This window comes from Typopeltis vanoorti, chromosome 1 (assembly GCF_054136105.1).
Source record: "Typopeltis vanoorti isolate ZY-2024b chromosome 1, IOZ_Tvanoo_1.0, whole genome shotgun sequence".
Lineage (NCBI taxonomy): Eukaryota > Metazoa > Arthropoda > Arachnida > Uropygi > Thelyphonidae > Typopeltis > Typopeltis vanoorti.
This window is the reverse complement of record NC_143549.1, coordinates 75059253-75131341: the sequence shown is the minus strand read 5'-3', so window position 1 is coordinate 75131341 and position 72089 is coordinate 75059253. Positions and strand designations below refer to the sequence as shown.

Below are 72089 nucleotides of genomic sequence, written 5' to 3'. Positions count from 1 at the left end.
GGTTGATAGGCAGAAAAAGAGGAGGAATGATAAAAATATAAGTTATTAAAAAGGTTATAGGAAAGATGCAGAAGAAATATTCCAATACATGACCAGATAAGAGAGAACAAGATTTCACTCCTGGAAGTTGTGTAAGAGTATTGTTAGCATGTGTGTGTGTGTGGGGGGGGGATGACACCTCCAGGGAGAGCACTTACTCCACCAACTACTTTCATAATCTACTGCCGACTACCACTAGTATTTTCAGACAGTCACAAACACCCATGCCCACAGTGGGATTCAAACCTCCAACCTTTTGGCTGGAGAGCAGATACACTAACCACTTAGTCACCCAGGCCAGGTGGTTAGTGTATGGTTTTGCTTTTGCTTTTTGATGAGTGGAATGGGTTTCCCCAAGCTGCTGTGGTTTTTGTCAATGAATAAATTTAATGAGAAGTTTGATAGGTGTCATGAATGATGCTTAGTGTGGGATTCTCCTGTGATGAGTCAGACTCCACAGATGTGTGAAATTTTCTTTAATAGATAACAGGCAGTGAAAGAGGTTCATTCCTCCTGGTAAGATGTGATGTTCTTTGTAGTCTGTAGACAGTTTGACTTCTTGTAATGAGTTTTGTGACTCTGTGGGGGGTACTGAAATTATTCCTACATTCAAAATTAATACATTTCAGAACAAACAGAAAATACTCAGAATCTCTGAAACACAGGCGAAAAAGAACAATAATCACTAATTTAGGTTTTATAGAAATACTGGATGTTAAAGATCTAACATTATTTCAAAGCCAAATATATGTAGAAACTTCAGAAGTTTTCAAATTTTGACCAGAGAGCTTATGAGAATACAATCCTTGGCATCAGATTCCAGTGCCTCAGCACTTTAATGCTGAAAATTGTATTCTATTAAACTCTCTGGTCAAAATTTCAATACTTCTGAAGTTTATAGATTTGGCATCGAAATAATATTAGATCTTTAATATTCACTATTTCTATATAATTTGCATCGCCGAAATGAAACCATATGGCTCTTTGCTAATTACTAGTTTAGGTGCTTTCCCAAAATATATATATTTTGTTCCATTCTTCTGTGTGAATGTTATTCCTCAGCTCTGACTAGGTGGATGTTATTGAAATTTAAATTCAGTATTTGGAATCCTTACAAAAATTTGCTGATGAGTTTGCAATTTTTTGTTTCGATCTGACCACTGGTAGAGATAATAACCTGTCAAACTGATTGATTGGCAAAATTTTAGTATTATTATGTAGCATGTCCTAGAACTCATCACAGAAGACCACTCCTACACTATGTACAGTCCACCATTAAATGTATTTTTCATCTCTTAACCACATCTGTTCAACAGTTTTGTAGAAGGAAGAAAAGTTTACAAAGGGAGGGGAAACGAGTTTACAGCTGGGAAAAAACTGTGTTGCCGCTATCCGAAAGCAAAAGAAAAGTAAACCTATTTTAAAATTCCAAATGTTAAATTTATATTTATTCCACACGTACAGCTTACTATCAGCAACATCGATAATTTTAAAACTATCAAATGTCAAATCAGTAGAGTGGATTGCTACTTCAGTTCTGGTGGGGGAAATTGAGAAACACTGTGTAGCACTACTGGTTTTAAAATTTATAATTGGGTATTATAATTCAAATAAATCATATCAGTGGGTTTGTATTTGTTAGCTGAAAATTCACAAGATCATTTGTTTTGATTTCTAGAGGGAAGGGAAGATCTCTTCTACAGATATTCCCAGTTCATTGAATTGGAATAACATGCTGTGTATTGCACATATTCTAAATGCTAACAGTTTTATTGGATAGCATCACAAGAACACTTGTGTACTTGAATTTTGTTTAAAATTTATTCCGTTTAAACAAAACATGTAATTTTCAAGATAAGCATGAAGACTGATATCATTTTAATGTTAAGAAAGCTGGACTGTCTGCCTAAAGATTGGATGCAAATACTAACAGGTTTTTTTTTTTTTTTGTTACTATTAAAAAAAATTATTTTACTCTGGTTTGTTGGAGAATGATAATCAGGGCTGGATTTAGACTTGCTGAGGCCCTAAGCTATACAAAACCCAGAGGCCCCCTACTGTTTTAAATTACATCAGCTGGTCTTTTTCTTTTTTATTTGAGGCCCCAGCAGATTGCAAGGCCCTAAGCTGTAGCTTTTTTAGCTTATACATAAATCCGGCACTGATGATAAAAAATCACCTATATCTCCCTGGGTCTAGTAATATAATCATGGATGTTGTAGAGTGGGAGAGATCTTTTTCAGTATTAGGCATATAAAATACAATAATCTTAACAAATTTTTTCATATTATTATTATATGGGCAGCTCCATGGAGTCCGAAGACTGATCATGGAAGACCCAAACTATACACACCATCTATCATACCTTTCCTTGAACACATTAACAGACAAAGCACTCACAACTGACTCTGGCAACCCATTCCAATCATTCACAACTCTCCAAGTCCTTAAAAAATCTAGTCCTCACACCCCTACTAACCACATCTTTATTCAACTTCCAAGGATGACCCCTTGTTCTGGCTGCTCTAGCTAAGTGCTGAAACATTTCCCCTGCATCAGTCCTATAAAACCCTTTAAGCAACTTAAATGTTTCTATTATATATTATATTACCTTGTTTCCTCCTATCAACCAACATCTACAATCCACACATCTTCCATCTATTCTCATATTCGACAGTTTTGTAGACCAGACCAGGGCATATCAAGGCCTTATAAAGAGAAATAACAAATTCCTTATCTTTACTTGTTGATGTGTTTTTCAGTAGCCAAATAATCTTATGGGTACCTTTGCAACATGTCCTCTAAACTTTAACTCTCTGTCTACCACCACTCCTAAATCTCTAGCTTCATCTATTTCCTGGAGTACAGAGCCTGTAATATATTTATAACAAAATGCTTAACTTCACATTTCTCTACGTTGAATTGACACTATTATCTTTTGTACATCCTGACAGCTTATTTAAATAATCCTGCAAGCTCTCCACATTAATTATTACTCTATCTTATTTTGCATCAGCAGCAAAACAACTGAATATTTCCTATATCATTTGTGTGTAAATTAAACAGTAGTGGTCCCAGCACTGAACCCGCAGCACACCACTAGTCACCTGTACTTTTGCCTTGTCTCTGTCCTCCATATACCACTTTTTGATCTGTCCAGCTGCCACCCTCTTATCCACATAACCAGTGTCATATCCATCCCATATTTGTTCTGATTTGCTTAACAGTTTCATGTGGTATTCTGTCAAATGCCTTTGTAAATTCCAACAAAATCATGCAGCCATCTCCTTTAGCCAACTCAGCTGTTACTCTATTATAAAAAAGTAAATTACTAAGGCATGACTAACACTTCACAAAGCTATGTTGCATCTTATACAGTATCATATTTCTATCCGCCCATTCTTGAATTTTATTTTTTACCACCACACCTGAGATACTGATTGGTCTATAATTTTCTACTGCAGTCTTATAATCTCCCTTATGCAAAGGAATTATTTTGCCCTCTTTTCATTCCCTTGGAACTCTATCAGAGCTGAGACTTAAATTAAAGATCCCAGTCAAAAGGCATTGGCAGTTCCCTTGCATGTTCTCACAAAAGCCTAGCTGAGATCTCATCTTATCCCACAGCTGTATTTACATTGAGATTCTGCAATATCCTAAGAACTTCCAATTCACTCACTAGGATGATATACCCCGGCATATATCCTTACATACAGAGTATATGTGGGGGTTTGTGCTTGAAACAACAATAATAATAATAATAATAAATACCACTTTGCCTCCATCTCCAGGTAACGGTCTCAAGCCAATGGGAGGCGCTCCCCACAGGTTGACAACTACTAACTTACACTGTTTCAGTAATTAAAGATATGATTTATGTATATATATATATATACACACACACATTATATATGTAAAGTTGAGGAACAGTATACTATGAAAAATATGTGCTACATCATATGATCATGTTTCATGTATTTCCATTGGTACTTCTGTGACAAGCTGAATGTGAAGAATTTCTGTGAAAGATTCAAACAAGCCATGGTCATCTACCTCCTTCCCATGATTAGCTCATTACTGCTATACTTGACTGCATATATAATCAATTTCTGATATATACCCTCCAGGCAGGTACAGGATACTATGACAATAATTCACAATTTAGTTTACATTATTACTCAACAATTTTTCAAATTCGCCTACAATTTGTCAGCACTCCAATATTCTCAGATCTTATAGTTCTTCCAGGGCATTTCTGACTGCATCAATCCACTAAATCTTGATCTTCCTCACAGTATGCCATCTTAGCCAACATTTGACCATTAACATTTGTTTTACTCACCTTTCTTCTCCCATTCTGTTTAGAGTGACTATAAACACCTTAGATTATAAGCAGAGCTAAATTCTTGAACTATCAATGCTTATTAAATAATTTAAGGAATTTACAACATACACAGGATATAAATTAAATTAAACTTTAATCTATATTTCAAATATTTTGGCAACGTCACATTGCCATCTTCACAGGAACTTAAAATAAAGACGTGTGCATGCAGGCACTACACACAGTAAATGAGGCTCATCTACTGTGTGTAGTGCCTACATACACGTGTCTTTATTTTAAGTTCCTGTGAAGATGGAAACGTGACATTGCCGAAATATTGGAAATATAGATTAAAGTTTAATTTATATCCTGTATATTGTAAATTCCTTAAATTATTTAATAAGCATGTTTAACCAACGTTTAAGCCTTTCTACTTGAACTATCAATGTCAAGTTCCTCTCTCATATCTGCATTTTTAATATGAATCAGCCATCCTGTTCCCTCCTCTAATTTTTCTCTGATATCTGATCAACTGTTTTAATTCTAACCTAGCTCTCAGATCCATAAGTTAAAATTGGTTTGAACAGTTTCTTGTACTGTTAGTGTAGTGTTTTAGCTAAATTCATTATTAAAATGTCATCAACAGAGATTTATTCAACTGGTATGTATCCAAACAGAAATATTTTACTTATTCATAAGTACTCACATGAGAATGCAGCTGAAGTTTTCCATGTGTCTGCTTATTTTTTCAATTTTTGTTAATTTTCATGATAAATTTATAAAAGCTGTTATTCAGTTTAAAGTTTTTTCACTTGTTTGTAAATTAAATTAAAGATACTAAGAAATCATATTCTTGTTTAATCCTTTATTCATCCAAATATAAGCAAACAAAGTTTGCACATGAAGTATCTTCATGACCAGGCTGCTTGTATTTGGAAGTTAATGACTTAACTTAGTGTTAATTAATAGTAGTAATTACCTTAGTATGCAAAGACATCCTTTCAGGTGTGTATAATTCTATGAATTATGGGAAGGGATACTACCAGACCAGTTTCAACTTTTATTAAGGTATATTAAAGTGCAGGGATACCTCTTCCAAAACTGTGATCTACAAGATCACCCTAAATCTCATCGGGTGATCCTAAAGGATCACTGCTAAATTCCTCACTCCTGAGCCAAATGACTCCAGGACAATAAACTCAGCAGTGGCTCCACTCAATGACAGGCAAAATTCACTGCAAGCAGAGTCTCTCTCTCAACCCCCCCGCCCCCTCCCCAAGGAAGCAAGCAAACTCAGAGGTGAACATTATCAAATGTCATCAGTGATAGCTAGACCCAAAAGAGATACCAAGGTTGAAGTAATACATAAGTCATATATTTCCCATATGCAAGTAGTGAAAACATGTAGTAACAGCTTATTATTAAAACCGTGTGTTGAGGCTTAAGTGCTGTAAAGAATTCATGTTGGAGGTTTAATGGAATATTATCAGCACTGAGAAAGGATTAAAACAAATTTTAATGCTTCCAATATTTCGTCTCAGTCACAGAGACATCTTCAGGTATTAAAAATACTTTTTGTAACAACACACACAAATACAATACAACTGTGAGTGAAACTAAAGTCCTATCAAGGTGGTGTGCCCTAGCGGAGGCCTGAAGATGTCTCTGTGACTGAGACGAAATATTGGAAGCATTAAAATTTGTTTTAATCCTTTCTCAGTGCTGATAATATTCCATTAAACCTGCAACATGTATTATTAAAACAATCGGATTAAAGCTAGTTGTTGAAAAAGTTTTTCACTTGGTTGTAAATTAAATTAAAGATGCTAAGAAATTATATCATCACGTGACACCTTATAAGGAGTTCCAAGGACTACTCATGGAAAGATACTCCTCTCTGCTACAAACATCTGTCTTCCCCACTACTCAATTCTCCAACAACAACACACAACTACCACTATCTATTGCCCTTCATCACCACCACCACGAAGTATTTTTGGCCTGTATGTGGGATGAAAAATTAGAGTTTCTGGGAGAAAATACCCCTACCTTCTTATTCTTGTATAATTCTTTATTCAAGTGCAAGCAAACTTTGTTTGCTTGCACTTGAATAAAGTGGAGCAAGGTTTGAGATTGCCAATTCTGATATCACATTTAATACCAATTTCACAATATAATCCATATAGATGATAAACGAGGTGGACACAGAGTGCATCCTTGTCTTAAATCTGGATTTCATGTCAAACCACCTCTCAGTTCTAGCTGCTGACTTACAACTTAAACACTGAATATATATGAGGGTGGTCTGAAAAGTTCTTGCCCTCAACCATAGATGGCAACAAGTTGCTATGAGAAAGAGATTTTTTTTTTTTAAGTTGGTACATCTGTCATAAGCATCGATGTGAAATTGCAAATCATTCTATCAAGTAGTTTGTTTTACACAGCTGTCGGAAGCCAAAGTGTTGTCTGTATCGCTTGGAATAGATAAAATTGTATTGCACGGTTATAAAATTCTTAATAAAAGAAGGTTTAATGGCAAAAAGAAATCCATTCAAAGTTCATAAAAGTTTATGGGCACTCTTCTCCTTTGTTTTTGACAATTAAGAAATGGGCTGCCGAGTTTAAACGCGATCGTACCACCCTTGAAGATGATCCACGTGAAGGATGTCCAAAAAGTGTAACAACATCAGAAATCATTGATCAGTGCACAATATGGTATTGGATGACTGGCAAGTCAAAGTGGTTGAAATTGCTGAGACTATAGGCATTTCAAAAGAATGTGCAAGATACATTTTGCATGAAGAATTGCAAATGAAAAAGCTTTGCGCAAGATGGGTGCCGAACAGATCAAAAACGCACTCGCACGAAAATCTCTGAACAGTGCTTGAAGCTTTTAACAAGAATAAAACTGATTTTGTGCGTCGATTTATTATTATGGATGAGACTTGGATTCACCATTACACACCAGAATCTAAACAGCAGTCAAAACAGTGGACAGAAGCCAGTTATTAGCTTATACCAAAGATGACAAGGTCATGGCATCGGTGTTTTGGGATGCTAAACTCATTTTGTTTATTAATTATCTTGAAAAGGGTAAAACAATAACCGAGGAATATTATTTCGATCTTTTAACCAGACTAGACTCGGTTTGCAGAAGGAAAAAAAATCATCTTTCATCAGGACAATGCACCTGCCCACAAAGGTGTTTTGGCAATGGGAAAATTAAGGGATCTGCACTATGAATTGTTGGAACATCCACCCTATTCCCCAGATTTGGCTCCCTCTGACTTCTATCTATTCCCAAAACTAAAACTCTTCCTCACTGGTCAGCATTTTTCTTTGAATCAAGAGGTGATTCGAATTGTTGATTGCAGCTGTAGAGGGATATTTTGCAGATCTTACTGAGAACCACTACAGGGACAGTATAATGGTGCTGTAGCATCGCTGTAATAAATGTATTAGTGTTAAGGGAGATTATGTTGAAAAATAAAAATATTTTAAAATTATAAATTTGTTTTTTAAATGTTAAGCCGAGAACCTTTCAGACCACCCTGGTATAAGTATACAGTAAAAATCCTTTTTTACACTTTTCAGGGGACTGATGGAAAAAAGTGTAAAAAAAAAAGGCTAAAAAATGACTTGCTGCTAGTATGTGAGTCTGCATACTAGATTACAAAATTTAATAACTGAAAATAAATGAATTTAGAATTATTTATATTTATCTATTTAAAAAAATCTTTAATTGCTGAATGTTTTTGCTTTTCGTTTTTTTTTTTTTTTGACATAGCGCCAGATTGCTTTGCATTGAGTTCAATGCTTGACCTGTTTTTTACTATCGTGTTCAAAGTGGACATAGAGAGTCCAAATCTTTTGCTAAATGCACACGTGTTCCGGCATGCCAATCTACACATCACAGAATTGCCACCTTTTCTTCTACCGACATACATTTTCTGTCTTTTTTCCTCCATGTTACTAACATGGATAATCCACCATGGCAACTTGAAAGCAACTTTCACATGCTAAATTACGTATCAGAAATTCTACAATATCAATTTGTACTGTGATTGAAAAATCACAGTATCGCTCATCACTACTGCAAGCGTGCAAGTCACCGTGATGGCAGAAATGAAACTACAGCCGAAAGCAATGTCACCTGGGTACAGAAATGCGCAGATTTCCGCATAAATCGATTCGAAAATCAGTATTGCCACCCGAGAAAAAAACGCAAATAACGGGAAATAACGTCCACATCAAGTTGTTAATGGCAGGAAAACAATATATCGTAAGAATAGGCCTTAAGACGAGACCAACGGAAAATGACGTAAATAGCAGGAAAACGTAAATTGTGGGAACGTAACAATGGAGTTTTACTGTATATTGTAAATTCTCTGTATAATCTTCCAATCCCAAATTGGTCCAGGTTTTTCTTATCCTCATTTTCAAATTTTTTTGCATAAAATCGCATAATTTTTTTGCATTCCAGATAAGATTTTTATAAATCTTATCTGGAATGCTCAGTAGTGAAATTTCTCTATATACATGCAACTATGGGAGCTCTTATTCAGTCATCCAGAATTTAATCTTCTGAATTATACAGTGCAGCTGCTATGAAACTTTATACCTCCATATTTGAGCACTTATCACTGAATATCACCTATGGCAACTGTCTTTCCACATTTCAAAGCTTTTGACAGCTTTTTCTACCTTAAGTATTGATAAGATTGATAAGTACTCTAGATTGCCTTACATTTTTCTGTTATTCTTTTAGGGCATCTGCAAACTTACTTGCTATGAATCTTTGATGTGCTTTTGTCTTTTCCATGAGTATAACTTTTTGCATCAACCATGGAGTTCTGGTTTTCCTGCCTTTGCAAACAACACCATGTCTTGAAAGCTGAATCACTGTTTTCTTCAGTCTGCCACTGAGACTCCAAGGTTTAATTTTTGCTTTCAGGCTCATTTTTTCTTGAATAATACTGACTGATGACTTCATAAAGAATTAAGATATAAAAAAAACACAGCGAAACGTTAACATGCAAGGAATATGAAATCTCGAGTAGCATAGCTGACCAATTAGACAATATCAGGTAGGTTTAACCCTAGATTATATGTAAAGCTAACAGATCAGATTTTGTTTTTTAAACGTCACTATTCATGGACAAAATCAAGCTACCTTTATTTTTTATTGGTCTCTCATTTTCATCAATATATTAATGGAAATATTTCAGGTGGGTGAGGAAGGATTGTCTTCCTGGATACACTGCTCTTCTCATAAATGGTTTATTTATTTATTTAATTTTTTTATGGAAATCAAAACACTCTTGAAATTTGTTTTCATATCATATTTAGTGTGTCCTCTAAAAATTCAGAGGACACACTATAAACACTGCAAAGGCTACAACAGTGCATTACTGATATTATAAGCAGCACAATGACAAGTACAGATAAGCAGGTAGTTGTATCACTATTACAAGGCCTTCATCATAACATACCTGAACTGCTGTGCACAAATCTGGTCACTTTCTGCTAGAACGAGGTAACTATGGTAAAGGGTTCAGAAATGAGTGACTAAGGCAATATCAGACTCTGAAATATTGGATATGGGGAGAGGTTGTGGAAATGGCAATTGTAGATAGGCAGAAAAGATGAGATGATTAAACTTGTGAGATTTTGAAGATATAATGCAGAGTAGAGGCCATCCTATAAACATATTTAAAACTAACATTTAATAAAGAAAGTCAAAAGATTAGTACATGGCATGCTAAAATATTGATATCCCTCACATTTAAAAGAATATTTGTGTGACAAGTTAGATCCAACTGCAAATGATATGAAAGTAATAATATGCATCTTACTACTATATTACAACAAAAACCACTATGGCAAATTATCTATGTCTTTTTTTCAGATGGTACCCCAAATTCCTACAAATTGTGCCCAAAATTTCATTTCAGAATTAACACACATTCAATATCAGTACAAACTGCCATGTTCATCTGGCATCTGACAGCATGGAAACAAACCTTTGTTCAGTTCATCCCAAAAATAGGGAGAAAAAAAGTCAGCCATAGAATTCATACTATTATCCCGGCCTCAATTCTCTTGAAAATGGAGAGGTTAATCAGTGACCAACTTCTCCACTACATGGAAGGCTGCCAATTAATCAATAATTGTCCAATATGACTACTGATACTCTACAACATCTAACTTACTCAAATGTCTTGGAGATGTTGAGCAACTACATTGTTTCTCCAAAACTTACCATGATATATACAGCCAAAGTAAGTTTTGGAGAAACAATGTAGGTGCTCAACATTTCCAAGACATTTGAGTTTTTGTATAGAGGCCTATTTAGCATGGCACTTTCTCATTATCTACTTCTAACCTTTGCGATTAGGTTTTCTCTCGTGGATTCCCTACCAAAGCTAGAATATACAAGTCCCTTTACTTTCATCCAGGTTCTTTTCCCCTTACATTAATGACCTTTTCTAACATCAAATTCTATCATAATATTGCTGAAGACACACTCAAAATTCCTCTTCTTCACCTGGCAAACTTTATAGTGCTCCAGTGATTCACACATCAAGATCTTGCTAAACCAGTATCTTAAGAAACACTGATCTATTAACCATTCTCCAGTGGGTCAAGGGAAACCAGCAAATTACAATGCTACCAAATACAAACTATGTTTGCCGTTACCTTCGATGATATTCAGATCCCCAGGCAAAGTTTTTCTTCACGGCTGACATTCACATCTAGAGCCAGCTGCAAACACATTCATAGCCTTTTTTGGTCTCCATAAAACTGTCATTTTCTGTTTTCAGATGCACCTTCTCATTGTACAACTCATAAAACTATATAAATACTGCCCAACTTGTTCTCACATTTGGGGCAGTGCACCAAATGTCTTTGACCTATATCAAAAGCTATCTATTAATATGATTCTCTTCTGGATGTTAACCTCTATTCTTCTTGAGTTGCTCCAGTCACTTTCTCGTGATGTTCTGTTCTCTTATTTGGCTATAGATCATTTTCATGGGCAGTGTTCCACCTGCTGCTATCATCTTTCTTCTAAGCAGTTAAAGAATGAACACCTGTCATTATCCATACGCTGTTCAAACTCGCAAACCTCTTATTCTGCTTTTTTAATTCTATCTTCTACCTTTGTTCTTTGAAACAGCTTTTCTCACAATGTTTAGTCCCAAGAATTGTGATGTTCACCTGTTTGAGAACCATGTCAATAGGTTCCTTCTTTGTTCTTGACCATCTGTCCATGCATGGCATGTTCCATGTTATATGTTTTTTCTTCCTTTTTATGTTAATTCTATACAGGAGTCAAAAAACTATAAGACAGTAATGTCGTGTGGCTGGTGATTAGAAAGAAAGATGGAATTTCAGTTTATTGAAAAACTGGAGATTGTATTCAGTAGAGAAAAAAAAAACAGTCTAGGAATGCTGCCAAAAAGGACAGAGGTAGATGGAACACAAGAGGGATGAAAAATCGGTAGGTAATAAGTGTGAGCCGAATTGTGTATGGTTGCTGACCACGGTAGTTCATGTTCTTATATGATTAGAGTGGGAGAATAGTGGTATCCAGTTTTGTTATTTGTTGATACCAGGAGAGGCTAAATACAAAAGCAGACTACAAGAAAAATTGATTTGATGATTAGAATATTATCAAAAGTAAGAGGGGAGGAGGTGAAATAAGATCTTTCTTCTGGAAATAAGACAAGACTCTTTTGGTATCACTGCAAATTTGCCACTTGCATAAATGCCATTCTAACTTCAATTTTAGTTGCCAACTAGAGGAACTTTTTCTAAGCCTTTCTTCGACCAGTTCCTAAGACTCAATCCTGTAACTTCAAGAAAATCAACCACAGAACTTACACCATCTCAGACAATAATGTATAATGTTAAGAACAATGAGATGGCAATAGCTGTCTACCATACTCTCCTCCCCAGATGAAAAAAAAAATCAGTCTGGTCCAGTTAGCTGTGACTGGGTTACAGCTAGTCTTCAAAAGTAAGTTAGGGCCAAACAACCTCATCTACACCTTTGGGAAATAAGGCATTAGCAGATTTATATTTATTGAAATTTGCTAGATTTTCTTCACTCCACTTGAAGGGATGATGAAGAGATCAGTGTTTAAAACATTTGTTAAAGACAATCTAGATGCCCAAATCATTTAAACATTACAATTTCTTGAATGAAGAAAAGAAATGGAGTGTTTCGTCATTGATGTATAGGAGGAGGAATGTGCACAGAGATCTAGAGTACCCCAGCACTAACAGAGAAATCTAATGAGAGGAAATGAATACTCAATCCCAAAGGACAGGAAGAAGATAAGATATAGAGGGTTATTAAAACAATGGAAGCTCCTAAAATTTTTTTGGATAATATTTTTATTAAAAAGCTGTAGGCCCCGTCTCGGGCCTGTTAGAACATCATGAATTTGACATGGAATAGACTGATACAAGTCATGTACATAATGTATTGGAATTTGGGATCATTCTTCCTGCAAAATATGTTCCAACTGTGCCAGTGATGTTGCAGATGGAAAATGTGATCAAACTTGGAAAACTGATTGGAGACAATGCCTTGTACATTTCCATACCTTGTCATAATATTTGATGTGGCTCGTGATACACCTATAATTTCTACTGTTTTGGTTTCAGTAGCTCTCCCAACGATCATACCTTTTTGGAGGTCACCGAGGTCTGGCATTTTGTATGCTAACTGCACAACAGCTAATTCAACATTGAATATGACACTGCTATGTGATAGCCAATATCATACTGTGCCGTATTATATACCTCATTGCAGATGGCATCTCTGTGATTGTTGTTGTGCAAAATAACACACCTCAATGACCTCCAAAAAATTATTGCTTTATATAATTTAAAAAAAGTTGTCTGCTAATGGTCTTACTGAAACACTGAATTTCAATAAAATCCAGCCAGTCAGAAGTGACTTGTGTATAGATGGACAAAATGAACTAACAGACATTTTGTGAATGAATCTAAAAATAACTTACATGTGTGTATGCACGCACGCACACAAGCCTGCACAAAGGAAAGAGCATAGCACTTCTATATTTGTAACTACTAATTGAAGATTTATATGGGAGAATGTCTTTTGGGTCTACATATTTAATCAATAAACTAGAACCCCAAAACCGACAATTGTGCCTCTTTGTATTACCCACTAAAGATGTGATGGATGAAAATATGAACAGGAGGATACAGTTTTAATTTTTTTTTATCCAACACGAAATGGGCTTCTCTCGATCTTCATATTATACTGAATGATCTGCACCTTTATAAGACGTATGCAATTTTTTTGAAGAACTTTGTGAATAAGTGGTCCAAATATCTAACCCCAAAACTTTTGAATAGTTGACTTTTCCAGCCTTCATAAAAATGATAATTTGTACTCAAGTTTCTTAGAAAATTCAGGGACATTTTGTAGATTTGCTTCTTAACTGTTCGTTTATTTAAATTCATTATACTATCACTTGCAACATTTATCAATCAGGTAAGCCTGACAGCACTTGTTATTTTCACTGTACACAAATCATCAACCTCAAATTTTGCATATTATAAAACATAATAAAATTTTTTTTTGTTGATGTCACTGCTATGACACTCAATGATTCGAATGGGATAAGCATGCATCTGCACAAAACTGAGTAAGGAAATATAAGATTAGGCAACCACAAGCTATTTGGTTTGACAAAAAACCTTTAAAATACTGGCATATTTTCAGAAACCCTATATAGTTGATGATTTTAACAGAACTAAGTTAAAACATTCAAACCTATATAACTGGTGTTTATATAGAATCAACTCATTACTGAAGATACCAATATGATAATACATCCAATTTTTAAGTGTCGTCAGTCATTGCATGCATCTGTTATACTACAACTGAGATATGGTTTTTATCCAGTGAAAGATTAGCTATGCATTTGGTAGCATATTAATAGTAACAATCTATTTTACAAAAAAAAAATCTACAAGTAGTACTGTGTCATTTTAAATGTAAAAAAAGGGATATTTTTTCTTTATTTTTTTCGCCATTCACGGACATTTTCTAAGAAACTAAACTATCACTATATATTTATTCAGATGACAGTAAACAAGTGTGGGATAAACCTGGAAAGAGATTAATGATTACAAGTTTATCATTTACATCTTATTGTAGAATGACATGTATTTCTTCATCTTTGATCAGCAGTTAGTTATACCACACTGAAAAAAAAGTTTTACAATAGAAGAGCCAACATAATAAAGGAAGAGTATAATTTAGTTTAATAAAAATGCATGATGTTACTTAATTTATGGCAATACAAACTTGGCGGAAAAAAAATAATAAAAAGAGAAAAACCTTCAGTGACAAGCACCTTAAAGGAAAGAGGGTTCACTTATCTTTTTATGCAAACAGTACTGCTGAATTGTAAAGATTACAATGATTATTTGTCTTGCTCATCTCTCCAAACCAAAATGTTTAGTTGTGATTAGAATTCTATCACTAACAATGCCAAAATTCTTCCTCTAAACATATACATTATAAAAAGCAGAGTCTTAAAAAAAAAAAAAAAATATATATATATATTTATATATATATATATAGATGAAAACAATCTGAATTCCTTCCTTTTAGGAAACAAAAAGCTGACAACACCACCACCAATAACAAACAAATACAAGTTTTTATCTGAATTTAGTTCACATTAAATTCAGATTTACAATCTTTTTTCACATCACATATTAACCCCTTTTTCTACACACACACACACACACACACACACACACACACACACACACACACACACACACACACACATCCTCTCAGAAATACAATTTCTGCAATACATACTACTTACCTTTACATATCAGCTAATGGCAAAACAACATTGCCATTAGAAGATATTGGTAATTCACAAAACCAGTCTTTTCAATTTGCATATTCAATACAAACCTAGACAAAAGTTTTACAGAAAGATATACATGAACTTAATTATTTAACACATCCGATCGCTTTTATACTATGTGCCAGATTTCCAATAGAAATGCGGTGTTATTAACAGCTAAGTTCTGATTCTATGCTGATAGAAAACAGTGAAATATTTTTAAAATTATAAGTTAAGAAGCTAACATATATAGCTGTCTCACAATTATTTCACTCGATTTCAAATGAAAAATCTCATATTTCTTTCAAACATTGTTTAGAATATGAAGTGTGTGTGTGTGTGTGGACACACACATACAATGGCATATGCAGGATAGAATCTAAGAGACTGGAACAACTCTGCTAAGGATATGTTCCTTGCTACTGAAAAGATTAGCTCACCAAAATGATTTATCACTATCATTTCATCATTATATATATATATTGAATGTTACAAGTAGAAAGCATAACAATAGGTAATAAGAAGAGAAATGCTTCCACAACACTAGACCATTACAGGTTCTATTCTTGTTAGAATAGAAACCAACTAGAACTTTGTCTAAGCCCCCCCCCCCCCCAAACATCAAGCAACTTTCCAAGTTAATGGATCTCTGGCACAGGCAAGTTTTTACCACTGTAACTCTAGGAAAAAAAAAAAAAAAAAAAAAAAAACTAACAACTCCAACTTTCACTGTTTTAGATGACAATACTAGTTGGAATTAGGTACATGAGATGACAATAGTTGTCTGCCATACTCTCATCAGCAAAGCTGATCGACAACTTGATAACTTAGGAATGAAGCCTGGCTGCCTACTACCTCTGGAAATTAAGGCTAAAAGAATTCTATTTTATTTGAAAGAAAAAGCATCAGATGCCTATTTTAGTAGAAAGAACTCATTTAAATAAAGTTGAGTTGTACCATTCTCACCTGAGAAAAATCCTGTATATACCACTGACACACACACACAAGTTCAGCTGAAATGGGCTTGTTCTAGATCATATAAACTTATTGGTGTGTTTCTGAAAAGGTTTTGGTGCAAGTTATAAAATGTGGCTAAGTAAGAACTCTTAATTATACAGTTAAAGTATAAAAACTATCAATATTGGAAATTTAAAACTCTTAATATGAATTTAATATAATAGACAGCTTCTTAAAAGATACTAGTTTAAGTAATAAAATTAGTGACAAGTTTTTGGAATGCCTCATAAAACTAGCTGCAAAACAGTACAATGCCAATAAGGTGTGACAAGTTCCATCTGCAGGTCTACAAATGCATAATTGTGATCGTCAGTTACAAATAAGTACAATAATGGATTTAAAGAGTTTGCGGATTCATATGCAAGCAAAAAAGAGGACAAACTTAGTCATTTACTGCCTTCTTTTTCCCTGTTATAAATCAATAGCAGCACTAATGATAATCTGTCTACCACTATTACTAAAAGTATCTTTTTTGTATTAATCTTTCCCAAACAGCACACAATATCACTAACTTCAGAAAATCTTCCTTTCAGATAAGGTGAAACTTGATTCTCCAAAGTGGAACGTCTTCTGTCTAATTAAGTATAAAAAAGTACCAAACTGTAGCTTAACTTTTTTTCTGATGGAAGCCTTTAATCTTGCAATCAGTATTATATGCACCATGCCTTATATTGAGTGACTCCCCCCCCCCCCCAAAGTGAATTCATCACTAACTTCTTGTAATCTAAAATGTGGAACCTGTCCATTCCATAAAGCAATCACACTGGAAATTTCTTGGTGCTGGAGATGGGGGAATTTCTATTACTTGCTTTGTAATTTATTGTCAGAGAAAATTATTACAAGCCAAAGGCTTATCCATGGTTATATATGGTTTCTAGCTCTGCCTTAATTTTTTTTTCCCCTTCCAGACAGGCCTAATGTAGTTCACCTGATGAAAAGTCACCCTGTTGATCAGGTTCATGTTACACAGTTTCTATATTTGGTAATAAAAATATATTAAGTCAGTTATAATAGATGATATATCTTGCTCTAGATCCAGATTGATATCATGAATGTACACAATATCAATTTATTGTGGCTTTAAATGAAGAAAATCACATTAGGAATAATGAATACAAGTCAAGCAGTTTAAAACTGAATACAACTGCTGCAGTGGTAATCATACTCCATAAGTCTGATGTCCAACTTAAAAACCAGACAACTACTGTAAGTGGGGATGACAGTTTTCTGCAAGAGAGTGAAAAACTATTACAGAGTTCTCAAATAACAATCTGCTAAGTGGCATTTTTTCACAACCATGCTGTGATACAAATTTCAGATTGTAAAATAAAAATTATTATCCCAAATAAAATAAAGCATTAATTTACAAAAAACTAAATTAGCTCTAGCAAAATCAAATAATAAGTATTTCTTTCTATTAGATTTCATGACTTCTTTCATAAAAGTCATGAAATCTAATAGAAAGAAATGTTTCCTTTTTGGGAACATTAGATAAAATTTTATTTTATTTTATTTTTTAAAAAAAAATCCAGTTTTAATATTTAACTCTTAGGAAACAACCAGGAATTAATATAAATATTTATAACAGGTATTAAATTACTCCAAACCAATTCATTTTTTTATTACAGTTTGTAAAATCATCATAATATATAACAATGGCTCTCTATATAAGATCAACTAACATAAGCTGTGATATGCAAGTCTTACAACTATAAAATGAACGACTTTGCTATCCTTAAGTCACTGACAATACAACTGGCATCAAAAAAGTTTAAATATTCCTGTCCTAGCACATACTGTAATTACTATTTTTTTTTTGTCCTCTCTCTTTTTCCTTGAGACACAGATTACAAATCTGTATTTTACTATTTTCATATGTGTCATCATGTGGCTTATCTACCCCCCAACCAACAATAAAGTATTAATTTGAAGGACAGAAGTTTGAATAATAGCTTTTAGTGGCTAAGTGAATCTTCTATTTTCAGATAGCCAACAGATAAACTTTCTTCATCTCTAAATTCCATTGTGGCATGGATATATATCAATTGTAACTAATTTTTTTCACACATTTTGACACCAACCTTGTTTACAGGAAGACTGAAGCAATAAGCAATATTTAAAATATCATTCAAGTCTCAAGAGCAGGGAGTGCCTCAAAACAAGTTTATGAATCCATTTTCTAAGTTATGAGAGAGAAACAGAAGAAATGTATATATATTGATTGAATTATTAAGTTCTTGTTATTTTCCTATGGAATTTGTCACAATATATTGTTTTAACATTCCAGATTACTTTAAGTCAGTTGGCTTGTATAGGCAAAGAGTTCTCACTTAGCCACAAAACAGTAATCTATTTTAAAACCAAGTTCGTCTTGAAAACAAGACAAGACTAAAACTGACATCAAGGTAAAATTCAGTAAGAAATCAGTTTGTTATGCACAGTCATTTTATAAAATACTTAACTTGTTATGGAAGATGTAGTGTAAAGTCAGACAAGCAATATTTAAACCAGCAGGACTAACAATATTTTATTTAATATGCTAAAGAGAAAAAAAAAGTTTCACAACAAATTCCAAAAATCATGATTCATATAAAGCAGTAACTATCTGGTATATAACTGACAGTCAGCTGATCATTTGAATGAGCTCCCACTTATAGTATGAAAATCAGTACTGGAACTATATACAGTACAATGCTAGGAAGAATATTTGAGTGTATGGAACTACTGAAAAAGACCACTTGTAATAATGATATACACACAAATACTTAAACTTCAATTGTGATTTTTGTATTCAAGAATTATCTAATACAAATTAACTCTTCAATCAGAATACTATGTAAGTTGTGAGAGACAGGACAGATTGTCTGCAATATTCGAGCAGTTGTTCAACCATGCTGAAAACTTAAAAAAAAAAATTAACTAATAACAAATGGGAAAGGAAGGACGAGATCATTTAAGAATAAATGTAAATTAAGGCAACAAACAAACATTCTCAACCTGATCCAATTCATATAAAATCCACTAAAAAGATAAATCAGTTTAAAACAAAAAAAAAAAAAAAAATTCATAAATGAACAGAAGTTGCCTCCCCTTATTCTTCACTGGTTCTTGTGAATTTCAATGCAATTTTAGTAAATAATGTAAACAGTCGCATTCCAAGAAGTCAGTCACATGATAATAAATACATAGAGGCATGTAAGTTGTCAAAAATTGGAGAATCGAATAGCCATCACTAGTTCTTTAATTTTATATGAATATAATTAAACAAAAAAACCAAAAAATTACTAGTTGAATAGAGTCTGTATGGAATACTTACAATGAGATATATATATCTGCATAACCATACTTCAAAAATTGCAACCTACTGTACATTTTCAGGGAAGGGGAAGAAAAGAAAGGATATTAGATATGAAAAAAAAAAAATAAAATAAAAATAAAAAATAATAAAAAAATGCATTTCAATGAAAAAAATGTCAATTATCAGCAAAATTCATGTATGCTTGAAATTTTACTGATAGAATGCTAGTTTGCATCAAATAATTTAACTGTTAATTATCAAATAAAATGAGCAAAGCAGGAAGCCATTAAACAGGCCATACAAACTATTTTAACCATATGTTTAAATTATTCAATTTAAAATTAAAGCCCTTTAAACTCACTGAGTTGAATGAGATTTAAGTTTCCTGTACAGGATAATATTACTCTCTTCAGCATAAAATGGAATTATGAATTACAACCTTAGAACTATAGCAGTATAAAAGAACCACATTGATTTCATTTATTTTTAATGAAGAAAGAAAGAGTAATTTGGGTCTAAATTTCTATGAAAGATACTGACACTTAACTTGTGCAGCATCCTAACATGCCCTAATGCCATTTCAAAAGCATCTAAAACATATTCCTTTTTCATCTCATGAGAAAATAATTTTACATTTTCTGAAGTTATTAGTTTATGGGAGAGCCAAACATTTGTGACATTTTCAGATATACAAAGGATGAAAAAAAAAAAAAAAAAAAAAAAAAAAAGACTGCACATAAGTATCACTAAATGCTTGATTCCAATCTGTAATAAATGAAATCTTAAAACATACACGTTTTTTAGAGGAAGGCAAATTTAATTGGCCAGATGAAAATGACAGCTAGTTCATTAAAATGGCAAGCTCACATTACATTATTATAATAATGATCCACTTCACAAGTCAGTCATCACTATTATGGGGGGGAGGGGGGAGGGGAAGATAAGAAAGCCACTGATAACTAAACACCAGTGTTTACACCAATGATAACTTGTGAACAGTGATACTCCTTTCTGGTAGAGGGGAACAAGAGAAACAAAAATACTTAAAATATGTTAGAGTCAGGCTTTTTGTGTTTTAAATGAAACCTGCAAAGGTTTCCCAGCATATTCAAAGCCATTTAGAGTTTCCACTGCACATAACGCATCATCAAAACTAGACATGGTTACAAAACCATAACCTTTACTGTGTCCAGTTCCTTGATCTCGTACAATATTGACCTTTTGTAATGCTCCATATTGAGAAAATAGCTGCCAAAGAGCATTTTCATCTGTGTCAGCACCAATGTTGTACACAAAAAGTGTGGGTCCATTACCACCAACACTTAGTCCACTTGCATATGGATAAGCCCCAGTCATAGGATTATAACGATTACGATTCTGCGGGTTGCCTTGTCGAAGCGGGCCCCCACCATAGCCTCCATGAAATGGCGGAGGTGGTGGTGGGGTATAATAAGTAGGAGATGGCTGTCTCATCTTTTTTGAGTTGTCTTCAGCAAACTTAATGGATAAAGGCTCACCTGAACCAGGAAGGGTCTGACCATTGTACTTCTCAATGGCTTGTTCTGCTTGCTCTCTTAAATCGAAAAGTACAAATCCAATGCCTTTACTTTGCCCTGTTTCATCCATCAAAACTCTACTTTGAATGATCATTCCACAATCAGAGAAAACTGACTCCAACTCATCTTGATTCATAGTTTTCGGCAATCCCTTGATGTACAAGTTGGCATTTTTTATATTTTCACTACTAGGCCTTGCATATGCAACTTTGATCTTCTTATTTTGCAGCTGAAACCCATTAAGAGTGCTAATTGCTCTTGCAGCATCATCTGTTGATACATAGTCAACAAAACCAAATCCATAACTGTAACCAGTTGGCTTATTTCTAACAATCTTGCAAGATCGGATGGGACCTATGCTTAAGAAAATACTCTTAAACTCTCCATCTGTGAGTGACTGTGGAAGATAGTTAATGATCAAATTTGTTCTGGGTTCCAGACAGTCATTCTCCATTCTTGCTCTTCTGAAATTATAGGAAGCTTTTTTTCTATTATTCAGAAATTTCAGATGCAGTTAGTCACTGTAAATAATCCTGTAAAAAAAAAAAAAAAATGTATGTAAATTATAGAATATTTAACAAAACTCAAATTAAACTTAAATTAAAATTAAACAAGATATTTTAATTTTACACATTAGAAAGTTTAAACTGTTTTAAACAGGCCATAAGAAAAAAAAAAGTGAACGTACAGAGACTTCGCATTTGCACTACATTAGATACAATCATCAACATAAAATAGTTTCTTTGCTTCATTAAAAAGTATGTTCAATAATTATCTCTCACAACCTTATTTTTTCTCTGATTCTAAATTTTGGCCTCCAGTAACATGAAAGTTATACATAATTGGCTCTCCATGTTTCATTAAGGTATGATTTCTACTCTCTACCTATATGCTCAGTGCAATAATTTATTGTTTACAAATAATTAAAAAATACGAGTTTGAAATAAAGGTAGCTTTCTTAGAACGAATTCCTTTAGTAAGGTAGTAGATAAGTTTCACTCTGGCACATGATTATGCTTACTGAAGTAACATAAGTGTTGGTTTTACACATACACACACACCACATACAGTGCATTCTGGTTAACTAGGACACATCTTGACTAGAACATTTTGTCCTAATTAAGCAGCTGCCCCAATTATGCGAAATTTTATGGAAAAAGCTAAAATATCACAAAAAGTTAAAAATGTTTTAAAATTGATAAACTTTTAATATACCTTTGTTAACCATGTTTTTATTTATTTATTTTTTTTTAAAAAACCAAAACGCACACATGTGCCAGTATCCCTAAAGAGGTTAATTATACATAGGTATCTATAGTCTGCCCACTGTTGAGAGAACCATAGCTGGCACTGGAAGGGGAGAAAGGAATAAGGTGATATACATGTTCATTACCAACAAGCAAAATCACATGCTTTATAAGTAAAATTTTCAAACTGTTATACAAACAAAATAGTTACCACTTCAAAAACTAGAAATGTTCATAAAAGAAAAACTAATTTTCTGACATGTAATAATAAATTCATTCCACATGACAGATTGATTACCCTATTATCAGAATGGATTCTCCTTCTGACATGTGCAGAAGTGTTGAGGGATCTCGCATCTGTGGTCAAACTATATCAAAGAAGTATATTTTCCTCTAAAAATTATTTTGGAGACATTTATTGACTGTACCTTTACGTGTTCCCTTTCTAGACTCCAACTGAACAAAATCAGCACAGGTATCTAATTCAGATAAAGGACTGTCTTCATTGTGATAGTCCTTCAGATGAAGGACTGCCTTTATCGTAATTCAGCAATAAATTTCTTAGCTTCCTGGTTAGTCACTCGTGCATGTTGTGCGTCATCCTCATTACTTTCCTTGTCTTCTGGGGTCTTTAGGTGTTTTGTTGCAATTTGTTACAATTGCATCCTCACAATCTTCATTTTCATTGTAACATTGAAACCTTTTGTAGATGCATAAAAACTCTTCATAGTTTCTGATGTGCTGCAGATTCAAAATGATTTCATTTTCATTATCAGTCATATCTGATATTTCCTGGTCTGAATTCTTAGAACCACAATGAGCAAATCAGTTTTCAATTTTTGCTGCTTATTTCTCACCAACTATCTGCAACAAATTATACTGCTTGTAAAATGGAAACCTTTGTGCTGATTTCTTTGGCTGTTGAAGACGTCAGTAGATTTTCTTCAATTATTTCAAGAATGTAGTGTACCAACCTTCCGTGATACAATGTCTTCAATTTTTTTTATGATTCCAATGTCCAGTGGCTCTACAAGGGATGTTGTTTTAACAGCAAGAAATTCAAGTTGAATGTTTTTCAAATAATCTAATTGAGGGTGTGCCGCACAATTGTCCAAAAGCAAAAGAATTTTTCTTGAATTTTGTTGCAATTCTGCATCAGCTCATTAGCAATTCCTGAAAAATAACAGAAGTCATCCATGCATTCTTGTTGGCATAATACAGAACAGGCAAGCAGTTCATTCTAAGCCCTTTAAAGCATCGGGGCTTAGCTACTTGTTTGCAGAAGTCATATTCCCAGTCGTGAAGTGACTTCATATGCAAGCTTTGTTTGCTTACACCTGGATAAAAAACCTTTCAACTTATATCATGGGATGCAATTGATGTGAAGTCATTAACCTCTATTTACAAGTATCCCAGGTGAAGTGACTTCATGCGCAAACTTTGTTTGCTTACACTTGGATAAAGGATAAAACCAATAATATGATTTCTTGGCATCTTTAATTTATACTATAAACAAGTGAAAAAAAACTTTCAAGTTGCCTTGGTGTGGTACTACCAGGCGGTCACTTACGCTTGGATTCGCCGATAGTTCGTTGGCATGAAACTCTTAGATCGTAGTTTTCGATCTTAGAGTTTCGCATACTGACTGTAAATAATAAGGGATTTTTATCCCCTTAATTTAATTTAATTAAAAAAATAGCCAAACGGCTATTTTTTTCTTCGCCAGAAAAAAATAGCCGTTTGGTTTTTCATCATAGTAGTTTTTTTCATTTGATTCTACACAAGGTATCTAAAGCACGGTCAGCAAGTACTGACTGACCATAATTATAGTGACAGATGTATTTTTTTTATGTTCTAGGTGGATGGTAGCAGATCAGTTTAACCATAATAAGATAAGTTGCAGAAACAAGGAACTTTGTAAACACCTGGAACTAAGAGAGGAGATAGAGGATCCTTAGGACAGTGCATGAGGGTAGCCAGCTTTAGATAAGGTTTGAATGCCATGTAGAGATTGTACTTTTTTTTAGACTTTTGGCTATCTATTTTTTCTGAGGTGACCCAAATAAGGAAAGTACTATAGTCAGCATGTTGAGAGAGATGCAAGGAGGTGGGAGGAACAATTAATTTGATCTTTTTTGGCACTGTAGTCATTGGGCAGTAAAGCCTGGCGAATAAAGGAGAGTTCAGCAGAAAGTTCACTTTATGCTTCAGTACAATCTTTTCCATTTATGTTTGTGCATATTTGTGAGTGTTTTTGCAGTTTTAATACTCTTTCCCTGATGATGTCTCAGTGACTAAGATAAAATATAGGAGTGATTAAAACATGCTGTTTAATTATTTCTATGTATTTATTCCGTTAAACCTCATCATGAGGTTTAATAAAGGAATTAATTCAAACCAGTATATAAGTCTAAATGATAATTCTCCCTCAGAAAATTGTTAAAAAGTTAACAGTTTTCTGGCAAGAAAAGTTAGCTTCATTTTATTCTCCATTCTATCAAAGCACACCACAGCTAAGTTTCGGAGAAGAATTGTGTAAACAAATTGCCGCTTCCAATTTTTATCTACTCATCTCATATAATGGATGACTTTCTTTTTATTTAAACTATCTAGAAAGACCCACTACTGAAGTCTTTGATTTCCTTAAACAAATTTTTTTGTTTAACATCAGCAATAATTGACAAATTCTGTTCACGTCATTTTGGTACTTTTTAAAACCAAATTCAAATTAGATGTAATAATTTTACTATTGGCCTTTGAAGTTTTTGAAGTCCAGAAATGGGTTTATTGAATTTAGCTTATAATATGCCGGATTAAAAATACACTTCAGATGTACACACATTTTGAAATTCATCTTTCTTTGGAATAGAGTTAGAGATGTGTTTCTGGGTGATTTCTAACTAAATCTATATCAGAGCATTTATTTTTTATTTTTGGTGAAAATTCAATGTCTTATGAACCCTAAATGTCTATTTTGAAAAGGCTTCAAGATCTTGTAGTAATCTAGATTTTCTTTCAGCAGCCCAGAATATTTTTTATATGCTGTCACTGTAGCACAGTTGCACTTGAATTTCTCGAGCCATTTGTCTTGGAAAGCAAGTCTATTGTTTTTAGTTGATGGGACCATAGAACTCTTTTCTCCAATGTTTTTAATACTTTCTGGTCTCTTACTTCGGTCTTATATTTCATAAAAATAAAAAAGTGTGGTTTACATTTCCTTTCATTTATTGTCATAATTCAGTGAATTTACATAAATTATCCATAAAAATTATTCAGTAGGAAAGAAACAAAATTTACAAAAAACAACAGAAAATGGTCACCATGGTCACGTCAATAATGTGATCCAGTCTGCAACTAGTCTCTGCAAGATGACTGTGTTTCTTAAAAAAAAAGTATTAAGAAGCCTTTATCATGTAAAACATTTGAGTATATAATTACGTTAAGCTCATTCATGTTGTGAAATAAGCTTACACCAATGCCACATTACACCTGCATACCTACTTAAGGATTAAAGAGGGTGTTGGGAAAATAAGAATATAAATTTATCTTATTTTGTAAGTATTTCATATGGCAGTGAAATAAATCAAATGAAAATCTGTCTTGTTAAATTATTTATTATTATTATTTTTTTAAATGATATTTCTGGTTTTGGCAAGAATGGTGATGACCTGCAAGTTATGCAAAATAAGATGTTGCTTGCAAATACTTGACTATTCGTTTCAAAATGCATCTGCAGATGCAGAGCAGGCTTAAGTTTATAAAAGAAGGTGAGAGATAAACAGTGCCACCTGTTGTCAAAGACTAGAATTATATCAAATTTTGGAAACAGCAGTGAGGCACATCTTGGAGAATATCTTCATGCAAACTAACTTTTATCCAGGACAAACAGTTAATTTCTTCATAATGTTCACAGGAGACAAATAATTTGATAGTATATGAGATGTTTTAAATGAAAAAAGTAAAAATTATTCAATGAAAACAAGGCAAAATATTTTGAGTACTCAGAATGAGGTTGAAAATTCACTTGCCACTTATCTCTGACAATTTACTCATGGAGAGAAGGCGAGCAGATTTCTGGAGTTCTGTTTATCAAAAACAAATGCACAATGCAACTAAAGGGGGGGGGGATCAAAACTGACCATCTTAGCAAGTGCCCTCAGCAGCTAGAAATAGCCTCCAATTTCCACTTGGTTAGCATATTTGCTCTCCAGCCAAAAAGCTGCGGGTTCAAATCCTGCCGTGGGCATAGATATTTGTGATTGTCTGTGAAAATACTAGTGGTGGTGGTGGGCAGCAGATGGCATTTGTATAGATGAGGATGATGATAGTTTCAGTTTGTTGTAGTTGGTGGATTGAGTGGTGGAGATGGAGAGTTGTAGAGTAGGTGCACTTCCTTGACAAATCTTTGGACTTGTTGCAGGTGTCAGGTAATAATAAATGTTTGGTTTTTAAAATTACAAATCATACAAATTTTGAGTAGCATCTATATTAAAGATTACGAGTAATGTGCCAGAAAGTGAAAAGATATGTTAAAATTTGGGATCCACAGAGGGGATGCTTCATACTTACTTGGAGTTATATTGAAAGAAGTGGAGGAAGCAAGGGATCTTGAGGTGATTGTGGATGGAGATTTAAAGTTCAAGGAACATTGTGCAAAGGGTATGAAGACATCTCAGAGAATTGCAGCAATGATGAGGAGAACATTGACCACAAGAGATAAAAGTGTGTTAGCCCCATTGAATAAAGCTTTGATCAGATCCCATCTGGATTTCTGTGCTCAGATCTGATCCCCAGGGATTGAAGGGGATGAAGTAACCTTGGAGAAGGTGCAGAGACCAATAACAAAAATGATGTCAGGACTGTAAAACATTGATTATGATGATAGACTGAGGGAATGTAGACTGCAGTGTTTGGTGGATAGAAAGTAAAAGGAAGGATATTATGATTGAGACATGTAAGCTGTTGAAGGGCTTTATCGTGTTAACACTGTGGAGATTTTTCATAAGGCAGAAGGAAAAGGAACAAGGACAAGAGGCCATCCCCGGAAGTTGCAAAAGGAGGTGGTTGAATAAAAAGGATAAGTAAGTTTTTTTGCATGGAGAGTGACAGGAACATGAAATGCAAAGCCTGAGAGAGTGGTGAGTGTGCAAATTGTGGATGATTTTAAGGAGTGGTACGATAGACTTGTGTTCACTAGTGTTGGCCTCCCATGATGAGTCTTATGACTCCATGGGGCCAGGAAAATAATAATATCCAAGACAACAGAAACAATCAATCATCATCACTTTCCCGAGGGGTGTTCAGGTTACTATGGACAGCACTACATGATTAGTTTACATTATTATTAATCTCATATTAACAATTTTTTTCCCAAATCAGTCAGTCTATTACTTGTGAGCATGCCAATACTGTCATATTTCACATTTCATGCTTCTAAGGCACTTCTGACTGAATCAATCCAGTTAGACCTTGGTCCTCCTCTGGGTTTCTTTCCTGCCATCTTGGCATCAAACACCTGTTTTGGTAACCTTTCCTCACCCATTCTATTTAAGTGGCAATACCAGTTTAGATTAGCTCTGCTCATTCTTGAATGCTAATAATGTCAAGTTCTTTTCTAATATCGTCATTTTTAATATGATTCAGCTATTGGTTTACTCCCCTAATTTTTCTCAGAACCTTCACACGTGCAGTCTCTAGTTTTTGATCAAGTGCTTCATTTCTAATCCAACTCTCAGATCCATAACTTAAAACTGGTTTCAACACTGCTTGTCTACTGCTAGTTTTGTGTTTTGCAAAATCTCTCTTATTCCATATAAATTTATTAGGCTGACTACCCACCATACCAGCTTTGTTTATTCTGATGTCTATTGTCAGATTTAACTTGCTATCTTTTACTAAAAAAAAAAAAAAAAAAAAAAAAAAAACCAGATGAAATATTCTACACTCTCCATTCAGAATGCAGCTGAAGTTTTCTATGCTCATCCCAATTTTCATAGTTTTGGTCTTTTTATTGCTGATTTCCTACCAAATTTACCATATTTACTCAAATATAACTTGCCCTCACATATATCTTGAACCCCTGATTTTACTTTATGACAAAAGAAAAAATGTTTTGCATATACTTCGCACACAAAAAAAGTTTAAAACTTTAAGAAACAGGTAGTGAATAATGTTACAGCAGTCTCAGATATTTTGGAATCTGGCTGAAGAGAATCAGCATTTCAACTCAACAATTGTCAGCTTGCCTTTGTCATTGAGTCAAGTGATCTTTTGTTAATACTGCACCAATTATATGCATAGAGATGGAAGCAACCACTAGAGGAAATGTAGGAGTGAGAGCATTGACTTCTACTCAATCTTGGGTGGAGCAGTGTATGAGGTGAGGTTTAGGTTCTACATGGAGTGGATGGAAGTCAGTGGCTATGACCTGACTCCGGCAAGGAAGATTAAGAGACCATCATTAGAACTGTTGTGAAACTGGATTTTGAGAGCTTGGGACATGATTTCACCAGAAATAATTGCCAAGAGTTTTTTTTTTTTTTTTTAAAAACCTGCATCTCTAATGGCCTGGATGGGAGTGAAGATGATGCTGTTTGGGTAGGTGACTGTTTGTTTTTAATTTAATTACACAAGCATTATTGCTAAAGGTTCAGATATATCACATGATGAAGATGATCAGCCGATCGCATAAATGTTGTTAATTAAAATTTAAATGTATTATTTTATAAATAATGCGAGCAATTATAAATTATAATGAATACCAAGGATTTAATTATAAATGTTGATTCAGTTTTTTCCTGAAAAAGTTTTAGTTTCTGAAAATCCCAGCATATATCTCAACACAATTTTTTAAACTTTAATTTTAGGGAAAAAAAAACAAGTGAGAATTATATGCGAGTAATAATAATAATAATCATATGATGATACACGGCCATGAGTCCCCTTTATGGGAAGGTACGGTACCATCTCAGTCCCCCCAAATTTTATCCAGGCTCCGGAACCGGCATAGCTGACGAACCAGACTTATGACTGGGTCAGTATTCCTGACTGTAATCCGTGTGTTCACTGCTTGCGGGATGAAAAACCCCAGATAAACTGGTGAAAAAAACCCTGCTGTCCACGCCCAAGACTGGCTAACTTGGATATGGCTGAGGAAGATCCTTAAGCTCCTCACGTTGTCGATGGGAATCGAACCTAGGACACTCCTTCCCTAGGCATAGGGTTGCGAAGCACATAGCCACTAGGCTAACCGAGCGGACTATATGTGAGTAAATATGGTATTACAGCTGTTATTCAATTTAGTTAGAGAATCCTGAAGACATGCACTAATGAGTTTAGGAATATAACATTATCTGCATAAAGCAAGAGCAAGTTTGACATCTCCAATTCTAATATCAGGCCTAATGCCACTTTCTTTCATAATACATATATGATGATTAAGAGTGGAGATAATGTGCATCCATGTCTTATCCCTGATTTAACATCAAACCATTCCTTCAATTCTAATTGCTGATGACAACTTAAACACAGACTACGAATTGCTCTGAATAATGTTCCATTCACCCTATATAATTGTAGTGTTTTGTAAAACTTTTCTCTGGGCACCTTGTCGTCTGGTTTTTCCAGATATTATTATTACGGGCGACTCCAGGGAGTCCTTAGACTCATCAAGGGAAGCCCTAAACATCATGTCCACACAACTATTCGGCATTCTCACAGTATCTATCATACCTTGCCTTGAACTCATTCACTGTTATAGCACCCACAGCAGACTCTGGCAGCTTATTCCACTCATTTACAACTCTAAAAGTCAAGAACCCAGCTCTAACACCCTTGCTAACCACATTCTTGCCCAGCTTCCATAGATGTCCCCTAGTTCTCCCACCACCAGTCCTGATCTCAAAAATATCCTCTGAATTAATCCTGTAGAAATCTTTCAGCAATTTGAATGTCTCAATCATATCTCCCCTCTTCCGCCAATCAACAAATCTTTGCAACCCACAAATCTTAAACCTGTTCTCATAAGGTTCATTCCATAGACCTGCTATCATCTTGGTCACTCGCCTCTGGATCCTCTCCACCTCCTCCCCATCAAGAAGAAACCTAGGTGACCAAATCTGGGCACAGTAGTCGAGATGAGATCTTATCAAGGCTCGGTACAGAGGAACAATAACTTGCTTGTCTCTGCTCGTCAAAGTATTTTTCAACAACCAAGTGATTTGATGAGCTGATTTAGTCACTTTTGCAATGTGCCCCCTAAACTTCATCTCCTATCCACTAACACTCCCAACTCTCATCAATCTCCTGGAGTACAGTTCCACCAATGTGGTATATTGCTAATCTTTTCACTCCAAAATGCATAACCGTACATTTTGTCACATTAAATTGACATCCATTCTCCTTAGCCCAGAACTCCATTCTATCCAAATCATCCTGCAAGATTTTGACATCTTCTACATTCACTATTGCCCTACCCAACTTTGCATCATCAGCGAACAAATGAACTGTTCCTCTCAGATTCTTCCCTATATCGTTAATGAACAAATTAAACAGCAGTGGTCCAAGAACAGAACCCTGTGACATACCACTAGTCATCACTGGCCATCTTTTGGACTCTACTCCTGAGTAAACTATTCTCTGATATTTCTCCATCAATCACCCATCTATCCATCTCACCAACCCTATATCTATTCCCATTTGTTGCAGTTTACAAAACTAAAGTACAGATCTTTGTCATATTCCCACAATTTCTCAACTATTTGTCTTAAAGTGAAAATCTTGCCAAACCTCTATTTGGCCTGAACCCAGTTTATTCTTCTAAGTTTCTCTTCCACAATTTTTATCAACCTCTTTTGAAGTATGGTTGCATAAATCTTACCCGGAACACTTAGAGTAGTAGTAATTCCACTATAATTCTCACATTTAAGCTTTCCCCCTTATTATTATTATTATTCTTAAGATGTGCACTATGAGAACATCGGAAATTTTATCTCCTGACCAGGCTCTCTAAATTATGCAGTGTAGCACTGTGTAAACTTTTATGCCTGTATACTTAAGCATTTTTGACTGAATATCATCTACTCCAGCTGTCTTTCTACTTTTCAAGTTTCTTCCCATGACTTATTTAGCTACTTTTAAACATAGTTTAGCTCTCTCTCTCTCTTACATTTTTCTCTGTATTATTTTTAGGACATCTGCCAACTTATTTGCTAGGAACTAATGGTATGCTTTGTTCTGCTTCTTTAACTTCTTGTGTCCATCATGGTGTTATTTTTCTATCCTTGCAGACAACTTTACTACATACCTCCCTTGTCGAATCAATCAATGTCTTCATCAGTTTGCCACCGGGACTACAAGGTTTGATTCTTGTTTTGAATCTTGCATTTTTTCTTCAGTAATGTTTGTATATTCTTACTAAATAGCTTAAGGAAATTATAACGTACAATAGAATATACATTAAAATAAATTTTAATACACTTCCAATATTTTGGCAACGTCACATTGCCATTATCACAGGACCTTAAATACAGGACATGTGCACGCAACACACAGTAAATGAGGAACGAAGCAGGAAGCTATTCTTTCTCCTAAAAGTCCTGATGGTGCCCCCCCCCCCTCATAGCAGGCAATGTTGGTATTCTTGGCTGATTGGGCTGAAGGTCTTCTGATGTAGGTTTCCCAAATTTGGGGCAGTCTCATGCAACCAAATTTGTTTAGGTTTGGATTGTTTCTTAGGGCTGAGGCTGATTCCATGAATAGCCTTTCATATTTGAATTTACCACGGTGTATTATCGTGGCTTTCTTCCACCGTATTCTATGGCGGGAATCCAGCGCATGGTCTGCAAGACCAGAGTGGCTGTATTGGTGAAATCGGATGTAGTCCTTGTGTTCTGAAATTCTGATATAGGCTGTCCTGCCTGTTTGGCCAAAGTAAAACAGCTTACAGCTGCAAGGGACTTGGTATACACCAGGTAGGTCTGGGAGGGGGGGGGGGTTGGTCTTTAGTGGAGCAGATAAGGGATGCCAATTTTTTATAAGGTCTGTAACAAGAAGTTAAGTCACGTTTTTTTAGGATTTTTGTAATTTTTTCTGAGGTGCCTCGGATATAGGGAATGGTGATGGATTTAGAGTAATCCTTGTTGTAAAAGGGGGGGGGGGGTTTATTGGTTTCAATATTTTTTGGATTTTTTTTGCAGGGTAGCCATTGGCTAATAAAGTGTTGAGAATATGGTTTAGTTCTGTAGTTAGGGTATTGTCATTTGAACAGATAAGTTTAGCCCCGTTGTGTAGTGTCTTAATGACTCCATATTGTTGTGTGTGTGTGTGTGGGGGAATGTTGGTGAATGTATCTGCGTGACGTTGCCGAAATATTGGAAGTGTATTAAAATTTATTTTAATGTATATTCTATTGTACGTTATAATTTCCTTAAGCTATTTAGTAATAATGTTTGTATAGTCAAATATACAGTTTTACTTGTAAAGGCTGTTCAAATAATTCTTTTTAAAACTTTCTTACATACTGTTCTTTTCAATGTGATATCAATTTTTGTTCTGCTTAGTACTAAATAATGGTCACTTCCTGTGTGCAATTTCAAATCCTGTGTACACTCTCGTATCCTGAACCAGCATGGTGATATCCCTATCAACAATGGCATAAATCAATGAGTCTTTTCTTATTTCTTGCGTCTTCCTTCGATGTGAACTTGTGTGCATCTTTATGTTGAAACATGGTAGTAACGACTAGTCCGTGTCCCAAGTAGAAGTCCAGTAAATACCGTTATTATTAGCTTTGACCTTTTCTCCAAATTTTCCCAAAATGTTCATATATTCTTGGTGGGATTCATTTCCTAATAAGCAATGATAACTATAGTTAAAAAACAGCAACCTCACTAAATGTGAAAAGTGAAGGTGAATTCAGTTCCTGCAAAATTTTGATAAACAGGATTAATAATGGGACAGAAAAGATGAACAAGTTGATTTCAGAACAGGTGAACAGAGTTTAAAAGCTCCTTAAATTTTATAGATAATTATTACAGCCTATGGAATTCCTGATAAATATGTGAGAATAATAATAATAAAAAAAATGTATAAAGAAAGTAAATGTTTTGTTATTGCACAACAAACAAAATGGTTTGAGATAAGGACTAGCGCAAGACAGTGTTGCAATGTTTGAACTATTTTTTTTTTTTTTTTTAAACAGTTATTGACTAGATGAGAAATTAAAACTGACCAACATACAGTACAAACTAAGAATTTGACATACTTAGGAGCTAATGTAGATACTAAATAGAAAATAAAAAAGTAACAAAAAAAATTTTAATTTATAGACAAGGATATAACACAAAGGCTGACAAAACAGTATTTGCTTTCAGGAAATTTAATATATGGAAATCATCCAAATATCATTTCGGCTTCATTAAATCAAATCAAAAAGCAAGCTTTTTAAAAACAGTAATGTAAAAGGTCTTATTATTTGGATATCAGAACCAACATGGAAACTGATAGAAAAATAAGAAATTAAATTATAGTTTACAAACAAAGTGTTTATGCAAAATATTTGACTACAAAGTATAACAAATAACTTACATAAACAAAGCAAAAAAAGTGGAGGGAAACCAACGACCAAAAGTATTTCTCATATATTACATTATAATTTAATTTTTTCATTATATACTTGTTACAGTACAGGTTTCTGAAGAACACTGTCAGATTGAACTCAGTGAAATAGTAGAAAACAAAATAAAAGTTAATTAACACCATCAGCAATAGGAAAAAATAAATACTGTCAAATTTAAAAAGAAGTGTAAATGTGTTAAACGTTTAAGTAGGATGAAAAAAAAAAAAAAAAAAAAAAAAAAAAGAGAGACACCATTCTAACAGTGCAAGTAGATAAAAAATCAAACATATCCAAATTAGATCTTTAGACGAGCTTGAGGGAGTCTTGTTCTACGAATTAAATTTAAAAAAAAAAATGCAAGAGAAGAAGAGAAAATAATTGGGAACCATTTTTTTTTTAAAAATACATTTTTCAAATGCCCTAACTGCTTTTGCACGTTTCAAAATTATTAAAATATCTAGAAATTTTTCCAGAAAAGTATAATAATATACAGCAGAAAGGTAAAATCTCTTGCCTACCATTCCCAAGGAAAATTTGCAAAATCTCTGGAACTATGTTCCACGTGTCCATCTGAGCTCATTAAAAATATAAAAAAAAAAAATAATAATGTAGTCATCTCTCGACTTACATCCGTGATCCCATAAGAGAATAAATAACATTTTAGGCTATACTTTTGAACAAGATGCAAGCGAGCGTAAAGTAAAAAGGTTTCTATTTAGCAACAATGCATCATGCGCAGTGACAACAACACATTCAGAGCAAAGTTCAGTCGGCAATCGGCACGTCTTCAACTTTCTCTGTTGATTTTGTGTTTGAGAAATGGGTTATTTGTGTATTTATTGTTAAATATTTTGCGATGTTTTGTGCAACATGGCCCCTACACGCACAATCAAAAAAACTAGGGAAGAATCATAGAAAAAGAGGTGAGCAATTGATCTTGAAACGAAGTTGCAAGTTATAAAGCAACACGAAGCTGGTAAGCCAGTCAATATGATTGCACATGACTTTGGATGGTCTCATTCTACAGTGATGACTGTCTTGAAAAATAGGGATAAAATCATAGAGGCTGTGAAAGGATCTGCTTCCATTAAATCAATGATAGTGACGAAGCATTGACCAGGTCCTATCGGTGAAAGGCTACATCATGAATCGAGGACCTGAACCAAAAGCGCATACTCCCTAGCACTAGAACCACAACTGCTAAAGTCTCTTCAACATGTTGAAGGAGAAAGCAGGGTCTGATTACAACTACAAATTCAATGCTTCTTCCAGTTGGTTCATGAGATTCAAGAAGCATTTTGTGCTGAATAATGTGAAAATGTATGGTGAATCTGCAAGTGCCGATGAGAAGGCTGCCAAGGAATTTGTGGAGAAATTGGATAAAATTATTAGGGAGGAAAATTATTTGCCACAGTAAATATTTAATATTGATGAGACCTCTTTGTTTTGGGAAAAAAAAAAATGCCCAAGCAGACATTCATCCACAAAAAGCTAAAATCTATGCCTGGTTTCAAAGCTCTTAAAGACCACATTATGATTTTGTTAGGATGTAATGTAGCTGGATATAAACTGAAACCATTTGTGATATGGCACAGTGAGCATCCACAAGCCTTCAAAAATATTAGGAAGTATATTCTTCCAGTTCATTATCAGAACAATAAGAAGTCATGGATGGCTCAAAAATTGATTGAGGATGCCTTAATCAACTATTATACGAGTGAAATGGAAAGCTATTGTGTAAAAGAAAATGTAGAATTTAAAATTTATTAATTTTAGATTATGCTCCAGGTCATCCACCTTCCATTGGTGATCTTCACCCCAAGATCAAGTTCATGCTTCTCCCTCCAAACATTACTTCATTGATCCAGCCAATGGATCAGGGAGTTCTTTCAGTGTTTAAGGCTTATTATCTATGGAGAACTCTTTCACAAGCCAATTCTGGAAAGCATTCAATATTTATTATGCTATTAAAAATATTGCCGTGGCTTGGGACAAAGTGACCTCTCAACGTATGAGTGGCATATGGAAAAAGACATTAAACAGGCCTGTGCATGATTTTGGAAGTTCTGAAAAAAAAAAAAAAGAAGACCTTTGTAAATTGAGTGAATGATGATGACATAGTTCAACTCGCAGAAAGTGCCCCTGAAGAGTTGACCAATAAAGAATTGGTCGAGCTGCAGGAACAACATGTTGCAGAAGAGGAAGAACGAGAAAAGGAAGAGCAAAAAGAGAAACAAGAGGAGGTAGTTAAACAATTCACAGTGAAGGTATTGCAGAAATGAAGTATTGCAAAAATGATGGCGAAAGTTGGATGCATGTTGGAACGAAAGTACTGAACCAAAGAAAGATGAATGACAGTAAAAGTGAGAAGAATGATAGCGAAAGTTGGACGCATGTTAGTCCGAAAGTACGGAAACAAAGAAAGATATGTGAGAGTGAAAGTGAGAAGAATGACAGTGAAAGTTGGACGTATGTTGGACCGAAAGTACGGAAACAAAGAAGGATGAATGAGAGGGAAAGTGAGAAGAGAGGGTCGAGAGTTAGAAAGTTAGAAAGATTTAATGATAGAGTGAATGTGACGCGAGGTTCAGAAGGGGAATTGGATTGGATGAAGCAAGAAATGAAATGGATGCGGAATGAAATTAAGAGAATGCAGGTCAAAACTATTAAAATAAATCATGATGGCATGAAAGAGTTAACAAAAGATGAGCGAGTGGCGTTGTATGGCGACTCCATTATTAAAGGTGTGCTAGAGGATAAAATGCACAAGGTATGTTTTCCAGGCGGTAAAATGAGTAGAGTGATTGAGGCATTGAACATGAGGCGGGAACGAGCAAAAGAGTTAATTGTATTAATTGGAACAAATGATTTGAGAGAGAACAAAGAGCAGGTCAAAATGAATGTCAGGAGACTGCTTGGAAAGATAAAGGAGAATAGTGTGACAGGAAGGGTAGTCAGTGTGTTGCCTAGGTATGATTGTGGTGAAATGAGACGGAGAGCAAGGATTATGAATGATATTCTGGCTGAAATGTGTGAGGAGATGGGAGTACAGTTTGTTAATGTGTGGAATGAGTTTGAGGGACGAAGTGAGCTGTATGGGAGCGATGGACTGCATTTGAGTGGTTATGGTGTGAGTCGCTTGGAGAGACTGCTGCTGGAAGGTAGAGAAGTGAATAGAGAGAATGAATCAGATCAAGAGGGGAGTGATGTGGAAGAGCAGGAGAGTAAGACAGGAGAGATTGAAGGAGTGGAAATGAATGTGGAAGTGAGTGGTATGAGTATAGATAATGAGAGAATGGGTGTGCAAGAGGAACAGGGAAACGGGGAGGCTCAGGGTGGACAGGGATACACAGCGTGAGAAAGGTGGATGCTCCAAGAGGAGGTGAGAGAATGTGTAGGCAGAAAAGTAATGGGATGATTAGGGATCAAAAGGAAACAGATGGAATTGCAAAGGGTTCTAAAATGAAGAAGCAGAAAGGGAAATGGCCCCAGTCCAGCATGGAGAGATCACATCGAGTGAGTGGTATCAGTGGAACTAGCTGTAGATCCAGAAATGAGTTGTTGTGTTTGTATACCAATGCTAGAAGTATAAGAAACAAGGCGGATGAAATGGTTGCACTAATTGCGTCTGTGCACCCAGAGATTGTCGGAATAAGTGAGACATGGTTAGATGAGGATGACATCCTGACAGGAATAGAGATGGAAAGGTATGATGTGTTTCGTGAGGATAGAAGGGGTAAAAAGGGAGGGGGAGTGCTATTGATGATAGAGAAAGAGTTATGTCCATACAAGGTAGAGATGCAAGGGGGAAATGGGGCCAGTGGTTTTGAGGCAGTATGGTGTGAGATAGAGGTGAATAGAATCAAATACTTGGTGGGATGTTGTTATAGACCTGGTAATGTGGATGGTGGTGATAGTGAAATGTATAGTCAAATAAGCCAAGCAAATAAGAAAAGGGTGATCATTATGGGTGATTTTAATTATGGCAATATAGACTGGAATGAAGAGATAGCAACTGGAAGTAAAGAAAATGAGTTTCTTGAGTTTTTGAGGGATAACTACCTCAGACAGTATGTAACAGAGGGCACAAGAGGATTAAGGGTCTTGGATTTGGTCATCTCATCGGAGGATGTAATTATCAATGAGGTATCAAATCATCCACCAATTGGTGAAAGTGACCATGAGGTGATTACTTGGGTGGTTGCCAGCAGTGCAAGGACCCCTGTGAAAAAAGGATATATGTGGAACTACAAGGGGGGTGATTATGAAGAGCTCAGGAGACAGCTTGCAGGTGTAGCATGGAATGAGGAGTTAGCTGGAAAAGAAATCAATGCAGCTTGGGGGATTTTCAAAAAATATTTAGTGGATGCAATGTCTAAATGTATACCACAGGTGAGAAGGTTAAATAAGTTACGTGTGAGATGGATGAATAAAGAGATTAAGCATGCAATACAGAGAAAAAGGGCATTGTGGAGGCAGCATAAGAGAAGTGGAAGTAACCAATTTCATGAGTTCTACAAAGACCAGGCAAGGAGAGTGACTTGGTTGGTGAGAGTAGCTAAAGAGAGGTATGAACAGCAGTTAGCTAATGAAGCTAAAAAGAATCCTAGGGAGTTCTTTCGATATGTAGCCAGCAAAAGAAAGAATGATTATGGAAGGATGACATTGATTGGAGGAAATGGTATAAAGACAGCTGTTGCAGAATGTGTGGTGGAGATACTTAATGAGCAGTTCATAAAGATCTTTCAATCTTGTGAATGTGACTTCATGGAGAGATTAAGAGCAGTTGATGATGGGGAGGAGAGACTGACTGTAAGTGAGCAAGAGGTGTTTGGGGAGTTGAGTAAACTAGATGTAAATAAGGCTGTGGGACTTGATAATATATCACCGCGTATTCTGAAGGAATGTGCCAGAGAGTTGACACCTGCCTTGACATATTTTTTTAATACGAGTCTTGCACTTGGTCAAGTCGCTAAAGAGTGGAAGGAGGGCAAGATTGTGCCACTTCATAAAGGAGGTGATCGAACTCAAGCATCAAACTATAGGCCTATCTGTGTGTCGGGTGTTGTGGTTAAGTTGTTGGAGAAGCTTGTGAGAACTAGAATCCAGAGTTGGGTTGACAACAATGGTATAATCTTCGATGGACAGCATGGATTTGCTAAAGGGAGGTCGTGTTTTAGTAATCTACTTACTTATTACAATAAAGTGACTGCTTCCTTGGACAGAGGAGAAGGATACACAGTAATATACTTGGATTTCGCAAAAGCTTTTGATAGAGTGCCTCATGATAAGTTGACAGTCAAACTAGAGCAGATGGGGTTGGATATTAGATTAGTGCATTGGATTGGAGACTGGCTATCTGATAGGTATCAACAAGTTGTGTATGGGGGTGCAATATCCAGGAAAAGGAAAGTCACTAGTGGAGTGCCTCAGGGATCTGTTTTAGGGCCATTACTATTTAACTTGTATATTAATGATATTGGCGAAGATTTGGATGGAGATATTCAGTTGTTTGCAGATGATGCAAAGTTGGGACGAACCATAAAGAGTAGTGAAGATGTTGTGGCCTTGCAAGAAGACTTGAATAAATTGAGTGATTGGGCAAGCAAATGGGGGTGTGAGTTCAATGTTGCAAAATGTAAGGTTTTAAAATTTGGAAAACAAAGATGGGATGCAGAATTTATGCTTGGTAAGAATATATTGTTGGAAGTAGAGGAAATAAGAGATCTGGGAGTGATAGTGGATAAGGATCTAAAATTTAGGGGTCACATCGCCAAAATTGTGAAGACAACACAAAGACTTCTGGGAATGATGAGGAGGACACTGACGTGTAGAAGTAGGGAGATTCTTGTTCCATTGTATAAGGCTTTGATTAGGCCACACATGGACTATTGTGCCCAGATTTGGTCACCTGGTTTTCAGAAGGATGAAGAGATGTTGGAAAGGGTCCAAAGGCGACTGACTAAGGTAGTTTCTGACCTCTGGAATGTCGAGTATGAGGAAAGATTGAAAAGATGTAATTTGCAGAGACTAGTGGAGAGAAGGAAGAGGGGAGATATGATAGAGACCTACAAGTTGGTAAGGGGTTGCTATAGGATCAATGGTGGAGAAGTTCTACAGCGAATAGTGGGAGATCAGGGGAGAACCAGAGGTCATACCTGGAAACTGTATAAAGAGGGTGTGAGTAGGGGAGTGAGAGGCAGGTTTTTTTCGTGCAGAGTTGTGAATGATTGGAATGCCTTGCCTGAGAGTGTGGTGTCTGCAAGGAGTTTGAATGTGTTTAAGACCCGGTATGATGAGATGTGTGTGAGATAAAAGGACCTCCTAGATGAGTCTTTGACTCCATGAGGTCTTGTTTAATAATAATAATAATAAAAAAAAATGTTCTCTTCAGTTAGCGATGTTCTCAAAATGGCTGAAGACATGAACCCCAATGACGAACGCTACTTATTAGTAGAAACGAAAGCACATGATGCGTTTGCTGCTATTAAACAAATTTATGGTGAAAAGAAGAAAAGAAATACGCAAAGCACATTGGACATTTTCATAAAAAAAACAAAGATTACATCAGAAGAGTTGCAGGTAATGAAGGTAATGAAGATGTGATTATTCTCCTGTTTTATAGTGGCAGTAAGACACAGTAAAGGTTTATAAGGTTTAAAAATTAAAATGAAAGTACACTTATTACAGTTAAGTCCCTAACTTCTATAACTCTGTTGATTTAATGTATTGACTTATGTCCTGCCAGATGAAAAGGAACCCCGACATAAGTTGAGGGACGACTTATGTCGGGGTTCCTTTAATAAAAAACTCAAGTCTCATCATTCTCAAAGCCCATACATACTTTACAAAAGCAATTGAACAGGCTACTTTGTTCAAGGCCACCAAAAATGAAAGAAAGACATCTTCATAGGCTGGTTAAAGCAGTTATTATTATAATAACTGCTTTAACTAGCAAGTGAACAGGCTATTTCTTTCAAGGCCACCAAAATAGAAAGAAAGACACCTTCATAGGCTGGTTAAAGCAGTTAGTTTTGGTACTCTCATCAAGACTAATAAAATTTGTTCGTATATTAGTCTGGTTTGTCCCGAAGCAGAAAGAGGGGAAAATAGTTCCACTGCATAAAGGAGGATCCAAGACTACTGTTGCAAATTACCGACCAATCAGCATATCAGGAGTCGTTGTCAAAGTCTTGGAGAAAGTAGTCAAAGGAAAAATACAGGAATGGATTGATGAAAATGAGATACTGTATGGGGGATAGCATGGTTTTGTGAAGGGTAGATCATGCCTCAGTAACTTGCTCAGGTTTTATAACACAGTAACGGCTGAACTGGATAAGGGTAATGGGTTTACAGTGATACTGCTGGACCTGGCTAAGGCCTTTGACAGGATACCACATGGAATTCTAATCCATAAACTGCAACATATGGGAATGGATTATAGGGTTGGTGAGATGGACAGGAGGGTGGTTGATGGAGAGATACCAGAGAGTAGTTTACTCAGGAGTAGAGTCCAAAAGATGGCCAGTGATGACTAGTGGTATGCCACAGGGTTCTGTTCTTGGACCACTGCTGTTTAATTTGTTCATTAACGATATAGGGAAGAATCTGAGAGGAACAGTTCATTTGTTCGCTGATGATGCAAAGTTGGGTAGGGCAATAGTGAATGTAGAAGATGTCAAAATCTTGCAGGATGATTTGGATAGAATGGAGGTCTGGGCTAAGGAGAATGGATGTCAATTTAATGTGGCAAAATGTAAGGTTACGCATTTTGGAGTGAAAAGATTAGCAGTAGTATATTACATTGGATTACATTGTTGGAACTGTACTCCAGGAGATTGATGAGGTCAGGGATTTGAAGTTTGGGGGGGGCACATTGCAAAAGTGGCTAAATCAGCTCATCAAATCACTTGAATGCTGAAGAATACTTTGACGAGCAGAGATAAGCAAGTCACTGTTCCTCTGTATCGAGCCTTGATAAGACCCCCATCTCAACTACTGTGCCTACATTTGGTCACCTAGGTTTCTTCTTGATGGGGAGGAGGTTGAGAGGATCCAGAGGCGAGTGCCCAAGATGATACCAGGTCTATGGAATGAACCTTATGAAAACAGGTTGAAGATTTGTGGGTTGCAGAAATTGGTTGATAGGCGGAAAAGGGGAGTATGATTGAGACATTCAAATTGCTGAAGGGTTTCTATAGGATTAATTCAGAGGATATTTTTGAGAATAGGACTGGTGATGGGAGGACTAGGAGACATCCGTGGAAGCTGGGCTGTGGTTAGTAAGGGTTTTTTACTTTTAGAGTGGTGAATGAGTGGAATAAGCTGTTAGTCTGCTGTGGGTGCTATGACGGTGAACGAGTTCAAGGCAAAGTATGATAGATACTGTGTGAATGTCGAATAGTTGCGATGGACATGATGTTTAGGTTCCACACCCCCCCTCGATGACTCTCCTTGGAGTTGCCCGTAATAATAATATTAAAAAATTCAGTAATTACAAACATAAGTTCAACATTCAGTTCATTGACACTTTTCACATGCACTATTTACAAACATCATTCTACACTGATAATTATTACTGCTGCAAGAAACAAAAAATAACAAATACAAAAGACTGGAATGGATAAAAGTTAAAATATACTTTAAGGCGTTAACTGATGCCTTTAAATCATCTCAATTTAAAAAGAATGCTTGCTTCTTTCAGAAAAGAACTCAATTTGTTTCTCATTGTGCTGAGAGGAATCATTACATGACTTTTCAACTGAAGGTGAGTTAGCCAATCTCATATGGATGTAGCAGGATTTTTCTCTCTGAAAACTTGGGTTTTTTTCATCCCATATATATAGGCAAATCGGCCACGATTACACACACAACTTACAGACAAAATATACTAGTGCTGGTGGGTGGTAGATAGCACTGTCTGTCGACAGTAGTGTCATGTAGTTCGAGGATTAAGTAAGGGAAATAGTGAGTTGCAGTGGAGTAGTGTTCCCTCCCACTTCTTTGAGGTGTCATGTAATAATGAAATAAAATAATTTTCTATATGAATTTCTTCTTTGTCGATTAACTTCCATTCTACTGTCAGTAGAATTGAGTATAAACTTTTATTTTTATTTTTCAGTTTTATTTAAATGCCGATTCTGTAGAATTTTTTATGTTATATTCTATTTTTACATGTCATCAGTACAAATTGTTTTTGTAAATTATGACTGCTGTAATGAAATATGATCAATAAGAGGATAAGAACAGGTAAGAATCATCAAATTTTTATGATGCTTATATCCTTGTTTTTAGAGAAGGTCACTACCCAGACTGGTTTCAACCTTTATTGAGGTCTCATCAGTGAGTAGGTAGACCTAGTTAATATCACTGATGAGACCTCAATAAAGGTTGAAACTGGTCTGGGTAGTGACCTTCTCTCATAATGTAGAATAGTAATACAGCTCCTATGAGCTAAGCTCACATTATGGGTAAATATCAAGAATAGTGATCGGAGCTTGCTCCACCTTAGACATGAGTTGTCTCAGCTTGCACTACCTTAAGGGTCAGTTGCTGCAGTATCCAGGTATTTGCTTACGCTTGGAATCGCCGAACTTTATATAGTTTCTACTATGTTCGGCATGAAACTCTTTGAGTTTCTTATTCGGCTAAGAAATGATATGGGATGTAATATCCCTTAACTTAAACAAGTAATATGTCGCCGAATTGAAGCCTTTGGCTCTTCATATATCTAACCAACTTTTCCTTTTTCATTGTGTCAGTTGCTTTCTCTAAAGCAGGGGTTCCAACCTTTTTGTTTTCCTAGAGCACATTCTAAAATACCGATAGGGCGACGGGCACCATCTATTTTTTCAAGCAAATTTTTTGAATTCGTTTGTTAAATGAATACATACAAAGTTTACATTATAATCAAATGTTTTATTACTTAAAAGTTTACATTATATAAAAATTTAAATATATATATATGTAAGTTAGTGTGATCTTTGGCATTGCATTTCATTGGCCATGCTTCATAATTAGGAGAATATGATGACATTCCAGTTCTTAAACTGGAATGAACAACTTTGAATGTGCATCTACTTTACATTCTATGCATTTAATACTCGCCATGTGCCATTAACGCATGCCATGAATTGTTGCGCGATTATTTCAAACTATACGGCACACGCAAATTGGTCGACAGGCGCCATGGTGCCCATGGGCATAGGGTTCCCCTGCTCTAAAGCCTCAAAAAATTCCTCCACTTCTACCTTGGTAGAACCTTCTGTGGGACCAAATGTAGGCACAAATAAGTCTCACTGTCCAATTCTCCATTCTGATATTTGCCCACATCACTGTACATGATACTGCTTGCCATTCAAGAAGATTAGCCTCGTATTTTGTGTTCAAGACTATAGCTACTCCTTTTTCCTGATTGTCATTGCCTGAATATAACATTTTGTATTTATTGCTCAGAAAAATCTCACCAGATTGTCTTTTTTTTGTTTCAGTCACCCCTATTATGTCAATCTGGTACTTATTCAATCCCTTAGCTAGCTCCATTTCTTTGCCATTCAGGCTTCTTATGTTGATAGTCTTTAATTCTGGTGACGAGTTGGGGTGCGTTTTTGGATTTGTTCCAGTAGCTGACTTTTCGCTGTTCACCCTGGTTCCCTGGTGAAAACAACGAGGGCCTTGTTTATCATTTTACACCCAGCGGGCATGAAATTCTGTCATGTTGTACCATCATTTTATATTTTGGTTTAAGCCAATAAGAATACAATTTGGGTGGCTAAATCCCAAATTGCCAGCCCATCCTCATTCGTTCAGTATCCAGGTAGATATCTAACAGGGTGCACCACGAGAAGGTGAGGACAAGACATTAGGTCAGAAGCCCTGGTCAGTTCTCTGCATTCCTTTAAAGGCTATGTGGAGATCTGCTTTCAGTTATATAGCTTTGACCATATAAGGGTCAGTTAATGAAAATATTGTTATGAAGGTTGGATAAATGGTAGATTACTATACAACCTGCAGCTTTCCAAAAAGAATATCAATAAAGCCCTTTATCTATCTTAATCTCTGCCCACAAGTTACACCAATTGATAAGTATTGAAACTTTTTGCATGCACAACAGACATATAGTTTGCATATATCAAACTTTATATACTATCTCTAACATATATATCAAAACAAACTATTAATATTCAATAATATTAACCTGGGTAAATAGTTTGTTGCACAACTGACTGTAGATTAGCGTGAAATTAATATACTTGAATGTTTTTAAGTGGGAGGTGATTTCATGGCCAGTGACAGGCCACCCTGCTTAGTGAAGTCCAGTAATGACTTGAAAAAGTACTATGCTTATTCTTTAGAGCAGAGTTCTTGAATTACTACCTAATCCTTAATTCATCCATGGCACAAATGGACTGTTGGCATGTAACTTTTTTGTGGACAGATTAACATAAAAAAAAAAAAGATCTGGCATTCTTTCTCAGATGAGACAACAAATGGCTAAGAGTAACAGGAAAACATTTTTTTAGTATTCATATAAACTAATAACAATGTTAATTCTATGTTTTGGCGACAATATACCACAAACATTGTGTTTACACTTGATTAATATTGCTGATCCAGTTGACTGCTGACAAGGACTGTATATTTGGTATTGAAAACTAACTTTCCTGATAAGTTTGTTTCTAGTAGCAGTATGCATGTGATATATACTACACGATACATCTCACTGTTCCATTAAATATATTTCCTGGATACACTCCGTTCAATTCACATATTTATGAAGGAGCTGAGCCACTGCCACAGAATTCTACACTTGATTAATATTGCTGATCAAGTTGACTGCTGACAAGGACTACATATTTGGTATTGTTAAAAACAAATTTTCCTGATAAGTTTGTTTCCAGTAGCAGTACACGTGATGTCATGCACTTCGTGATACCTCTTACTGTTCCATTAAATATATTTCCTGGATATACTCTGTTCAATTCACATATGTATGAAGCTGAGTCACTGCCACAGAATTCTACTCATAAAATGTACATTGATTGACAAGCCAAGGCCTGGCCTACATACAAAATATATATGTCTGTGATAACTTTAAGTCAGACTTTGGGCATTGTAAATAAAAATAAAGAACCTAGAAGTTCTTACTGGATAAGCTTGTTAGAGTGCATACATTAATATGCACACACACACACACACACACACACACACACACACACACACACACGTGTCGGATATATAAATACACAGGTAGTGTGTAAATTGTTTTTGGTTCATATTTTTATTGCAAAAAACTATAAAATGCTGACAGAACTGAATGCCTCCCCCCCCTTTATTGAGGTTAAAATACTCATCAAATCACATAGTGAAATGTAAAGCACAAACTGAATACAATATGCATGGGCACCAAAATCATTTTTTCCCTATTAAAATATATGTATATACTATAGTATATTGTTACATAAGTATATAAAATGTAATTGATGTATTCAATAATTATAAGCTATATAAAATATCCAATGTCTAAATAATACACTATTTAAATATCTGTAAACACAACAAACATATTCCATGTATATTAATTAATATGCACATTATATATACAGATGTGTTGGGTATATAAATACACAGGTAGCGTGTAATTGTTTTCGGTTCAATACAATAGTTTTACGTAAATCATAATAACCAAGTTTCTGTAACTGTAAACAATTGGGTCTCTAATAGATAGACATACATATCAGTGCCAACACAGTATTCTTGATAGGGGCCTATCGGGCATTAACCGGCTTGCCAATTCTCCATTGGTTCTCACAAGGCAGTTGACACTTAACAAAAAAAACATCAACATATTTAATCAATTTAATCAAACACACTCTACTTATGTGAAGATCTCATTACTGTACATGAAAAATTACTTCAACAAAAGGCAAAAAATTAAACTTCGGGAAATGATTTTAAGCCTAATTAAGAATCAAAAATTGTAAGCAGTTTACACATAATAAAATAACCAGAACTGAATTTTTAGAGCGGAAATATAGGTAAAAATAGAGGTATTCAACTAGCCATTAACGTTCAAAATTAATTAACTAAACATTACTTACTACAGTAACCTTTAACAACATGCGTTGCACATTATATGACAGAGTTTTCCCTCACTTATATTTTCGATGGGCTAAAATGCTGCAGATTTCACTCCGCCACCTACAGGTATATTTGGATTTGAAGGATGGATGATACTTCTGGACTTTTATCTTACCATTGAAATATAGCAAACTCCCTTCGACCATGGTAGGAGAAATAGATATTAACAAGTTCATAGTAAGACATACTAAAACCAGGAAATATGTAAAGATGACAAAAGAGGAAATATGTAAAGATGACAAAAGAGAACAAAATATGATGAAAAATTAAGAATAATGTATATACCAAATCTAAATAATATAATTTGTAGCAATAAATGTTGAATTTTGCGCTAAAATATGACGTGGTTATTAGATAAAATATGGATATAGATTTTAATTTAAATCTGTGTTAGATGTCCATAACATGTTTCTTTACTGAAACAACAGTACATATAACTGTATATTACTGATACAATAGTACATATAACAATATATATATATTTTTCCTTCTTCCCTTCACGTATTAGACCTAGTGGCCTGTTACGGGGCTATCCTTAGCCCTTCTTAGCCGTACCAGTCCCGAGGATTAGCTGGCTAACACTATGCCTCCTGGTGTGTCTTATGTCTGTAGATGATTGTGTTCACGAGAACGGTTTGCCTGCTTGAGGGAGGAAAAACTCCAGATAAACTGGGGATATATATATATGTGTGTGTGTGTGTGTGTGTGTGTGTGTGTGTGTGTGTGTGTGTGTGTGTGTGTGTGTTAAAGATACCAAGTAATTTTATGAACTTGGTTTTAATCCTTTTTCGCAAGTAAGGAAACAGACAGGTAAGTCAAGTTTGCACCTGAAGTATTTTCAGGTCTGAGGCAACTCGTGCTAAAGGTGGTGGAGTAAGCTCTGATCACTTTTCCTTAGTATCTCCCATAATACAAAGCACATCTCTTTGCGAACATGTATGATGCTATGCATTAAGGACCACTACCCAGACCGGTTTCGACCTTTATTGAGGTCTCGTCAGTGGGAGCCAGACCCTGAAATGCCAAGGTTGAAGTAATGTAGAACTTATAAATTTTACATATAAAAGTTGCCACAAGGTGCTATGAACTTATTAAATAAAAATCTCAGGATGAGAGAAAGATGTAGAAAGTTTTTTTATCTGGTATACTATAGGTTGGGAGATACTAAGGAAAAGTGATCAGAGCTTACTCCACCTTTACCACGAGTTGCCTCAGACCTGAAAATACTTCAGGAGCAAGCTTGACTTACCTGTCTGTTAACATACTTGGGAAAAAGGATTAAAACCAAGTTTATAAAATTGCTTGGTATCTTTAACGTTTAGTATACCCAAGTTAAAAACTTTCTACATCTTTCTCTCATCCTGAGATTTTTATTTAATAAGGTCAAAGCACCTTGTAGCAACTTGTATAGGTAAAATTTATAAGTTCTGCATTACTTCAACCTTGGCATCTCAAGGTCTGGCTCCCATTGACGAGACCTCAATAAAGGTCGAATCTCGGTTTGGATAGTGGCCATTTCCTTAATGCATGCATGTCTGCAAGGAGATGTGCTTTGCATTATGGGAGATACTAAGGAAAAGTGATCAGAGCTAACTCCATCTTTACCACGAGTTGCCTCAGAATAGGGATCAGAGCTTATTCTACCTTTACCACGAGTTGCCTCAGAATAGGGATCAGAGCTTATTCTACCTTTACCACGAGTTGCCTAGACTTGTACTACTTTATGGCTCACCTAGACTTGCAATACATGCAGGCGCAAACTTGATTTATATTTGTCTGTTTGCTTACTTGGGAAATGGAGTAAAACCAGGTTTAAAATAGCTTGGCATCTTTAACATATATTATACCCAAGGTAAAAAACATTCATATATATATATATATAAGAATGTTTTCTCTATTCTGATTTTAAGAACTTTTCTGGCTGTCTTCAAGCAGTCTCATTCTCATTTTAAATAAATAAAGAACAAAACAAAAAAACATGAATGCTCTTTTTGTTCTTTTTGGAATATCATTTAGTGGAATCCATTTTTCATACATTGACATATGCATTCCATTAAGTTTCCAAAGGAACAAATAAGTCAGGCTCAGAATATCAACCGACCAACCAATTAACCGATCTCATATGGAGTTAAAAGGAATTTCCGTCTCGCACAGGAAAATCGACCAGAGAACACACGCAGTTTAAAGACCAAAATTACTATTGAGAGGTAGATGACGTTGTGTGTATATAAATTATTATTATTATTATTATTAGTAGTAGTAGTAGTAGTAGTAGTAGTAGTAGTAGTAGCAGTAGTAGTAGTAGTAGTAGTAGTAGTAGTAAGAAGCCTTTGTAGCGGTAGTTTTTATAGCACTAGGCTTCTAAAATGACCATTCTAAGTTCGATCTTAGTTGCCTGCTAAATCAACTAGAGGAGATTTTTCTTAGTTTTTTTTTTTGAAGATGTTTACTAGTAAGTTAGAGGTTAGGTGTAGAGAGAATTGTAGATGTCCTCCCACGATGAGTCTTCGGACTCCTTGGAGGTATCTGGAATAATAATAATAATAATAATAATAATAATAATAATAAAGTTCATCTCTTGCAGGTAAACAGATCTTTTCTACAAGAAACTTGATTTTTTTTCATTCCATGAACTCACACTATTTCAGACATAATATATAGGGTTAGGATTAGGGACCACGAGATGGCAGCACTTTGCTGACTGTCCAACACGTACACAAAGTAAAATCACTGATAGTCTTGGGCCAGCTATTCTATGATGGTCTAAGAGAGGATGCTAGCTGCTCACTAGTTATTGTGAACAAAAAGAAAGCATTCAATTTCCTCCCACATTTCCTGGATCCTAAAATCATTAGAAATATTTGTAATTAACAAAAACTTATGCTCATATCTAGCTGCTGCTATGAAATCTTGGAACAAAACTTTAATAATTAATAATGAACCATTTGGAGATATTAGCATTAAGCATGGAATTTTCCAAGTGATTCCTCACATTTTTTTCATACCTTTGTCAATGATTTTGAAGAAAAAAAAACTTGGGTATGAAATTCCTAAATATAATATTAAAATTGCCATCTGTTATATATGGATAACTTGAAAGAAAATCGGCACAGAAAATAGATCCATTATTGAACATGGCTAGTATTTTCAGTATTTTCGATTTTTATGGCCATAAAAATCGAATTTGGTTTAGATAGATGTGTAATTTTATCTATTAAAAGGAGGAAAAATTAATTTCGATCAAAATATATGAAAGCAATTTCAGCTTACAAATAGTATAAATACCTAGGAATATTACAAGCGTGATATTCTCCACTTGAAAGTTAAATAATAGACATCAGTGTAATACACCAAACGAGTCAGAAATATTCTTAGCACAAAACTTAATGAATTATACATAATTCAAGCAATGAACTCTTGGTCAACACCAGTGAACTGATACATAGCTGGTATAATAGATTGGACAATATTTCAAGAAAATTGGAAAAATGGAGCGAAAAATGGAATTAATGACTATGCATTACATCCACGAAGTGATGTTGATCAGCTATATTACCAAGAAGAATAGGTGAACCAGATCTTCTGCAAGTGAGACAGACTACTGAAGAAGAAGAAATTAGTTTAAAAATGACATCGACAATACTCATCGAAATGCTTCAGTCATTTCACAAGAAGGCATTCTAAAAGCAACAGGAAATAAATCTGATTACAAAACGGAATAGTAAAATAATGGATATGTGCACTGGAAAAATATACCCTTGCGTGGCCAATTTCTTCGAGATACTGAGGGAAAAAATGAAGTGATAAAGACGTGGCAATGGTTACAATATGGATATATTAAAAAGAAACAGAAGGATTTATTCTAGCCACTCAAGAACAGGCATTACAAACTAATGCAATCAAAGGAAAAAAGTTTGAACAACAGAAATAACAGCAAATACAGATTATGCGCTCATAAAGATGAGACTGTAGAACATCTAATCTGCATCAAGATAGCCCAAACTGACTATAAATACCGCTATGATCAAGTGGCCAAAATTATTCATTGGTACATATGCAAAAATTATGGTTTTCCTACTTCTGATAACTGGCGCCAGCATAAAATAGAGACAGTATTGGAAAACGAAACAGCAAAAATTCAATGGGACTTTAGAATACAAACTGAACCGAGATTTGGAACACAACAAACCTGACATCACAATTATTGAAAATTGACAAGTTTAAATTATTGGACATCGCAGTACTCAGTACTAACAACATCAACAACAAAGAATTAGAAAAAAAATCACTAATTATCGAGATCCGGCAATGGAAGTTGGCCGGCTGTGACTTAAATACATAAACGTCATCCCAGTTTTTATCAGTGTACTTGGAGTAATTTTGAAGAAGTTATGCAACTATTACCAGAATTAAACATCAACGATTTAACACTATGATCTAGAAAAAATGGCATTACTTGAAACAATCTACATTTTGCGACTCGACAGAAGAGACAGTTCTTAGATTCTTGGGTAGAATCTGAATTGCTCTGTATTACCACTCTAATTGTTCTTTGAATGTTTTAACTATGTTTCAACTGTGTGAATAATAATAATAATAATAATAATAATAATAATAATAATAATAATAATAATAATAATAATAATAATAATAATAATAATAATAATAATAATAATCTGTGGTATTGTTATGTTTGAAAGTATGAATACAAAAACCTTCAATGTAAGAAATAGTTGCTAAAATCATTATTCATTGTGAAGTAGAAAGTGCTATTTAGATATAATAATAATAAACTATTATCTTGTTTTTACAGATTCAATTTGTACAAAAGAATATATAGTACAGGGTGGCCATAAAATAACTCTCCATCTTTGGAGGCATCTGTAGCTAAAACCAATAAACGGAATGAGACTAAATTTTATGTTGAGACTTTTGAAGGCATGGGGAGATGATTTCCGTAAAAAAAAAAGATTTAGTACCAAAAGTCGCTGATAGGGGAAATTTTGGCGCTGGCGGAGTCGAAAACAAGCTGATAATTAATTAAAGGCAGATAAAATGGAATAATAACATTTCGACGGTGTAAGCGACAGCTGCGTCACTCATTCCAGCTGGATATGTGGCACGTTACAATGATAATAAAAAAATAATAATTAAACTAAAATAACTACTTGCGAGAGACACAGAATTTAATGTAGTGATTGAACTCACAGGAAATAATGTTTTATTCATCAGAATCAGGGTCCTTTTGACCCACATACACGATTTTCAATGTGCTGACCTTTCTTGTGTACAACAAATTGCGTCTGGTGTGCAACATGCTATACAGCTGAGTGTAAGGAGTCAGATTGGATGTTCATAACAGCCCGTTTGATGTTCTCTTTCAAATACAGTAACGAGGGTATGAAGCGCCTGTGACGAGTGTCTAACTTGCATCCTCCTAACCCAAAAAACGACAAAAATTTCGAAAAATTTAAATGTAACAAGTTAAATTTTACTAAATTCAATATATTAAATACTTACTATTAATCCCATCAAAATGAGTTGCAGAGTGTGTTGCAGAATTTGCGTGTCTAAAGCGGCGTATTGCCGAAATTTAAAAATACAATATAAAATAACAGACTGTTATATTTGAAAAAAAATCAGCTAAAGCCTTTTTATTTCCATATAGGGAGTAGGCGAGGCCTTTTAGCCTTGTCTAACTTTTAGAGACTGAGCGGGCAGTTCAATCTTCACTGGTAGCTAATCAGAAATGGCTGGCCCAAGGCTATAACTAATTAAGCGCCACGCAGTGAAGAGAGACGGCTCAACAAGTGTCGCCATCTCATGGTCCCTAACCCTAACACAATATATTTAATGTCTGAAATAATGTGGGTTCTACGGTCGGTTTTCTTGAGTTTACGGGAAAAAAAAAAACCAGTTTCCCCATGCCTTGGAAAGTCTCAATATAAAATGTGGTCTCATTCCGTGTATTAGTTTTAGCCACCGATACCTCCAAAAAGGGAAAGATAATTTATCGCCACCCTGTACATTCTTGTGTGCAAACTGAATGTGTTGTTTTCAGGCAGACAGCTTCTACTATCTCATAGCCCTAACGCTATTATTATTGTCTGTAACAGTTTGATTTTTATGGTCAATTTTTGTCGTAATGCAATGGATGGAAGAAGCAAACAGCTTCTACCTCTCATAACCTTAATCCTTGACGCTAGTATTATTGTCTGTAACAGTGTGATTTTTATGGTGAATGTTTGTAATAATTGGTTATAAACCCAAGTTTTGGTGAAAATTTCTACTCACATGTACCTGAGATCTCGGGACCGGCCGAAACAAACTATTCAGCGAATATAACCGAACATAAAACGGTCGGTCTTTCTTTAGACGACCATGCGCTATTGATACCAAACCACTTCCACAAGGCTATATTACATTATTTATGTTTGCATTTCATTTGTATATTTATATATACACAATTTACATACACTTAAAGCAGACAAAAGGAATTCAATAGCCATTTTAAATGGTGCAGACTATGACACCAAGATCGCTTCCGTGTTATCTTGGTGTCGGACTCTTCCACATATTCAGAAATGGACCATGCTCCCAATTGGTCGTCACATATAAAAAGTAATGATATAATCTCTAGTACTTTTGAATTTACAAATCTTAAAAAACTGAAATCCGACAATAGATCACTCCTAAATTATATAGCATGCCTAAAGTTCATAAGATGGACATCATCAACTCCATCTAACAGTTGATGGTAGAAGCTCTTCAACATATCTTGTTGCACCTGTCTAACCTCCTTAAACCTCATACCGAATATACAAACTCCTGGTTGAAAAACTGGACGAATTTTGTAGATAAACTTTTCAGATACAAATTTCCCTATCGAGACATATTATCTACTTAGATGCAGTTTTGTTATTTACTAACGTCTCTGTGGAAGATTCAATAGAGATCCTTAAAAGCCTATTTCCTCCAGATATCCATACGTTTTATACGTCATTGCTTCAAATCCTCATTCTTTTCTTGGAAGGAAAATATTTACTTACAAACATATGGCCTTGCATTGGGCTCACTTCTGTCGTCTCCTGCCGCCAACTTATATATGGAAATATTTGAGAAAATGCTATACAACAGAAGACCTTTAAACCACACGACTGATAGAGATATGTCGATGACGTGTTTATAATTTGGAAACATACCTGCATAGACTTTGAAGATTTTCTATATTTCGTTGAATAATCGACATCCGAAATGAAATTTACATTACAAGTAGAAAAGGACGGGAAATTACCATTCCTAGACATTCTTATCAACAAAAACATCGCTGGAGGATTATCACCCTCCAGCGATGGAGGGTATTATTATCTATCACCCTCAACAAAAATTAAGTATAATCAATATCTGAAAAACAACAACAACAACAACAACCACAACAAGAAACTTTAAATATATACTCAAAAATGATGAAGAATTTCAAGTCCCATTTAAACAGTTCATCAAAATGACTACCCCAAAAAAGATACTAAAGAAACTTTTATTTGCTGAAAAACCGTCCCATGATAACTCAGAAATTAATTACTCCTACCATATCTTGGCAATGCATCAAGAGCAATAGCCCAAATATTAAAAGCAGTCAGCATCAGAACATCCTTAAAACCAGTTTACACCGTATACGAAGCTTGCTACGTTCCGCTGAAGACAAAGTGCTATTTTATAAAACATCCTGGAGTATACAAGATTCCGTTTTCTTGTGGAAAGATGTACGTAGGTCAAACTGGGAGAAGGTTTGAAATTTGTAACAAAGAACATATAAGCCATGTTAAAAACAAAAGGGAAGAAAAAAGTGGCCTCTCTGCGTACTTCCTCAAAGAACATCATGCGGTAAATTGCCTTCATTAGAAGAGAATTACTTCGACAAATTCTTCAAGGAGTGTCTTCAGGGGTCATTTCCAAAAAAATGGCACAGTAAACAGAAACCAAGGAATGACCCTTCACGACATTTGGCAATCAATAATCAATATGTGTAACATTCATGACTCCCTTATGCCAGCTATCGTATACAGAGTTCATACAACAATGTAGAGAACATTTCTAAAGATACACGTGATTAAACTATCATTCCAGTCTTTTCAATTTATAGAAATGGAGACAGTTGGGAAACGTTAAGTTTTTTGTAGAGTTTTTAGTTATGTTAAACAAATCAAAATATCAGCTAACGCCTTTTTATTCCCGTATACGGGTAGTAGGCGAGGCCATTTAGTCCTATCTAACTTTTGGAGACTGAGTGGGCAGTTCAATCTCCACTGGTACCAATCAGAGATAGATGGCCCAAGGCTATCACTAAATTAAGCAGTACACAGTGAAGAGTGACGGCTCAAATGTGCCGCCATCTCGTGGTCCCTAACCCTAACACAATATATTTAATGTCTGAAATAATGTGGGTTCTACGGTCGTTTTCTTGAGTTTACGGGACGAAAAACCAGAGTTTCTGGGAGGAAAAACCCGCTTGCCCGTGCCAGAGATCGACTAACTCGGGAACCGGTCGAAAAAAGGCTTAGAAAAAATTTCCTCTAGTCGGCGACTAGACTTGAAACTAAGTCTTCCTTCGTGCAGCCAAGCGCCGTGTGTGCAAACGCCACAACCACTGAGCTACACAGGCTAATCTCCTGAATATGCTGTTAGCAATATAAACAGCGATGCATGTAAAAAAAAAAAAACGTCTAGTTTTATCAAGAAAAAAAAGAGAAAAAAAAAAGAAAAAGAAAAATCCGCTATCGACTTTTATTCCCTATAGGGATCGGTGAGGCAACCTTAGCGATTTCTAACTTTTGGAAACTGAGGGATCAGTTCAATCTCCACAAGTATCCAATCCGAGAAAGTTAGCCCAAAGACAACAAATTATAAACGTCATCCAATGAAGGCGGCAGATAAGTGCGTCAATCTCGAGGTCCCTAACGGTAATACAATATATTTATTATCTGAAATAGGGTGGATTCTACGGGCGATTTTCTTGAGTTTATGAGTCAAAAAATCCGACTTTCCGAGAGAAAAAAAAATGCTTGCCCTTGCCTGAAATCGACTAACTGGAGAAAATCATTGAAAAAAAAAAGGTCAGAAAAAAAGTTCCTCTAGTCAGCAACTAAATTCATCTGAAAACGGCTTTCTTCAGACTGCCTAACGCTACGGACAAATCCACTTCCACAGGCCGACACGGGTCATATATAGTTTCGTCATTGGCACTACCCCGAAATATGGAAAGGTGAGTGATTCGTGTGATCAGTATATGTAATCATATTTAACATTCAATCATTTTTCATTGTGTTTCTCTTCATGTTCAAAACCCACTCTTCCAAACATGTAAACAACGATGACACAGACACAGCAAAGGAGAAAAATATTCTTTGAAGGGGAAGGAGAAAAACAACAAAAATGAGTTCGTCAATTGAAACTGTATTCCCAAATTCTAAAAATCATCCAAAACTATTTGACTCTCTTTCCCTTCCATCAAACAGTCAAAGATCAAGTTTCTATTTTAGAGCTCTAGAGGCTGGAAGCTATCGAAATGCTTCAGCAATGGCTTACCAAAAATATCTGTCCACCAGAATTTTAAATATCAAAAGAAAGGCCGCTAAAATACAGGGTGATTATAAAATAACGTCAAGTGTTCAGAGTCCTCTAGCGAGTAATGTATTGGACGAAACACACCAATATTCGGTAGACGTACAAAGTGGAACATTGGGATTCGATTTAACGGGAAAAATAGTACCAAAAGTCGCCAACAGGGGAAATTTTGGCGCTGCCAAATAAATTTTAGTAGGTGTGACTAATGAATGACTAAATGGCAAATGAGAGACAGCACACATCAATATCATAACGTTCATTGTTAATTACAAATGAGGTTCAATATGACCACCATTCTGATGTTCCAGGAACTGCATGCGGTGCACGACATTTTCCACAGTGGCTCGCAACATATCGGAATTGATTTGTCTCACGTGTAACGTTATTCTATCTTTCAAAGTTGAAATATCGGGTACATGTCCTTGATACTCAATGCTTTTAAGAAATCCCCACAGCCAAAAGTCACAAGGATTGAGATCAGGCGATCTCGGTGGCCACGGCGTGGGAAATGCACCACTAATGATTCTTCTGTCAGAGAAATGTTGTCGCAAAACACGCTGTACCTGAAGTCCGATGTGGGGTGGTGCAGCATCCTGCATAAAGATGGTCGAATCGAGACATCCTCTTTGCTGCAGTTGGAACCACAAAGTTCTGTAGCATATTGGCATACCTGTTAGCATTGACGGAACAGGTCACCGGTCCAGTTTTGGCGATTTTCCTCGTAAAAGTATGGACCGATGATAAAAGATGCCGTAAATCCGCACCACACTGTGACTTTGGGCGAGTGGATAGGCATCTGCAGACACACGTGCGGATTAGTTGCAGCCCAAATGCGACAGTTGCGTGTGTTAATATCGCCGTTCAAATAAAAGTGCGCTTCGTCACTCCATAAAATCTGCCACGGCCATGCATCATCCACTTCCATGTGCGCTAAGAATCTCAAAGATAAGTCGATTCGTGTGGTCGCATCACACGAATCGACTTATCCAGGGCGCAATTCTTGAACATCACTGATTTTATAGGGGTAAAACTTCAACATCTGATGTAGGATTTTCCACACCGTTGTGTATGCGATATCCGTTTGCCGGGATATTGCTCGTGCACTGCTGGTACTCTGCACATTCGTCATCTCCTGTTCCACAATAGCAGTTGCAACTTGTTGGTGATTGATTGGTTTGCATCCCCTGCCTACCTGCACTGCTAGAGTTCCAGTAGTTTCAAATCGCCGAATCAGTTTTCGTAAATTTGTTACGCTAATTTGTTAGCGCCTCGATAACGCAATTGGAAGAACGACGGTACATTGTGCCTTTAGATTGGAATAGGCCTAAGTTTGATTCTCGTCGTGACGGGAGGAATCTTTATCTGGATGATTTCAATCGAAGGTGAGTTAGCCGATCTCATACGGAGGTAGCAGGGTTTTTTTTCCCGGAAACTCGGGTGTTTCATCCCGCATACAGACAAATCGGCCCTTCAGAACACGCGCAATTTAGAGACAAAAATACTAGTTGTGGAGGTGGGCGGTAGATGGCGTCGATGGAGATGATTCGTAGTAGAGGTCCGGTGTAGTGGTTTAGACAGTTGTAGGTGTCCTCCCTCGATGAGTTTTCGGACTACTTGGAGGTATCAGGAATTATTATAATAATAATCGGTCCTTTTCGTAAATTTTTCATACGCCGAAAATCACGAAGACAAGCACTGGTATTATTGTTCTGCTGATAATAGAGTTTGACTAACAAAGCACGCTCACGTAAGGTAAGAAGCATCGAAAAGCAGTTCGTCTACGAATGATAAGAAATCTCACAGGCTTTTATTGCATGATCGCTCACAAGAAACGTGATAATGCAAATTAATGCATTTTACTCGGTAAACAGCGCCAAAATTTCTCCTGTTGGCGACTTTTGGTACTTTTTTCCCGTTAAATCGAATCCCCATGTTTCCACTGTGTACGTCTACCGAATATTGATGTGTTTCGTCCAATACATTACTCGCTAGGGGGCTCTGAACACTTGACGTTATTTTATAACGTAATACCTGTATATAAATTTTTAGTCAAAAGCAACACAGTATTTGCTTTTTAAGCTCTGAAAGGTTATCCAGAGCTTTAGGGAATACTTTTTTTGTAAGAATTGCCTTCGTATTGCACTTTTTCGACAGTAGTGCCGTGTATTCGCATTTTAATGAATTAATTTTTGATTAAGGTGTCACTTGCCTGACAGCTGTTTCGAACTTTACATTCGTGTGAGAGACCAAGTACCCTACGACTGCAAAAACCCCTTTCTCAGTAATACAGAATCCCACGTCTGAAAGAAAGTTTATTTTTCCTAAAGGAATGCTCGTCGATGTGTAATACATAAAACTGCAGAAAAAATCATGAAAGGCTTTATTTTAGCATAAAACTTTTAGATTAAGTTTAAAATGTTTATTTTTTGTTTTGTTTTGTTTGAGCACCAAGACCAGAGTTTTATGTCTGTCTTTAAGCGAGAGTTCTTCCGCTGATTTTCCTGTTTTGAGGGAAGAAAAACCAGAATATAGGAAGTGAGGAACTTTTATAATGGTTCCTCACTTCCTACACAACATCTCATCACATGTTATCAAAATCGAGGAACAAATGTTGTAACTGCACCATGAATGCGTGTTTCAAAGGTGAACAAAGTTCTACTATTTGGCTATAAACAGTATAACTTTATTATTATTATTTTACAATGGATTTATGTTATAGTGACCCCCTTTTAATATTTTTTTTTCTTATATTTATAAATTCTAACGCCGTTTAATGCTCCAAAGGAAGTAATATGCAGAGCTTGGTTCCTTATCTCACTTTTTGGAAATAACTAGCCAGCCAGAGAGGCCTATATAGACCTGTGAAAATGACGTTTGCATCTATAACACCAGACCGTTCGAAGAAACTCTGTTGTAAGTTCCAGTAGTCAATGAGGAGAGAAAAACTTTTCTTAAGCCTTTCTTTGATCTGTTACCGAATTAGGCGATCAAAGGAACCGAAAATTGTGTTTTTTTCCTCAGGCAACTCGAGTTTTTCCGGAACTCAAGAAAATCGACTGGGAAACTCATACTATTTTGACAACAACGTACAGTTTTAGGATCAGGGCCAAAAGGTGGTGACAGTTTCCTGTCATACTATCATTTCTAGTCTCCAACTAGACTAAATCAGTTTCTGATTTAGTCTACTTGTCTTCTGCAGAAAACGTGAGTTTTTAATACGAGCAGGCTTAAGCTCAAGAAAATCAACTGCAGAAATCCCATTAGTTAAGACAAAAATATATAGTGTTATGGATCATTAGATGGCTTACTTCAACTGTCTATTGTACTCTCCTTTCAGTTGCCTGTGAATTCACTGATAGCTTTGGATCCAACTTTAGTGATGGTAAAGGGTGGAAGTCGGACACCCCCCCTCCCACACCTGTTTTTAAACAGGTACAGACTGTTTTATCTACTCTATTTGGAGAATGAAGGGCGTTTTGGTAATTGTTTTATAACATGGTAATCATATTTATAAGGAATGTTGCCGTGTGTCGCATAAATGCGTTCTTAATAAATATTCTCAATGATAACAGTAGTAATTAAAATAACGTTTTATGCAGTATAGTATACTCTGTTATTTTATACAAAAGATACAAATTTTATATAGAAAATACAAACTGAAAACCACGATTTTTAATTTTTTTTTCTTTTTAGTTTAGATCATACCTTTTCTTCTCTTAAATGCAGACAACCTTACACTTTTCCAGCGGAGTGAAGACAATTTAGTTTCAATATAAGTAAAACACACTTCTAAAATATATTTCTTAAATGTTATTTTGCTCTTCGATAATGGGATGAAGAGAATCGTCTACTATTAATGTAAGACACATTTCTGATTTCTTTCTTTCTCTCTCTCTCTCTCAAAAAAAAAAAAAAAAAAAAACAACCCAAAAACTGCTTACCCATCTTTTTACCTCTTTACCCAGCCCTCCATAATCAGAAGTTTCTTCTAGCTTCCGAAAACTAGATGATAGCCTTTTTGTCCATTTTTGCACAAACAAGTGCTATTTCTCAATATTTTTCAGCTGCCAATAAATTCGGAATCGTCATTTGCTTTCTGTGCTAATTCTCTACTGAGGAACTACGTACAGTGCAAAGTTTGCATAAAGTTATCTGATGCACAGCGATTGGGCACTAAACACTTTGTTAAAAAATTGTGACTCTATTTTGGAGAAAAAATCCAGTTAACTAAAACTTGCCTTCTTTTTCCGGTTCACTTCTCTTCTTTTCACAAGAACAATCTGTATCTCCTTTATGCCTTCTCTATTAGGTTTCAAATACCCTTCTCTTCCAGTCATTCTCCAAGAATCCTGCAGTATTCTTTAATGCTCAAATGTGTTCCATAATCATATTGCTCATACAAACTAAGACAGACTAAGAAAAAACAAACTAGTTATATTAACTAGGTATATTAACCTTTTTCAGTTGCGAATAATAGTTCTTATATTCGAAATATCTGGAATATATATCAGCCATTAATTCCAACTGTTTTTAGATGTAAAATAAGTTGTGTGTGAATTGTGTGTAGTTGGAAGATTAAGTAGCAGGGGAGATGGTGAAATGTGAGTAATGGAGTAGAGTGGATCCTAGAGTAGAGTAGAGTAGAGTGCCCTCTAGTGAAGAATCCTTGGACTCCTTCCTTGTACTTGTTTCCGAAAAGTAAGGTAATACAATTTTTTTTCTCTCGAGGATGTTTAATAATAGGAAGTTGAAATTCTACACGAAGAAATAAGTGACCATGCACTACTTCTCCACTAAATATCCAAATTTATTGATGCACTTGTCCCAACGAATTTGGTGACAGATCATTTTATCAATACCAGTACTGAAGAAGTCCCTGCACAAATCCAGTAACCAATATAGTCTGCGCGCGTATGTGTAGATGTTGAAAATGAAATTTTCAACCTCTACATGCACACGCGTAGAGGTTGAAATCGACTAACTCGGGAACTGGTCAAAGAAATGCTTTGAGAAAAGTTCCTCTGATTAGGAACTAAATCAAACTTTACAACGCTCTTTTTTTTGGGGGTGGGGGGAGGGGGGGGGTAGAAGTCTTAAATTGCTAATGAAAAAGTCGTTTCAAGAGGAATACGCAGGTCTATAAACACAGGTACATGCTACCTTATATTCCTGCATGAAATTATCATATTTCTTTAAGTTTAAAAGTTACCTTAAATTTTTCCAGTCGTAAAAGAAATGTCAGCTGCTTTGTTTTCTGAGCTTTACGTTTATGAGACTTATTTAAGATGAAATATTTTTCATTTCACTCAGTCGCATATTTGAGCCAACTAAACATACTAATCGTACTTTGTATATGTACTAAAATGTAGTTGTGCAGTTGATTTTGATGAGCTGAAGAATTAAAAACACAAGTTTCTGCATGTAGAAAAAAAAAAAAACATGTTACCTGGGTCCACGATAAATTAGCCTCTAAAAGCAAACCATGAGCAAGTTCCTCTAGTAGGCGACTCGAATGAAAGCTAGAAGGTTTTTCTTCTGTAGACGTATCATATGGAATTTATAACAGAGCAATTCAAGCATTTTAGGAACTGTTTTTTCCCAATCTTACTTTGAATGATAGTGAGCTTGTCAGATAAGAGGAAGTTTATAAAAATAAATAAAATAAATCACCTAACGCCTTTTATTCCCTTATAGGGAGTAGGCGAGGCCTTTATACCCTGTCTAGCTTTTGGAGACTGAGTGAGCAGCTCAATCTCCACCGGTAGCCAATCAGAGATAGCTGGCCTATGTCTATCACTAATTATAGCAGCCAGCGATGAAGAGGTTGGAAAACAAGTGCTGCCATCTCTTGGTACCTAACCCTAACAAGATATTACTGTCTGAAATAATGTGGGTACTACGGTCGATTTTCGGATAAAAAAACCTGAGTTTCCGGGAGCAAAAACCCGCTTGCCCGTGCCAGAGATCGACTAATTCTGGAATCGGTCGAAGAAAGGCTTAGAAAAAGTTCCTCTAGTCGGCGACTAGACTTGAACTTAAGTCTGACTTCGAGCAACCAAGCACAGAGGATGCAAGCGCAACTTCCACTATACAATACAGGGAAATGAACGTTTAACATCCATTTTCAGTGATATTTATTTTTAATGCACGTTCTGATCATGTGGTCTTCATATTAAATTTCGAAAAACGTTTTCACAATTACAGAAAAAAACTTTCAAGGCAATTTCTCATTGAAGACTATGATGACGGAGCTTATCTCAGAGTTCATTTTATGTATTTATTTATTTAGAGAACAAATTCTCACTTATGTTAAGTGACATCTTTCTTCAGACAACATCGTACCTTCCCCATGCTATGCACGACCTAACGATAACTAATGGAACATCTTGAGTGGCATTAAGCCAATTGCTGCGTAAATTGTTGCACTGCATAAAAATGGCCACTCGCTTCAGATATGGTAAATTACGTGAAATAAGTCTACTAGCAAAAATCGCTGATAAATAACCTTTTTATCAAATCACAGTGCGCAGCTTAATTAAAAGGCCCTTTTAAGTAAGACTACTATATAATAGATCTTGCAACGTTCTGTGTGTGTGAATCGAGAGAGAGAAATAATTAATAATTTATCCTCTTTAATGTACCTGTTTCTGGTTATTGGAAAATTATGACCAACAGAATTTTTAACAATCACGTGTTAAGGATTTTTTTGGCGTCTGAGGAAAATGACGAGTACAGTACATAATGGCGCAGAAAGAAATATCATGATACAAGACCAAAATATGTTGATTTTGGCATCTCATAAACTTTTATATACCCAATACCGAGAAAACTGATGATAACGCTTTGGAACCCGCCAAAAACAAATTAATACCAGTGCATATATGCACATAAATAATGGAGCCAATTATTTTCAGCACCAAATACTTGCTTTCATTTATTTATTTATTTATTTATTTATTATTATTATTATTATTATTATTATTATTATTATCTTTTTAAATATCGATCCCACAGGCGAGAGCTTGCAAAATTTATAATGCACAGTGCCAAGAATGTGCAAGTGACCAATAAGAAAGTAAGAATCAGTTGATATGTTTTTTGAACAAATACGGTTGTATTCTTTGGGAAAGACATGTGGAATAGGAACCTCCAAAGCACAAAGCTAGAGGGGGGGGAACAGAAAGGAAGGTTGAGAAGTTGTTTTGGTATGTTTGGAGGTTGAGAGTGAATGGGTATTGAACAGCAGTTGCACGTGTGTTTTCGGCTTGACGGAAAATGAATGGTGTCAATGAGTTCTGTGGAACAGTGCCCCTTAGTCCTATGGAAATGGCAGTGGAATCCATGACATTAGGCCACCTGAAGAAAGCCCATGTTTGATTCCAGTATCCGACAAGAGGAATTTCTTTTTAAAGCTTTTCTTTTGATAGTCCTGAGTTAGTTGATCTTAACATGGGAAAGGGTTTCCCCCCCTCTCTGAAACTAGGGTTTCCCCCCCCCCCCCGTAACTACGAAAATCGGACGTGGCACTAACACCATTCAGATAATAATATACAGTATGTTGGTTAGCAGTTTATAGTGAGATGACAGCAGTTGTTTGCCGTACTCTCTTCCCCCGGATACTAATTAAAATCACTGATAGTCTTGGGTCAAGGATCTATGATTGGTTAAAGTTGAACACTGGCTGTCCACTAACTGCTGAAGGTTAGTATGGCTAAACGGCCTCCCCTACTCCCTTTACATAACAAAAGCCGTTAGTGGATTTATTTATTTATCTACAGTTATTAGAAGAGATATAAGATGGAAACAATACATCGTCTATGACACCATCAACTGGAAGGAGTGTATGGAAGAAAGCCGATCAGTTAACCAGATGATCCTCTTCTGGAATGCATCTAGAGTAATCAGAGAGATTGTTGCTGCATCACCCCATATATGAAAATAACATTCTAAGGTATAGCAAATTTGGAATTTATATATTGTTAAGATTTCTATAGGTGAGAAATAATGTCTTGAAAAAGAACAATTACATTTTTGATGGAGAGGAAGCTATCGATGTGATGTGATTATGCCAGGAGAGATTAAAGTGGTAAGGCAGTCCCAGGAGATAGTTGATTTCACTTGATATTTGGATATTATCCAAGGTGACGCTGTGTTCTTTCTTGTGTGAAATAGGATTAGGATTATGCTTTGCCACCTAGAATGTATTTAGAGTAATCAGAGAGATTGTTTCATAGAAGCTAACAAGTCTGTTCTCATGCAATGAATTACAACTCAAAGATCCTTGTTAAATGCATTGATTGTGAAAGATGATCCTGAATCTTGGGATATATGAACACTGGATGTTTGTGATATGAAAATGAAGAATGGCGGATACTGTTGTTGGCAATACTATTCATAGCATTTCACGTTATCGATAAAAGGTAATTTATGAATAGAGAGAGAGAGAGCCCTGGAATCCATCAACCTTGGTAGGAAAATTTCAAGAAAGAAAGCGAATCTGTCCACAGCCTGCTGAGCATAACGAACGAACAGAGAGAGGAAATTAGAAATTCAGTTCCAAATGGCAAGAGATAGAATGATAACAATAAGCAGGCCATTGTACCAGATATTGAAATGTCCAGAGAGAGAGAGAGAGAGAGAGAGAGAGAGAGAGAGAGAGAAAGAAACTCCAGGTTATGCAAAACATTTCCATAGACTGATACAAACATGTGGAAAGGTGTTGTTGGTAGATCCAGCCACCAATCTATGGATTGAAGTTATGGAAAGGTTTGCTGAAACTTGATGTACAGTATTAGTTTATTAGTTTGATTATTAGAATAATTCCTGTAGAGAATCATTCTGATATCTGTCTAACAGAAGACTAGTGTGAGTAGGCAGTTCTTGGAAAAGTTATGTAAGTGGTACTTTGCATTGATCATCGTTGCAGGAATTATGGAGAAGAATGATGCCAGGGAATTGAGCTTGTGTAGTATTTCAGAGTAGTCAACTACATGTAAGTGAAATGGAAAGATAGGGCAGAAATTTCGCGCGGATAGTTTTTGCGAGAGACTAGAAAGCTAGTCTGGCATTTTAGCAAGAAACAGATTTGTTTCATTTGGTTTTTCTGAAGTATATTTTGAATTGGTCAATGGCCTTTTGCAGTTTCAGCATATTACAAGTGGCAGACTGTTATCCAGAGTTTAGATCATGGTCTATGCTTTTGGATGAAAGGGAATGAAGGTCTTTATTCCAGTAAGAATGATTTCAGCTATTGCTTTGGAACAGATGCACAGAACCAAAAAGGAAAAATGGTAGCCAATCTGAAAGGAGGAGAAGGAGTAGGAATCATGCAGTTCATCCATTTAGCACTGCCAAAGAACTGGAGAATTAGAGTTCTGCAAGAAAGAGGACGTGAAGGATATAATGGTCTGAATTACCAAAGAATATACTATAAAGATAACATTTATAGTATAGGTATTAGAAGAACAGGTTAAGAAGGAATTAAGGATGTTGTGAGAGAGATGGAAATTATCCAATATGCTGGTGGGTAGATGTCTGTGTCTCTTCCAGGTTGATGGAACCAGAGAGGGGAAGCCATTCTGAATTGTGAACATAGAAATATTCAAGAAAGATAATCGCAATGTTATTTGAACCACAGATCAAGTTTCACAGCCAAATGATCGTAAATCAGAGTGGCAATCACAGTGGAGAGCTATAGAAACAAATGAGTATAGAACTGTAGGGTGTAGGAAATTTAGATGCATAGCAGATCGTAAAATGGGACACACAATTTGGAATTATCTCCCTGTATCTCAGACACCAAAATGCATAGTTAAAACCCCTATGGTAGAGGAAATGTAGATCAGTGTTTCTTAAACTTTTTGACATTGCAAAATCTAAACAATAATATTTTTATAACGGAACATATGAAAAAATTCATAAAAAATTTTTGAAAAGAATTATGACAATTTACCATTACTTGTGATATATGATACATAACATTCCATAATGAATATGAAAATGTAAGCACAAGGAAGTTATTTGGGCACTTTTTTAAAGCTCGAAAGATAACTCATTTAGACGAATCTGCGCAGGTCTGTTCTTCTAATTTCCAGGTTGATGGTGATATAGGGGAGAGAGAGAGAGAGAGAGAGAGAGAGAGAGAGAGAGAGTTAAAAATTATACTGGGATTGTGGAATACAGTTTATGAAGACGAAAAATTTAGAATTTGTGGGCTGCAGACATTAGCAAACAGGTGAAAGGAAAATGATATGTTCCAAACTTCTGAAAGGGCTATACAGGATAAAAGTTATATTAAATTCTGTATGCTATAAGTTATTCCGACAGATTTTCGTGAAACACTAGGGTTCCGCTGAACAGTTTAAGAAACATCGGTGTAGAGTACACTCCACTACAAGGGTGGAAAATAGCAGTTGCGACTTACGGTAGCGGTTCACATGATTTACATGTCAGTAAGTGGTGGTACACATAAGTTAAATTAGTATTAAGATTACGAATATTCATGAAGTGGAGTTAGTCTAACTTTAGTTCAGATAAACAGAACTCTTCAGCCAGAAGAAATTCCAGTTTATCATTCCTCAAAAATATACTCCTAAAAATATGCATTGCTAAAAAAATATACTCTCGATATTCTTAGGGAGATGTGTATAAAGGCAAATGGAAGTCTGCCGCCGTTTATTGCATGCTAGAATGGAATCCAGAAAAGACCTCGGTGACTTTGAAAGGGGCGTGATTGTTGGAGCCAGACTGCTAGTGCACCTGGCAGCATGGCTCCAACAATCATGCAGACTTCCATTTGGCTTTATACACACTTCCCTAAGAATATCGAGAGTATATTTGCATATCAACTGCATCTGTGTTTGATGCATCGTAGAAGCTGCATTGCAACTACTAATAACGCCCGATTTAACGGAACTCGATTTAACGGACTTCGGATTTTAAGGACAAAATTTCCGGTCGGTATGTCACATGTGAAAAGTAACACCCCTGTTAATTTTAAAATGCTTTTAACGAAGATTTGCTTATAATTAAATTAACAGGTTTTTTTTGTTATTACTTTCCTGTTATTTTTAACAAATTTTGGCGAATAGGCCATCATACGTTGGAAAAACAGTGTAGTAATTTCGCCGACATAAATGAGTCATCGTCTCATAAAACATGTTCGACAAATGATTAGGAGGACGTGATCAAACCAATCGCACTGTAATTGGTTCTTTCGTCGTGTGGCGTGACTTTCTGCGGAAGTTTTATTACACACATTTTTGTAATTTTAGGGAGTTAATTATATAAAAAAAGAAAAACCCAGCAGAATTCAAAAGTTCAAAGAAAACTTGATAGTTTTTTCAAAGCAGGATAAACCAAGCGCCTCAACATCGAACATTAACTTCACATTAACTTATCTAAAAGTGTGTGTAAAACATTTTTTTTGTTATTACAGTACTAATATTGATAAAATTGCAGCATAATGTTACAAATATTTTTATTTTAAAATATTAACGATTTATCGGGCATCCCTTAGCCCCTATTAGTCCGTTAAATCGAGGGTTTACTATATTTCCAATTTTTTTGTTCATTACCTGTACAAATCACTATTCAGAGTAGAACATGTGATATATCAATGTGATATATCAATATTTGCTCTGCTTGCCTGCTGATTTTAATGTTTTGTTTTCTATCTTATGATTAATGTAATTATCCAATAAAATACATATTTTACATACTGATGCCTACTATAAATTATTAACAATAGTTATGAATTTTTCATGGGCTCTCTTTGACCAACAACTGGTAGCTCAAAAAATCTGTAGCTTTTGAACAGTATAGTTATTTAATAAAAAAATCAACTAACGCCTTTTATTCCCCAATTGGGAGTTGGCGAGCCCGTTTTCGCCATATCTAACTTTTGGAGACTTAAGGGGAAGTTTAATCTTTACTGGTAGTCAGTCAGAAACAGCTGAGCCAAGGCTGACGCTTATTATACACGCCATCCTGTGAAGATTGGCGAGTGACAAGTGCCGCCATCTCGTAGTCGCTAATCAAAACACTGTGTTTACTGTTGAAAATGGCGTAGATTCTACGGGCGATTTTCTTGAGTTTACGGGACAAAAAAACTAGTTCTGTTAACACCTGTTATTCTTCACAGAAAAATAAACAATTTAACCCTAACGTTTGAAAACTGGGGAAGGCAATCACTGATTTTAAACGACACCCGAGGAAGAGAGTATAGCGAACAACTGCTGTTCTCGGTGTCCATAATTCTAGCACTTCTATCATTGCCAAGAATAATGCGAGTTCTATGGTAGGATTCTTGAGATTCGGGGTTAAATACCGGAAGGAAACCCTACTTACCGGTTCCCCGCGATCTATTAACTTGGGTGGTGGTGGTGGTGGTCGAAGAAATGCTTAGAAAACGTTCCTTCAATTGGAGTAAGTTCGAACTGCCTTTCTGAGAGTGGCTTAGTGATATAGATATAAACGAGAATTTTTTACAGAGCTACACAGGATTAAAATTCTTGAATAATGGAATAGGAAAAGTCCATATAAATATTAATTTTATGCAAAATAACGTTAAAAATGAAATCCTTTGGAAATTCTATGGAAAATACAAATAAAGTTATTCAATGTTATTCGCATTTCCCATAGGAGCAATGTTATACAAGAATTATATTCTGTTTCACTTAAGTTTGGAGCAGGTAGGGAAAATATCACAGGCATAGATTTAATGAAGAAACCAATTTACAAAAAAAAAAAAAGAAAAAAAAAAGTTCGAAACGGCAGAAATAGCATTTACATCCAGAGTGCTAGGCAGTATGAAGAAAGGCCGTTCTAAATTCCATTCTATTCACTGACTAGAGGAACTTTGTCTAAGTCTTTTTTTCTACTGTTTCCTGAATTAGGCGAATTTTAGAATGCCATGCTGGTTTTTATTTCTCTAGTTTTTCATATTGTCAACTCAAGTGGTCATGAATGCATACTATTTCAGACAATAGACTAATACAGAGGGAGAGAAACTCATGACTGCTGCAGGCGTCTGCCATTCTCTCTTCACCAGATGCTGTTTATTATCCTTGGATCCAGAGGTGTGGAAAGGCGTTGTTGGTACATCTCTGATTGGCTAAGAGTGGATATATATATATATATATATATATATATATGAAACATTTCGATCATTATGGGTGACTTTAATTTTCCAAACATTGATTGGGCAGAATAGAAATCTCATGATAAGAAAGAAGATGAATTTATTGAATTGTTACAGACAACTTTCTCAAGCAGCATGTGAAAGAGGAAACTCGAGGTCAAACAGTGTTGGATTTGTTCATAACATCAGAAGGGATCTATGCTAAGAATGTGGCTATTTTACTACCAGATGGTGACAGTGATCATGCTGTGCTTTCTTGGGAAGCACCTAATCGAATTGATGCTCCGATTTCAACAGGTTACATGCTGAACTACAAAACTGAAAATTATGATCAATCTTTGGTCCCATGGTATCAGTTATTGATTGGGAAAAATGTCAGTAATGAATGGGAATCTTTGAAAAGATGCTTAAATGAAGTGGTATCTGAATGTATCCCTAGTGTTCGAAGAATAAATAGGTCGGGAGTGAAATGGATGTGAAACTTTATTAAGCAAGCGATCCACAAGAAGCAGATGATGTGGAAAGAATAACATGAGAATAAGAGTGAGATGAGTTATGAAATATATATAGCTCAGGCCAGAAAAGTAACGAGTATTGTGAGGAAAGCTAAATAGGAGTATGAAAAGAAATTGGCCATGCAAGCTAAAGGCAATCCAAAAGAATTTTATCGTTAAGCAAAAGAAAGAATGAATGTGGAAGAATAACTTTATTGAATGCAGATGGTACTCGAGTTTCGGAAGCTCATGAGATTGTTCAGTTAATGAGTGCTCACTTTGCTAAGATATATATCAACCAGGTGTATGTAACATGGTGCACAGTGCTACTGCTACATTGGATGAAGAGTTAGAGGTTCGTGAAAATGAGGATGAAGTACTGTTGCATGACCTGGAGAAGAATTTGTCTATGGGGACAGATGGAATATCAGCCCGTTTGCTAAAGGAATATTCAGCTGAATTGCCTTCGCCTTTCACATGTTTGTATAACTTGAGTCTTAACTCAGGAGTGATACCACAGGAATGAAACGAGTGTTTAATAGTTCCATTGTACAAGGCTAGTGCAGAAACTGATGTGTCTAACTACCGACCTATCAGTATCTCTGGTGTGGTAGTGAAAATTTTAGAGAAGCTGGTAAGAACTCGCATACAGAAATGGGTAGAAAAACATGCTATACTCTGCAAGGAGCAACATTGGTTTACTAAAGGAAAGTCATGTTTTAGCAATTTGTTCATATTTTATGCAATGTTACTGCAGAGTTGAATAAAGGGAATGGATACACTATGGTAATGTTGGATTTTTCAAAGGCATTTGACAGGATACCACACGAAAAGCTGTTGCATAAACTGGAGAATATGGGATTGGAATATAAACTCTTAACTTGAATGAGGGGATGGTTGAGAGACAGTTATCAAAAAGTGGTATACAGTGGGTGTGAATCTGACAGATTTAAGGACAGTGGTGTACCTCAGGGTTCAGTCCTTGGGCCGTTATTGTTCAATTTGTGCATTAATGATATCAGATGTGCAATTTTGTTGATGATGCAAAGATAGGCATGTCAATCAGGGATGCTACTGATATGCAGCACTTACAAAATGATTTGAATAGGCTGGAAATTTGGGCAAACGAAAATGGCTCTCAGTTTAATGTTAGTAAGTGTAAAGTTATGCACTTTGGTGGGATTAGATTTCCAGCGGCATATTATATTTGCGGGGTTATGCTATAAGAAACTGAAGAGACAAGGGATCTTGGTAAATTGGTGGATAGGAATTTGAAGTTCAAAGGTCATATAGCAAAGTTGCAAATACAACATAGAGACTCGTATGATCGCAGAAGTTTTAATGTAATATATGATGATACATCTGGTTTGACTAATATCCCAAGTTTAAGTGATCATCAAGACTTCGCAGTTAGCTACCATCAGTCACATAGGGAACATACATGTTTTATACAGCCATATCCCAATGTATCGGATAGAAGCATGTGGAGTAGACTGTGTTGTGCAAGTTCTCCTGAAACAAATGAACGGACATTTTTAAATGACTGTAATATATTTTATAATTTTGATCTGACCAAATTGTATAATCTATCTTTTAGAATTCCAATATGTTCTAATATTTTTTATGGAATAGGAAGTATGGGGGGATTAAGAATGACAAAGTATGAGAATGACAGAAGT

General features: G+C 35.5%; 1 pseudogene across 2 annotated transcripts; it reads right to left on the bottom strand.

The window, feature by feature from the left end:
- Positions 1 to 17833: 17833 nt before the first annotated feature.
- LOC150110099 (ELAV-like protein 1 pseudogene) lies at positions 17834 to 47172 on the bottom strand (annotated as a pseudogene). 2 transcript variants are annotated; one of them, XR_016548200.1, is made up of 2 exons: positions 47112 to 47172; positions 17834 to 21680 (listed from the first exon to the last, which is right to left on the bottom strand). The product of XR_016548200.1 is annotated as an ELAV-like protein 1 pseudogene, transcript variant X1 (transcript). The 2 variants fall into 2 exon arrangements; XR_016548202.1 differs by lacking the exon at positions 47112 to 47172 and adding an exon at positions 46745 to 46835.
- Positions 47173 to 72089: the final 24917 nt, after the last annotated feature.